General features: G+C 46.2%; 1 protein-coding gene across 1 annotated transcript; it reads right to left on the bottom strand.

Annotated features, from left to right (window-relative positions):
* Positions 1-28,702: 28,702 nt before the first annotated feature.
* Positions 28,703-66,726, bottom strand: LOC142560675 (solute carrier family 4 member 11-like). The gene is made up of 14 exons (XM_075672926.1): positions 66,367-66,726; positions 59,700-59,740; positions 55,392-55,526; positions 54,161-54,230; positions 51,919-52,003; positions 48,669-48,993; positions 44,251-44,335; positions 43,007-43,129; positions 41,656-41,769; positions 35,874-36,006; positions 33,199-33,599; positions 31,647-32,138; positions 30,738-30,951; positions 28,703-29,695 (listed from the first exon to the last, which is right to left on the bottom strand). The coding sequence occupies exons 1-14, from the start codon at positions 66,542-66,544 to the stop codon at positions 29,629-29,631; spliced, it is 2,463 nt and encodes an 820-aa protein (XP_075529041.1). The 5' UTR covers positions 66,545-66,726; the 3' UTR covers positions 28,703-29,628.
* Positions 66,727-72,089: the final 5,363 nt, after the last annotated feature.

Genomic DNA, 72,089 nt, shown 5'->3' with positions numbered 1-72,089 from the left:
AAGCAAGGCAATATCATCAGCGAATCGCAAGTTACTAAGGTATTCTCCATTAACTTTTATCCCCAATTCTTCCCAATCCAGGTCTCTGAATACCTCCTGTAAACACGCTGTGAATAGCATTGGAGATATCGTATCTCCCTGCCTGACGCCTTTCTTTATTGGGATTTTGTTGCTTGCTTTATGGAGGACTACGGTGGCTGTGGAGCCGCTATAGATATCTTCCAGTATTTTTACATATGGCTCATCTACACCCTGATTCCGTAATGCCTCCATGACTGCTGAGGTTTCGACTGAATCAAACGCTTTCTCGTAATCAATGAAAGCTATATATAAGGGTTGGTTATATTCTGCACATTTCTCTATCACTTGATTGATAGTGTGAATATGGTCTATTGTTGAGTAGCCTTTACGGAATCCTGCCTGGTCCTTTGGTTGACAGAAGTCTAAGGTGTTCCTGATTCTATTTGCAATTACCTTAGTAAATACTTTGTAGGCAACGGACAGTAAGCTGATCGGTCTATAATTTTTCAAGTCTTTGGCGTCCCCTTTCTTATGGATTAGGATTATGTTAGCATTCTTCCAAGATTCCGGTACGCTCGAGGTCATGAGGCATTGCGTATACAGGGTGGCCAGTTTCTCTAGAACAATCTGTCCACCATCCTTCAACAAGTCTGCTGTTACCTGATCCTCCCCAGCTGCCTTCCCCCTTTGCATATCTCCTAAGGCTTTCTTTACTTCTTCCGGCGTTACCTTCGGGATTTCGAATTCCTCTAGACTATTTTCTCTTCCATTATCGTCGTGGATGCCACTGGTACTGTATAAATCTCTATAGAACTCCTCAGCCACTTGAACTATCTCATCCATATTAGTAATGATATTGCCGGCTTTGTCTCTTAACGCATACATCCACCCACGTCTGAGGCCAATTTGTCAGAGGCTCAAAATCGTGTTCTCTCTCAACTAGTTATCTCTGCGGTCGTGTAAGGTTATTTCTATGAGTTTTACTAGGTTAGATCTAATAGATATTGGCCTTATTTTGTCTAAGACGTAACCGGTACCTTGCTTTTTTTTTTAATTATGGGATTACATTTGCAACTTTCTATTCCGGAGGAATCGGCGAATTTTCAAGATAATGGTTTACCATGGTAAGTAATGCGTGAGACGATGTCCCAAATAAAGTATTTACTATTGCCGCAGTAATGAGATCGGGGCCTGGCGCTCAATTACGAAACTGGCTTAGTACACTTTTCCCGCTCTAAAACGGTAACTGCTTAGATGTCCTCAACATGAGTAGGTGGCGTAGCGTGATGGGGGAAAATCCTAACGCGACATTCAAGACCTTTAGCAATATTTTTCCAGTGATTTGGTCAATTCGCAGGGTGTAGGAACTACAGAGTCGAGGTCCGTTTGTGCGGGAACGACCTTCTTTTTTTTCTCAGAAATCGTAAGGGTGCTTTCCTGTTGGTGGCCTTTGAAAGCAACTCGAAGAGCTTACAATCAAAGCTGTCCTTTGCTGCAGCAATTGTACTTTTAATTGCTGCTGCCGTGAACTTATAGTCTCTCCAATGGCTGGGGCACTGGTTATGAAGTAGTTTTTTTTTGTAACGCTGCTGTTCTTAACCTGTAGTCGTGTGAGCATCCTGCATTCCACCGTTGGTTAGAAGGCAGCTGATCGTTGTGGCGGTTGTTGTTGTTGTTGTTGTTGTTGTTGTTGTTGTTGTTGTTGTTGTTGTTGTTGTTGTTGTTGTTGTCGTCGTCGTCGTCGTCGTCGTCGTCTTGAGTGGCGGTGGCACATATCCACAGTGGAGTATTATTGGCCGTGAATTGGGTGGTTAAATGAGGTGTATAAAAACAAGTTAGTTAACCATTTCAATGATGGACCTTAAAAGCTCCCGCCTTCCGCTTCTTCTTCCTCCTCTGGTGCTCTCTTATTCGCCCGTCGTGGCGCATGCGGAGCTGCCATTGTCGTCTTCCACCCCAACGACCAAATGGTTTTGCACATTGTACTGCACGACTTCGACGCTCAGTTGCGCACAATCTCCTTAACTTCTCATGTAGCAAGTATCTACACTTTTTCTTTATTTTGGGCGATGTTGCCTACGCTACTACTGTTAATCGCTGCTTAGTGGAGGGAGGCCCGACAATGCATCGAGCTTACCGTGCAGGAGGATAGAGATGTCGGTCACGTAAGAAGCAGCACCAGTTCAGTGCACAACGAGTTTCGAATCATTTACAAACTGATAGACGAATATACACAGCACTCAAAGCACCTATTGCTAGAAAGCTATATAAGTGTATGTAGTCCGTTCTTCAAGTTTTGTCAGTACGAAGATTGAGTTTTTCTTTTTCTTAAGTTAGGGCAGGCGGAGCCTTGAATATTGGGCAACGTTTTGTGGAATTACATTGAAAATAAGCAGGCAGCGTTGCTTTGAAACGAACACCAGCGGACAATAATTTACTTTCCCTGCGACGTTTTTCAGGTGCGTAGAGCTAACTTCCATTGTCCGTGGTCGCAGCGACAAATGCAATACGCTAAGGACACCTGAGGTGAGTAGTAAAATGTGTAAATGCGTGCCTAAGCTGACCTGTCCGATCTCTGTGTTCCTTCAACAGGCACCTTTATATAAGATGCTTATTTTTCTTTCAGAATCTACAGCAGTGACATGCCCTCAGCGGAGTGGGGTCTGTTCACATCAGTCTTCGTTGCGCTGGCATTAGTTCATCACGCTGCGGCGAGCGCCTTACAGTCCCGGCCAGAAGTAGACGTGCCAGCAAGTGTCCCGTCACTGTCCACAAAAATCACCGACGTCATCCTGGTGTCGTCCAAGAAACCGTGGAACGAAGCACACGCATCGTTCGCGCGGCAACTAGGTGGACCGATAACCACGTGGCGTGTTCCGAACAATGGACTCGAATCGTATGTTTCGAGAAGCATCACTCAATTCAGAAAACCGGTACTTGTCGCTGCAGATCCTGGCGAGTCGTCTGAAACCATCCAGACGATACCGCACAAACTGCGGACCAAATGCTTGACCTGGCTGTTTGTTCGACACCACTCACAATTTCCCACTCATAGTACGAGCTCATGGCCACCTCTCACGACATGTGGTGAAGTTGCCATTCTTGGTATGAACTCAACCGCCATACAAAGTATTTTCTGGCCTCACGATCTTTCTACAGACCATAACCCTGAGTCTATGCAAATGTTGGCGAAGCTACGAATCCCACACCGTTCGAATGTAAACTGCCTGAATGGTAAACAACTGAAAGTGGCTTGCCTCAAAGTCGGCTCTGAAAATACGTGTGACCATGGGCAAAATAGACATATTCTTCCATTATTAATTTCAAAAAACGTCACAGTCAAACAAATGAACCTTTTTCAAGCGGAAGCATTTAAAAAATTTAGATTACCTAACAGTTGGAATATATTGATGTATGATTTTCGAGTACACAGCAACACCCTTCTTGATTTCGATTCACCTTTTTTCTTGCGACGTTATAAGAGTTTTGGTTCTCGAGTAGAGTGCCGCCGCGTTATTACGGTCTACGAAGCCGCCGGTGAGTTTTGGAAGCTCGTGGGAACCATAGCTTTCCTTCTCGCAGTTGTGGTGGGCGTCTTGGTCACAGTCAGTCAGAAAGGTTGGTCAGCTCTTCGTCGCTTCTCTGCTACGGCGTTGTTCGTTCCGGGTCCAGGGTTGGGAAGTTTGGCTGTCCACCCGAACGCCGTTCGTCTCTTGGTTCTACCTCGCAAGGCGCTTCTTCTCTGCCTGTGTCTTGTGGCGTCACTTCCGCTTTCCTTCTATTTTCGTACTGAGCTAACATCTATGTTAACGCTTAAGCGCCCTGCCTATTGCGTAGACACGGTGCAGAAACTCGAGGACGCCCTTGACAGAAACGAAGTCGCCCCTTGTGTTGTTAAGGAGTCGGATTTCCACGACGCTCTAAACGAAACACTCGGCTACGGGACGCCACGGTCATTGATGGACAAACTTCGAGTTGCTTTTGCGAAACATGGCAATCAAGAACTCGCAAAGAAAGATCTTCGTGCTTGTTGGCGTTGCGCGCGTAGACGTGACCGAGTCTGTTTGAGTGATTGGAAGATTATCAGCCTCTTAGGCAATGAATGTCGACCAGTTCGAGCGTTTGAGGGACCCTTCGAGGCGGTAATACGGGGTTACTATATGACGAAGTTCCATGAACTGGATGAGCAACTGAAGATGTTATTTCTTGCCACTCAAGAGCATGGGCTGATTCCACATGAATACAGGGTGCAAAAAGTGCAAACATGTGGAGATGCCGATAATAAGTTTGATGCTAGTGGCCTCTTCATGTGGCCACTGATTTTACACGCAGCAAGCTGTCTCGTTTTGGGACTTGAAATACTAGTCGCTTGGTGTCTGCGGCAAACGTGAAGGCGTTGGAGTAATGAGGGGCAACATTCCTAGCAGATGTCAATGCAGAATCATTCTTTTATAAGCTTATGTTGGACGCATCCCTCCTGGTCGTTACTTGATCTCTCTCCATATTAGGTTCATCTTTGCAAGGTATTATATATTTATGTTAGTAATCCTAATAATCTATTTCATCTCTTTGGGTGTCAGCAGGCTGCGTCAGTGTGCGAGCGTGCGTTTATGCGTGTGTGTGTTTACATTTTTACGTACCACCTACATGTCAGTCGTCTATAACATTCAGGAGTATGTCGATTCGACTCCCTTCTTACATAACCTGACCCTGTTTTTCTGCAATGCAAAGAAAAGCGCTAAACACAGCTTAACTGCCCCACTACCACCTCCGACTCGAATTAGGTCGGACGCGCGGACATTCTTCATTTCATAGAGAATACAGATCTTTTTTTCTCATTGTATATGCGGTACAGCTACAACAGCTGCAGTTACAAATGCCAGGAATATCTAAAAACCTCTCGCTTGTCGTAATGCATTGAAAGCATCGCTTGATCAACACTCAATTTCTAACTATGTTGATTGTTCCTTGCCTAATGTTTGTCTAACATTCTATCAGGTGGCGAAGATTTCGCTCCACAGCCACGTAACTACAGTGGAACGATGTATCACCTTTGGCTCGGCAATGTTAGCATTAAAATGCCCGAAGTGCCACGATTTATCGGTTTGTTGTAGCCGCGATCTGTGAATAAGCATTCCTTAAAACGTTAAGACGATTCCAGCTCCGAATTGTGATATGCATCTATGGGGTGCGAAATATGAAACATTGTCATCAATGATCACCTATAATGGTCCCTCAGGCCCGTTGGTGGTTTAAGCATGGTAATCTACGTCCATCTCAACCTGTGTCAATAAACCTACGTCCAATGAAGGACGGAAGCCACTGTAACTGGTTGCATGTACAGCTGCGAGCAAAAGTAACGGACACCTGCGAGTGCGCGCCGAAAGGGTTGCCAGCGCCACTTGGTGCCACGACGCACAATGTCTTGTGACGTCAACTCCAGCCCGGTTTCCATGGGCTAAAGGCTAGTTCGACAAATATTAAAGGAACGCACGCGCGCGTCAGCAGCGTGGCGCAGGGTGGGGCTGGTGAGCTTCCCGACACTCACTCGCACGGTACCGTTACATTCACTCGCGTCTCTGAGAAAAGGTAAGGGAAATTTAAATTTTCGAGTGGTATCTCCACCGCGGTCTTCATTACCAGCGATTAACCCTGTCGTGCATCAACCTTCTTCATCCTGCCACTGCGTACTACCGTATTTGCACGCGCCATGCCTCGCCTCTCTTGACTACGTTTCTCTTTCTTCTGGACACATTGTATTATTCCGCTAAGCCACCGGTTGAATGCCTTACACATTACGCTACGTGGCCAATTCTGCTCCTTCCATTAAATGTAACCGGGAATCTGTCCCAGCACTGACGGCGAGCACCTTCTTTTCCTTATCTCTTCATTAGGCCCGGAACTCGTTATCATTCTATATGACAGAGGTTATTCCATGGCCGCAGACACGGCATGCTCAAAAACTTGACATGCAGGTTGCTTCAGTGTATAACGTCAGACCTATGTGACCGATTGAATCCTCCATGTACAGCTCCGAATGAAACATCCTCCATGTTCAGGTCCATATCCTTTTTCCATCTCTAAACCCATTTTCCTAGCGAAGTGTAGCAAACCGCGCATGCATAAGGTGACATCGCTACCTTTCCTGTCCTTGCCCCATTTTCTGTTAAGCTCATTTCTGCATAATCTACTGTGCCTTGTTCCTGTCTCATAATAATACACCTACCGTTTCCCACTCCGTCACTCAGCAGAAAGTCCTCACATTTTTGTCAAGTTTCTTTGCTATCCTCCGCTGTTTCGTCCTCAAAAATTCGAACTCAATGAATTCACTACTTATGTTCGGCCATATTGAAGAATATCGGTGAACTGGAGCTCGAAGTACGCGGTATGCGACCTGTAACCCATCATTATTGGCCTGGATACTCGCTCTACAAAAACACACAATGCTTCTTACTTTCATAAACGCACTTGTCACTCAGGTTATAATGGCGTAATGTAAACTTCACGAATGCATGTACGACACGTATAGCTGCACTTCGATCAATCTGGAATTTCTTTTGTCATGATGCAAGTAAACATAAGTGAGCTTGCATAGTGTGATATGTTTATGGCCCTGCGCGTGTGTGTATGTGCTTCTTTTTTTATTATGCGCGTTTGATTTTATCACCACAACGGATCTGTGTTGCTCCTCTGAAAGTATTCGCACTCGAAGAAGCATTTCATTAAGATGGTGAGCACGCGATGCAGTTTGCAACATAAGGCAGTAAATGCAGCTTTTTCTTTTTTTGCCTTGTTGAGCGTAAGTGCATTTGCGGGATATTTCGCAAAGAACAAAAAAAAAGCCTTTTTCTGCTCAAGAAGAAGCTTAAGCTCGGGGCGAGCTGCGATGCCACCTATTCAAATACACGAACAAAGCGGAAACGCTTATTTGAGATAACGCGTGCACGGATTTTAACGAAATTTGTTGAGTTTCACAGATACAGTTAAATTGAAGTGACTGTTGGAAGCGTAATTTCGAGTTAGGGCCCAATTTTCTGTAATAAATTTTCAGATATTCTTATGTTTGAAAGAAAATTGAGGCAGGAAGTCTAAAATTTGTAGTTCTGCACCGTGAACAGATATTGCAGGTGTCTAACCTGCAAGTCTTCGGTCAGAGAAAGTGAACAAATTAGATATGTCAATCTACATATTATTTCGATTAGTTACATTGTTTACAAGGGTGTTGCATAAGCTCTACTCAAATATTACTCATTTCTTGAGAGCGATGTGTAATATAATAATTTCGTCCGCTTTTGATGGACCATTACGTGGAAATTATGGGACTGCAGTGATATATATTTTTCTTTCCTAATCAGTTACAGATTTGCAAAACATGATAGTTTCGTTTTCTGTTCATTTGCGATTTTTACCATTTATTTATTAAACACCTGACGGTATAAAACGAAAGTTCTTAAGCAGCAGCCACTACATTATAACTTGTCTTTTAAATGCAACAAATTTTATAAAATTCGGTGCAGTGGTTGCCGAGAAAAATATTGTCTGCTTTCCCACGTATAAACATAGGAGCCCCCGAGCTAGACCTTCCTCTTAAGACTGACTGAAAGAACTAGCGAAAAGAAGCAGATTTCGCTTGTATGCAAGTACGAAGATGTACGGCTGGCTCATGCCCACTGATCGCCTATCACTAGGTACGCACTGGCGCACTTGCGTTAGATAAACTGATTGCTTCAGTGAAGGCTCTGTGTTTTCTCCGGTGCACTTTGGTGAAGCCATCTAACGTGCACTCGGCGAGTGACGGTAGTTGCGGGGAAGATTTAAAGGCACTACTTTCTGTCGTCTTGAGACATTCCTTCTTTTTCGGCATTTAAGCGTATTGCATGCAAAACGCTGCTGACAAAGCAGCAGGAACCAGTGAAACAAAGCGGCGTAAGTGAAACTCTCGCTCAGCGCTGATCTCGGAGGCCCGCATGATACGCAACAGGCTTCAGACCGAAGATTTCGTGCACTAGCGCTAACACAACCGCTTGCAGTCACAAACGAAAATTATTTTCTCTCGTTATCACGGTATGCTGTTTCCAAGTAACGAAAAGAAATGCAGGGTTTCTGATAACCTTATATATATTGTCATTGTCCTTCACAGCATGTGCCCAGAATTTTCAGTGTGTCGCTTTCCTTGTTTTCTTGTGGTTATTGGTGTATAAACGTCGTCCAGTGGCGAAATAAATGGTTGAATGTACAGTTACCCCGTGTGTGCATACTTCATTCTCACTTCGTCTTCTTCCTGTATCAGCACTGTTCCCCTTTGACTCTGCATAACGCTACGATCGAGACGCCCGACACGCCTGGATGCAATATAGCGTTTAAGTTTAGTTGCAACGGAGCAACAAGTCCTGGCCGGAGCCCTTTCCAGGCCAAGCTAGTGGGGCTGACGTGCGGCAGGCAAGTTCATGAATAAAGTGGAAGCTTTCCTAGCAGAGCAATGGACATCGAATCATCCACTTTTCGTCCTCCGCTTCCTTCAGATGCGATGTACCTGCATCAGTCTTTGACGAATTGCGTGTCTTAAAAAAGAGGAATCGCCTCATTGCTACCGTGCATAGATGTGGACATAAAAAAAAATCCCACGACACCTGAGCACTTTATATGTATTGTGAATGCCAAAGCATTAACGTCCAATTCAACGCCGCTTAGAGGTCCTTCGAGCTTCACATTGCGAGTAATATTTTCGAGTTCATCGACCACTAGGAGGCCGGAGAGTGCGGACGCGCTCCACATCGGCTGCGCACCTAGGCAGCGTTCCATGCCGATCGCCAGCCACCAACGCGCCTAAATCTCTACCGCCGAAACCGTGAAACTGAGCGCTTCATTTCAAGGTCAGTTTCGATATGGGTGATCAGCACAGGTAAAAGCCACGCATGCTTAAAGCTTCACCCTGCCGTGCCACCACCGCACTAAGCCGCGCGACACCTGGCGCTAGGTCGCCCTCGGAGCTCCCTCCCTGAACGAGTGAGCATGACCATGGAAACAACAGCGACCGGGACTGACCTGAACCGTCGCGACTGCAACTCGAGGGACTGGGTTCACGTCTTTAAGACACAAGAAGCATGCTGGAGAACTCTGGCTCAATATCCGCAGTCGGAACGCCGCCATTTCGCACCAGAACGCCCTGCACAGGCCACCGCGTGGGCAGTGAACGCCATCGCGCCGCGAGCCAACACGTCCGCTCCTCAACCGACAGCGGCACAGCTACAAGAATTCCGCGCAGCTGCCTACAAGATCCGACAAATGCCAACGCTGCCGCCTGCCGGGTACAAGGTGCTTTTCCGATCCCGAGGTAGGCTCTTTCTTCCGCCGGCGATACCAACTCCGCTTCTCACAGCCATCGCCCAGGCCGCCGGCATCACCAATCCGTCCCAAAATCAGTTGCATCTCACAACTCGCCCCAGCAACAAGATGTGCACACTCTCTACGGAAGACCAAGCACTTGCACTCAAGCTAGGGAAAATCACAAGCATTACATACGAGAATAAATCGTGCCATATGGCTGCCTGCATCGCTTCCCCGGACGGGTCATCTTGGGGAGTCATCACAAACGCGTTCTGTAATGAGATGCCACAAGATTACATTGCAGACCTTATCCGTCGGAACCCCCACGAGAACGTCATTGGCACACGGCGAATGGGCCTCTTCAGTTCTACCCTCATCACTTTCGGCCAACCAACCGTTCCACGCTAAATTGTATACAGAGGGGCACTCCCCATCTGCACCCCTTATAGATCAAAGCTGGAGACATGCACCAACTGTAGGAAGGTCGGCCATCGCACACATGTCTGCGCTGAAGCCAGAACCCACCGGTTCCCGAAATGTGCACCACTTGCAGTGGCCCTCATCCTGCCGGGAACCGAGCCTGCAAGTACCGCCAGCCAATCCGTCAACCAAAGTAAATAGCGCGCCTCGAGGAGAAACAAACGTCACGAGACCCTGTCAAGGAATCATAGGACTGGCAGCGAAACCGCTTGTCCTGCAGACCCGGAAACCGCCACGCTGCAGAACAGCCAACCTCCGAGCACCTCACATGGGCGGGCCGAGTCGAGGAACCAGACCGGAGGGACGCGGAGCTCCGGGCCCTTAGCGAGGAGGTAAGTCGGCTCACTAACATAAGAACCAATCCCAACACGTCCCCCACCCACACCACCTACTGCGATTCCTCACCACTCATCACCTCCTCAGCCAACGCCTGCCCCCACCACCTCCACAGAGAACCCTCCGTACAAGAAGAAGCGCCTCACGGAGTCCTCCTCCATTAAAACTGATGACTTCCAAGCGCTAGAGGCAACACTCGACGTGGTAATTGAGGTTAAATTGGAAGCCAAGCTAGTCGAATTCCAGTCGCGCATCGACGCCAAGGTCGCCAATTTCGCAGAAAAAATTATTACGCGCCCGGAGACTCAAATGCAGTCTATTCTTGCTAGAATCATGAGCTCCCTCGAAACTTAGTTCACACAACTTGACCTCCGTCTACAGCGCAGAGAACAAGAACAGGAGGCCCTCATACTTGCCCTGCAACATCACATACCCAACTTCACCTGAACAACCCTCCCTATTTCCCCCGAAAGCACTCCGCTTCCTCTCCTCTGCCCAAGTTAGAGAAGGTGTGCGCCACAATGCGGAGAAATAAAGATCAGGTGAAATGCGTGAGCTGGCCTTGACAGGTGGTTTGTAAAGGACCGCAACAAGTTGGGAGAATACCTTATGGGCGCAGTTTTAATAAAGTTCCTTTTAGCTGTTCTCATTTTTATGTAGGACAGATACGCCGTTTCCATAACCTGAAAGCAATTGAGCATAAAATGTTGGTAACATATGTAACACCGTCTAACTTTTCGTTGCCCTGCAACGATTGTAAATGCCCTCCAAAATTTGATGACCGTACCGTTTTCTTCGCGCGTAACAATGACGAAGCGTGTCATGTAGTCTAGGTTTGGCATAATAATAGTACTGGTTGTGCACACGTTAGCCAGCTTTCGATTATGCTAAATAGAGATGGAATGCAATGCCTGAACGTTTATCTAACGCATAGGCCCGCGCGTGTTCCTGATTGATGGTCGGCGCTGCCTCTCCTGAGTTTGCGCCGATAAATCCTACGGGTGGCGATGCCATTCCTGTGTACCTACAGATAAGTTTTGTGCCTACTTTCTTTACACCACTGTTCGACCGTTCAGTTGAGTGAGCGTTTGTGTTGCCCCTTTCTTTCAAGTTTTGACATAAATCCCTACCAACTGTCTCAACTAATATTTCGGGTGATTCATCCCACCCCAGATATTATGCGGTAAGTGTACGAGCCGCGCTACAAATTTTTACGTGATGCAGGGCTCGCCCCGATGCTTTTTTTCTTCTTATATGCCGCTGTGTTGTCGAGTAGCATTATCCTACTTTGCTATCACCCTCGAACTTTCTCTCACTGCCCTTTACCCTTTGCCCAGCCCCGAATAGGAGATTAGAGCGCAAGAACCCGGATAGATTTTTTTTTTCTGGTTTCCATCCCTACGTTCTATTACTACTACTACTACTACTGTTTTCCTGTCACTAACATTACACCCATCGTTTTCGACGCCATTACTCACAGCACAGTTTTACTTGTTTTATTTTCTTAATCTCGTTTGCTATTTGGCAAGTTACGGCTTCCTAGGTTACTACTGACCAAATGCACTGGTTATGTACTGTTCTCCTATATTGCTACGGTTTAAAGAGACAAACTCTGGCAAAGGCCGTTGGTGGACTGTGATCATACACCATATCAGAGCAAACTATTTTGGAGTGCAAACCGCACGCGCTGTCGCAATCGAGGGCGACGAAGGCGCTGCTAAAGCCTTTAAGGACAACGGACCAGCACGAGCAGCTGTAGCTGATTTGGTGTTTGTTGTGCTACAAGCGATCACGTGGTGCGGTAGCCTGCACTGTTAGTGACCAACTGTCAACGGGTGTCTGTGCTTCCTGTCACTGTCTCTCTCTCTCTCTCTCTCTCTCTCTCTCTCTCCGTTGTCTTATCTTCATACCTCCTCTTCCCCATTTACCCGCTTTAGGATAGCAAACCGGGAGTTTCCAACTGGTTAACCTCCCTGACTTTCTCTTTTCTTCTGTTGCTCTTCAAGAACGTCACTAAGTTGCCAGGCATTATGTGCTACTATGTGTAGTCCAACCCAATTTTATTACGGTGATTCTTAGCACGCAGTACTTCTTTGTTTCATCAGCGCACGTTTCTTAGTGTGAATAGTCACATGCTGTAAACTTCAAGATTGAGTGTGCGGTCTCTGGTTATTGTGTCATCCAAAAGATTTGTGTCATGATGAACAAAACAACCAGTAATCTTTAAGAAAGTTATCTGGTCATCTCTGTGTCTTTTCCTTGGCGAGTTTCACTACAACCTCTTCCGTATATTGTACTTGTGTTTCGCTTTGGGAAGAGCTTCGCACACGGAAAAACTTTCTATGTAGTCTGGTGAGCGCGTCCTATTCTCTACTAGCCACATGAAGCACTCGTTCGCGTTTCCTTGTGCCCTGTAATTGCATTTATTTCTAAGATGTTTAGCAGCCGACACCGGAAAAAAAATTTGGACCACGTTATCATTGGGATGGGCTCATATTTTTAGACTGCATATCCCGGCGGGAATGACCCACATTTGTAGACAGCACTTTATCCAGAATCGGGCCACAAAGGATGCCACACGCATACAGACATTATACGTGACTTACACGCGCCTCACTTCCGGTCCACTCCCCGAGCGTGTCCGCCATTGCTGGATACCTGCGGCACACACGGCTGCTAGCGCTGCTGTGTGGTCGTTGATCCGAGGTTACTCCTCTCGTCGCTACATGCCAATCTGGGCAATTCTTGGTTGCAGCATAAAAAAGCAACGCTGCCAAGAAGCCAAACTGCGCAGAACAAGGCACGTATCTGTACATCTGTACCGTTTATCAAAAGCGGTAACATGGCAGATCAAACGCAACAATGCTGTGAGGAAACTAGCAAATGTCTGCCGTTAGCCCGAAAACTCGGACAAGTCAGAATCATTTCCAGATCACGATTGATTCCGTTCCAGATTTAAACAATGCATTTATTGCTCGGGGAAACACGTGGGAAAAAGACAAAAGAAATATTTGGCAGAACCCAGCCCACGATGAGCATCGACGGCAATGCGTTTAGCATGGAATCAATATAGCGATGGAACGTATCTTTACCGCCGAAACAAGTTATGTATGAGGCCTGTACTGCAGGGATACTCCTCTTTCGCGCTTCCTTAAACACACTTGGTGCCATCTGGCGGCACTACGGCGGAGCCTGCACACGGCCTCGGACGGGGTAGGCCAAGTCGAATGGCGTTAGGCAAGGAAAGGTGCGTATTACTTTCCTCCTCTCATTCCACTCCGCGATACTTTCTGCAGATCCCGCTGGCCTCTCCACGTCTCTTACCCAGTGAAAGGCATGTATGCGGAGTTAGAAGAACCAAAAAACTACGAGTGACCCAGAAATAGCTATCGCCCAATAAGATGTTCATTCTTCTCATCGATGCCCGGCTTCAGTAATCGCACCCTCACCGGACCCTAACGCGGGAAAAGGTCATGACCTAACCCCAGCTAAAAGTCCAGAATTAGCTGACCACACTGCTCGGAATGCCCCTCCCTATACCACGTCACACGCTCCGGCCAATCACATCCGTGCATCTCTCCCATTCCCTCCCCTTCCCAGGAGGCGTGGGAAACTGCGCTGCCAATGTCGCACCCAGATGACAAATGTCTGGTTGAGCCGGCGAAGGCAGCAGGCGGCCAGCACTGGTGCGCTGTACTAAGGACCCCACCCAAATTTTGTGATTTTCTCTATTTCAATGAAAGTTTCTATCTTCATCATTGACAACTGCGATGAAACTCACCTCTTCCAGCCACATCACACTGCTACGTCCTGACATTCCGGGACAGCCGTGGCTTGCGTCCTTTGTCACGCTAGGACCATGGTAGCTTACTAAACGTGAATTGTGTAGATACGTGACAGCTACTTCAATTGATAGTGGCATTTTCTTTCCACACCACGTTTTCCATGACCGCAGACCAAAGCTCAACTTCAGTTGCTAGGGTTGGAGCCTCAAATGCGATGACCGAAAGGTACCTGCTGTTAGTAAAATACGTAAAAGTACAGGTAAGATGACGTTTATTTGTTGTCGCCCATGTTATGGTAGGATAGGTTAGTACCTACTGAATTCACTGTTTCTTTACTACTATTTTTTAAGGATACCTGCAAGTTATCTGTTACATGTAATGATGGTCTTTGCACTGCAGCTCATTTTTATTTGTCTGGTTAGTGACATTTAAAAATCCTTGCAATGCTTATGTCATTCCTCGAGTGGATGATTGCAAATATGACGCATCAAGATGACGTGTACAGCCACTCTTTCTTTGCCGGAGTGAAAAAAAAAATTTTTTTCACGATAGAAAAATAGCAGGACAACGAAGTGAGGGAAATACAGCCGGGCCTAGGTATATTACCCAACGTACAAACCAGCAGCCTGTCTTGTGCGGGGGTAAGGGGACAAATGAAAGCAAAGAAGATTGAAGACATGAGCAATAAATAAAAATAAGGACAACGTGTACACAAAGTGCGACGTAGCGGGCAACACACCTCAAGGTCTGTCATTCAGCCCAGTTGTCCTCAAGCCTTCAGTGCTGAGAACGATCTCGACTAGTGTCTGAGGATACTCACTTCCTAAAAGGGCAAATGTCCATTCTTTCTAATTCGGTTGAAAGTTCTTTTGGTGCACTGTAGGGACGACATTGACACAGAAGATGTGAAATCGTCTCCTCGCAGCGGCAGTTGTCGCATGTAGAGTTGCGCGGCCATCCAGATGCGAAATGAATAGTAAAACAAAAATCTAATGAAAAAAATGTGTTGAGCTTGCATAAAGAGACATAAAGAGTCATTTCCGTGTGTTCTTACGTGCTCATGAGTTTTTTACCATATTTTACTTCCGCCCTCTCCTCTTATTAGACAAGTGATTCTCTTGAAAAGAGCTTCGCACCCGGAGAAATTTTCTTCCTACCACAGTGAGAAAACAGTATATTTTGCTTTGAAGCTAACAGTGTTATTGCGTAACATTTGCTTAGAGTGTTGGGACTGTCTTAGTTGCCAAGATGTTTGGCAAAACACATAAAAAAAGATGCTCGCTTAAGACGTAGACTGAAAGAAGCTCTCTCTCGCACCAGGTTGCGCTGACTTGGAGACTTGCTCACTAAACGCCGCTTCAGGTACACATTCACAAACTCACACTGGTAATTTGCACACGCTGTGAAGACACTTACTTTCCTGTGGCGCAGCTTTTAGGCGCTATGTAAGATAAGCACTCCGTGAATTGCAGCTGTTGCCTCCAAAATTCGAGTGCACAATCTTTCGTCTTTTTCTCTTTTATTGATGTCTGCGTGTTTGCGTGTCTGCCTGTTTTTATTACATTCAACATTCTGAGTGCTTGAACACTCGTATTTTTAAAGCTTTCTAGATGAGCCGAATCCTACTGCGCTATATACTTATAAAAGAAGAAAAACCTCCAGCAGCGCTAACGCTCATGAAAAGCATTGTCGTTTCTATTAGACTACTCAGGTATCGCCATGTCTGTATAATATTGTCCACGAGTCTGTCGCCTGGCTAAAAATTTCAAATAGTTTGACACGGGCGTGACTTCCAACTGGCATTCTTAAAATACAAGAATCGTCCATGTCAGGTTATCGAATAACAGCGATTCGGAAGAGGTTTCTCAACAAGCTGTGCCGAATCACATGAAAAAAATTTCCGTTTATTGTTTATTTTTTTTTATTTTCTGAAACTTATTTCTTAGTTTCTCGACAGTTATATCACGCCTATTGATTAGCCGCTTGAATGCCTGTTTCTGTGCCGGAATTGCAGAACGGGTAAGTGGAACTGTTTGTGCTCGAGTAGGTACGGATAGCTTTTCCAAGCATGTCTCTCGTTAGCTTAGCTGACTCTAGGAGCATGCTGTCTGTTTGCCCGTCGACGTAACCGTGGCAGAAGAAATGTCTTGTTCATGTCGTTGCTATCGATTGTATTATCTGAATCGGTCGCCTTGGATACCGGAAGTCAACATAAAGCAGCATGTGTGCCTAAAGACGTACGTCTTTGCATCGTCCTTCTCATTTGATTAATATTGACCAAGTTTTGTGGTATTCATAGCCCCTCGGGCCTGCACTGGTTGGTATATGCAGTTTTGACTGGAATATCCTGAGTATGCCACGTTTTCACGCTTTCACAGGGAGCAACTGCGTACGAATTCCCCAGCGGCTAAATTCTGTAAGGTGCTTCAATTACTCTGAGATGGCAGCGCTTTTACCAAGCGCGTAGAGGGGTTATAGGATTACAGCTGCGTTTTGCCGGTAAAGCAGAGTAGAACAACCAGATTCGTGTTTTCTTTTGTTCTGTCTCCTCGACGGAAGTGTGACAAAGTGAGTTCCTTGTACCAGGCTGTCATCTCATGTGGGTGCACTATAACGGAAATGTAAAAGTATATCGTGGCAAGTCACACAGGTCCAAGAAGCCAGTCGAGAAAGAAAACTAAGGCGGAAAAAGCTTGGGCTGCCCTGTGTCTGTTCAAGTAGACTTGGGCAGCCGCGCGTGGAAAGGGAAATCCTGGCCAGATGTCACGCACTTGCACATGTGAGGGCCAGGAGGAGGGCCATACAAAGCATCACTTAGCCTTTCGTGTCATCAGTTTTTCTAAATAGTATTCCAAACACGTTATGTTAAAGAAGTGGGAGCCATGACACTTTTTCTTGCAGTGTTTGATAGTTGTGTGCGATGCGAAAGTAATGCGCTGCGGCAAACTCCATAACACTCGCCTGTCAAATTGAATGAAATACTCAGTGACCTTAAATAGAAAGCTTTTTCTCTGTGCCTAAATTATATTAAAGCGACAGCCAGGTTTTTCCATATATATGGTGATGGCAGGAACAGTGGTGGCTGTGGAAGTGGTATCTTCATAACGCGTTTACACGTTACGAGGCTTTATTCACTCTCAAGCCCGTCCCGCTTGCGCCGCCTCGTTGCGAGTTTTTGCGGCTTTATCTAGGTGACTGGTCATGCATTCTTTTATGCTACTTACCATATATGCATACGCTTCTAATCAGTGTTGTGAGGAGGGAAACGTGACCCTGTCTAGGCAGCCTGGTGGACGCGGCAACGCGTACCCTGACTGCTTTTCTCGTATAACGTCTGCTGAGTTGTGCGCAATTCCACGCAATCATCTGCCTTCTGGAACATTGCACGACTCGTACAGTGTACGCGGGGAAGGCTGAAGATGTAAATTCGAGACGATAAGCAAACCGAGAACAAGACGAAAGCCGGAGCCAACGTTTCGACAGGTGGACTTGTCCACATGTCGAAACGCCTTGAAGGAGGCAAGTCCACTTGTCGAAAAGCCTTGAAAGAGACTTGACCACTTGTCGAAACGCCTTGAAAGAGACTTGTCCACTTGTCGAAACGCCTTGAAAGAGACTTGTCCACTTGTCGAAATGCCTTGAAAGAGACTTGTCCACTTATCGAAACGCCTTGTCAGAGACTTGACCACTTGTCGAAACGCCTTGAAAGAGACTTGTCCACTTGTCGAAATGCCTTGGTAGAGACAAGTCCACTCGTCTAAGCGCCTTGAAAAAGACTGGTCCACTTGTCGAAACGGCTTCAAAGAGATTTGTCCACTTGTCGAAATGCCTTGAAAGGGACAAGTCCACTTGTCGAAACACCTTGAAAGGGACTTGTCCATTTGTCGAAACATTGGCTCCACCTTTCACTTTGTTCTCGGTTTGCTCATCGTCTTGTACAGTGTACGACGCTTGTACGACGCTTAACGGCCCAGCAGAACGAATCGGCGCTTTGTGCGAGTTTGAAGACGTGTTTCGTAATTGCGAGTTGACAGCCCCATATTACTGCTGACTGCGATCGTATTGAAGCCCCACGCAGAATTCAGGCGTCACGGCGAATGTAAAATTATGAGGGAGCCTATCGTGAGCTGTCACGCTTACTTCTTTCACTTGTCACGCTTGTGTTCCTTGAATCGGTGAGGTGTGCCATCCATATTCAAACGACATTACTTTTGTGAAACGTTTCAATGTACTATCAACTACTTTGGAAATGCCAAAAATCCTGAAAATATAAATACGTTTCAGCAAATTCCTGCGTGTGCTTTGAGAGGCTGACATTGTTCAAGTATTCTGTGTGAAGGCAAGCCGCGAGGATCAGCTTGACCTGGTTTTAGAGGTATTTTTCTTTTGTAAGATCTGGTTATTGTAGAAAGTTCAAACCGTCTCACTTTTGTTTTGTAGGTAGTTCCTTCATTGGTGCAGGTGTCTCCCGCAGGATTGCTATCAGTGACATTACATTATTTATGGCTACATATTAATGTCAACTTCATCATTTCGTTAAGGTCAAGATCGCGTCACACCAACACCACGTTTTTTGCTACGATGGGGATACGCTCAAGCTATGTGTTCGTTTTAATACTGATCAGGTGCCATCATCAAGATCAAGCCCTGCTGCACAGGAAGAAGTTTCTCTTCTGTCTAAATAATTTGCTCTTTACTTAAAGAAACCCGTTGACTGTAGTAAACTGGCCAGTACACTAAACTTTATTTCATTATTCGTCTTCATTAGGCCGGAAGGATATGTTCTAGGCGTTACTTCAAACGTAATTTGTTGTAGGTGTTCAGAATCCGGCGTCGTTTGCTCTTTGCAAATGGGATAAGTCTGCCGCTAAGTTTTACTACTTTCAAATAAGGTTTGTGAAATAAAAGCAAGATATCTCTCGCCATAGGCAATGAGCTGAAACTAAGGAATGACTGAATGTTGCTCACGTTCACCCGATTACCGCTCTTGCAAGGGTCGATCGCAGTATGCGCAGCTTTGTATAACCGACAATGCTTCCTTTGGTGATCTTAGTGAGGTGCCATATTCATCAGGCATATTTGCAAGACATGAGCAGTAAATGCATTAATTAATATTGAACCATTCAAGCCGAAGTGGCTGTAGTCATTGGACCTGCGTTATTTAGTTCCAGCAGGGGCTACTGGTATAAACGCTATTTTTTATTCAGACTGAGATACGGGCCTCCGGGTCGGGGCTGGTGCTTAGTTCGGACACCGGTGATTCTAAATCAGTGTATGATATAGGAACCCTCCCTCATTGTGGGGCAGCCAACCAGAATCCTCTGTTTTGGATAGCCTCCATGGTCGTCTTGAGCGACGACTTCGGCGGAATGTCAAGAAGGCCCTGCTCGTCAACCACGCCGGGACCGCGCGAATAGCGACATTCATTCAAAACATTACAGACAAATATGATCTGCTACTTTTTAAGAGCTCTGTTTATTTCTTTATATACAGTCATGTTCGCATAAACTTTGGTGTTCAGAAAAGACAGAAAAATTGTGCAATCCCTTCGGAACTCATTGCCCGACGTTATAAAATGAAAGTGCGAAAGGCGAGCAGTCTAATAGTTTCGAAACACTTGTCATACCCGGACGATGGAAAGGTAATCGTACCAGTATGACTTGCAATTTAGCGATGACGCAGAAGAATGAACCTTGTTTGTAATGATCTTTCTCATTGTAAAGCGCAGTGGTCCTTCATATTGCTCTGTGGGGCTTCGACGACGCGTAGAAACCAATATACGTATCAGTACGTAGAAGTATACAGCCTTTGTTTTATCTTGTGTCATGCTGCCTGAGTTCTACAGGCGGTTAACGTTTGTTTGCAGAAGCGCTTACGACACTTCGGGTCTGTAATTACAGTGGTAAAATAGTGGACTACAAGAGCAGCAGCTCCAGCTAAGTTCAGCGAGTGTCCGGTCTGCTTCAGTCAGATATAGACTGATAAGCGCAGTACTGATGTCGCAGACTACTAGTAGACCGGTAAACTTTTATCAAGTTGGGTTTTAGAAAGCTTAGCCTTTTTTTCGTTACAATCGTTACAATTTACTGGCAAAGTGTTCTGAAGTCGCGTAGAACGGCAGTGTATAGGTAGTATTATTGCGAAGCTGGGGGGGAGGAAAGGTGTCATAACTTAATTTCTTGGCAACATCTTTCAGGTGCGCAGGCCGAGGCCTAACTTCGTTTGCAACTGGTTGCAGCATCAAATGCGATACACCATGGATCTCTCAGGTTAGCAAAGTGCGTGAACGCGCAGGTAAGTTGACACGTGTTGTGGTATTCCTTGTTCGACTGTCCTCGTCGTTTCACGTTTCCATCTTCCTTTGCACTTCTCTCCTGTTTGAAAGATAGTTAAGGTGACGTGTACACCGCAAATATAGGGACACAAGACGGTTCTTTGTTTTTCAGCTTGCACACCACTGATATGACCTGCATGAGCTGGTGCCTCGCAACATCGGTGACTGTGACGCTGGCGTTATTTATTCTCAACGGGGCGACTACCTCTCAGTCCCCGCCCGGAGGAGACGTGCCAGCAAGTGTGTCCTCTCTCTCAACAAATATCGCTGACGTCATACTGGTGTCCTTCGAGAAGCCGTGGAACGAAGCGCACGCATCGTTTGCGCGGCTGCTCGGTGGACCGATAACCACGTGGCATGTGGCGGACGAAGGACTCCATTCGTATTCGCGGAGAAGCGTCACTCGCGGCACGAAACCGGTATTTGTCGCCGCAGATCCTGGAGAGCCTTTCGAAACAATACAGATGCTACGGCGCGGCGACCGGTTCGCTTGCTTCCCCTGGCTGTTCGTTCGACACCACTCACAACTCCACGTTTACGTAAATACGAGCTCGTGGCCGGCTCTGTCGATGTGTGACGTAGTTGGAGTTCTCGGAATTAACTCCACCGCCGTACAGAGCATTTTCTGGCCTCTCGAATCTTCTGTGGATCTGAACCCTGGATCTTTGCGAATGTTGGGGAAGCTGCGAATTCTACAACGTTCGAGCGCAAAGCGCCTTTCCGGACAGCAGTTGGTGGTGGCGTGCCGGAAAGGCATGTTTAAAAGGAACAATGTCAGTTCTTGTGAAAGCGCGAGGGCTAGAAAGATGTTTGCGTTACTGAAAGCGAAAAACGTTACTGTTAAACGACTGGACATTTCTGACTACGCGATGATGACGCAAGGGATATACGCTAACAGATGGAATATGGTGCTTGATATGGTATGTTTAGGCTCGGATGCGGTACTCGAATTTGATTTCCCATTCATCTTTCTCATGCACAGCACATTCTATTCTCGAGTGGATGCGCACCGCGTTGTAACGCTCTGGGAAGTCACCGGCGAGTCCTGGAAACTCGTGGCAACCACATTGTCTCTCCTCGCGCTAGTTGCGATTGTCTCGGCAGCGACTGGCGGGAAAGGTTGGTCAACTCTTCGCCGAGTGTCCGATGCGGCGATGTTCCTCCTGGCTGCAGTGCTGGGAACCTCGGCCGCTCAGCCCCACGTCGTCGGTCGCACGTCCATCCTTCGCAGTGCCATTCTCGGTCTATGGCTTGTCGCGATACTCCCGCTTTCCGTTTACTTCCGCAGCGAGCTGACGTCTATCGTAACGCTTAGGCGTCCCTCCTCTCGCATAGACACGTTGCAGAAACTCGAGGACGCACTTGACAGACGCGAAGTCGCCCCTTGCGTCGTCGGGAGCACGGTGGGCCACGAAGACTTAAAGAGGAGACCGAGCTGCGCGTCGAGACGATCACTGACAAACAAGCTTCAGTTAGCGTTCGCGAGCGTCGGAAAACGCGGACTCGTTAGGGAAAACTTTTCCGATTGTCTCCAGTGCGCGTGGCAGCGCGATCGAGTCTGTTACAACGGCCTCGAGCAACCCCACGCTTCCCTCGAAAAGTTCCCCAACGTTCTACCGTTCGTCGAACACTTGAGGATGCAGCCGTGCGGATACCAAATGCACAAGTTTCTGGAAGTGCACAAACCTTTGAGAAGGTTATTTCTTGCTACTCTAGAGCATAGGGTGATTCCTCTGGATGCGAGAAAATACGTCTACGAAGTCGCCGAGACTCAGTTCGACGTGAGCAGCCTGTTGGTGCAGAAGGTCATTTTAGACGCGGTAAGCTGTCTCGTTTTGTTGCTTGAAATACTGGTCGCTTGGTGTCTGCGCCACGGGCATCAATATCCGCAGCATTGAGGGGTAACATCTCTTACAGATTTTACCGTCAATGATTTAAATGCTTGTTAGACTTATCTTATACTTGGTCATAACTAGATTTCTCTCTGGAAGTGAGGTTCATCTGTGATCCTCTGGTGCAGGCTAGGGGATATGCTTTTCGTTTGCCCTTTCTACCATGGCCCTATACGTCGATGGCACAGAAATCCACGAAAGCGTCGTTGAAATGCTTCAAGTCTACACGTCTTGGCAACCGTGTGTAGACTCGGTGCGAATCCTCAAATGTGTGAGAAACTGCTCTCTCTATATCCTCTCTCTCTCTTCGTCCCCTTACCTCTTCCATCAGTGCAGGGTCACAAAGGGAACGTGCTTCTGATTAGCCTCCCTGCCTTTCCTGTCTTCTATTTCTCTGTCTCTCTCTTTTCGCCGGTTCTGCGCGTACCTGCCGCCCGTCACGCAATGTTACCCAAGCCTTATGTCATGAAGAAGAGCTAAGGATTGGGCTAATTGGTGTCTATTTATTTTTATTGCACTAAGTACTACAAGACGCAATGGGGACGAAACGAAACACTGGACATGAAACGAACACGAGGTGACACATGGGAGCGCAAACTACCAACTGGTTTATTGTCAGATCATACCAGTCTATAAAGCACACAACAAGGCAATGTGACTGCGTGAACTATGGTTATAGAAGATCCTCTCAGATCGCGTTCTCACGTGTTTGTTTGTTGTTATTCAATCAATACGTTCTGTGTGTCTATGCATTCCTCGCGTAAGTGATTTCAGCATTGGTCAGCATGACTGAAGGCGTGCTCACGGAGTTGCAGTTTTCTTGTTCTATTTCTAAGGCTTCCCGCGTTTCCGTGCTCTTTTTATCTTGTTCATTTTCATTACGTACGCAGCTGCGTACGCTATCTGTTTTTTCTGGTTACCGCTGGTACGTTGGTACGCTGGATGTACTGGGGATACATTCAACTAAAATTTAGTTACAGGTGATGCATCTCGCAAACAAACAAAAATCGGCAGAAACCATCTTACGATTGCTGTAAAATTTGCTGCGATTAACATAGAAGCAATACAGCGACACACCGTATTGCCATCGCCGAAACGCGTCATGTAGGAGGCATGTAGGATGTATCGCAAGCTTACTTAGTGACACGTACGATGCTGCAGTTTCTTGAAGGGGTCCTGAAGCACTTTTTCAAACGGATCAAAGAAGGGCCTCACTATTGAAGTCAGTAACCTCATGAACCTCCTGCCACAAACGTTCTTATTTTTTCCGAATCGTTCAAGTGGAGTTTAGGTTGTTATGGCACTGATGCGCGGCTTGCTCTCTCCTTTCGCATCCGCTATCACACTGGAAAGCGTGGCACGGGGACAGCAAGGGAACAAAGGGGGCACTGCTCAAAATATTTATGTTAGAGCGCAGTTCTTAGGCGCCAATTCGTGCAGCGATCGTCGGTGTCTGCGTTCACTCGTAACCGAGCGAACGAGCAAAGCGAATTATGAAAGAGAGAACGCGGAGAGCAGGGGAGGATGAAAGATGGTTATAGCGAAGAGAGCGCGAAGAGAAAATCGGAGGAGGAGAGTTCAACGGAACCATGAGGCGGAAAGCAGATGAGGAGGGTATGGCGAAAGCGTGAGACGAAAATCCTAAAGCCGCGCAAGATGGGCTCGGCGGCGACGATGGCTACGAGATGGCGCTAGAGTAGCGGGCGTCATCTGTTCACTCATGACGCCACCAATGCCATATATGAAAACAAAGCGCTGCATGAGCGGAGGTCCGCTCATGCAGCGCGCAAACCAATATATCGCGAAATCAAAACACGTATAGAGCTGCGCTCAAATTTTGCATTAGAGAATATCGTAATCGTCTGGGAACTTTTTAGTTCCTTTATTTTTTTCGACGCTACTTTCGGTTCAGGCATGTGTGGTAGGGCACTTGGAGCTACGTCACTGACAAATACAAATAAGCGCAAGCGGTTATATGATCGTCTCGCGAACGAGAGCGCTCGTCGCGGCACCCCGTGACTGCTGCCGTATCTGCGCGCGCTGGTGCGATCTTGGAGGACACGTTCGCCAATAGCAGCTACGCGCAACTGGGGTACATAAGTAGACCGGAAGCACAAGGACTAAATAGCTTTTTTTGTCTCCCTGAGAACGCACACTTGTACACTTTTCGTTTAATTCATAATTTGCAATCATAGTATTAGTGAGCATGTTCTCGCATTCACGAAACCAGCCTACAACTGTTATTGGGCTAGGCTTCTGGTTACACAGCTGCATGGTGAATTTGCAAAGAAGGCAAGCCATTTTTCACTGCTTTTGACAAGAGAGTGTAAATCCCCTGCAGCATGTAGTGAAATAATGTTTGGCAGACATGTTCACAGGAACCTAATCTATAGGTGGAAGGGGGCCCCTTTCAGGGACCCTTTAAATCAACATACCTTTTTTTATCACAACAGCCACAGCGCCCGTAGGCATTAGAGCGGATGGGGAGGAAACAAAAAAAGAACGAACACAGGAAAACAAGACACATACCCGAGGCACTTTCACACTCGCGCGCGCACGCACACACGCACGCACGCACACACGCACACACGCACACACGCACACGCACGCACGCGCACGCACGCACGCACGCACACACACACACACACACGCACACGCACGCGCACGCGCACGCACACACACGCACGCACGCACACACACGCACACACACACGCGCACGCACGCACACACACACACACACACACACACACACACACACACACACACGCACACACACACACACACACACACACAAAGAAATAAAACCACTATCTTACTTCAGTGGGCATATGGAGTTTGAAAATACCTCGTTTGAGAGAATCGTTGCGACATCGTATGGTAACTTGTTCTATTTGCTTATGGCTCTGGGAAAAATGATGTTTTAGAGACTTCAATTTTGCAGGCTATTTCTTTTATCTTATTTTCATGGTTCAGCCGTTGTCAAACGTAATGAGGCTTGGAAAAATAATTCCCAGGGTCTATGTCTGGTGCGAGATTGGAGTATGTTATGAAAACGTTTCATTCTGGGATCATCGCTGCGTCGCTGCTGTACTTCCCAACCGAGGCTTTTTTTTTTCTTTTTTGCTCTTGCAACACTTAAATTCCTGGTATAATTTGAACAAACAAAACGAACACGTGACCGACTACCCCTTATATCTCTTAACCCACTTCCCTCCCGGTTCCCTGTACCCCAGGGTAGGGTAGCAAACTGGACGAGCGTCTGGTTCACTTCTCAAGCTTCGGTGCCCCTTCCCTGTCTCTCGGCTATGCCCTCGTTGTATAGGCGCGCTAATTAACCCATTTTTATTTGTGTGAATATTACCTTTTGGAAATAACGAAATGTTGCATATCGCGTGCATCACCGAGCGGTCCATCGCGAAGTGTAAGTTTCAAAATTGTACGTACTGTCACTCCATTGCACAAGTGGAATTTTTTTGTATCATGAAAAACACTAAATTTGTGAGTTCCAATAAAGTGACGTGGTCAAACCCAGAGTGTATTTTCTTTCTCATGCATGTTTCACAGCCATCTATTCTCACTCTACACCAATGTTTTTTTATCCTGCAAGAGCTTCACATTTGGAGGAGTCTTCTTTATACCACAGCGAACAACCTTTATAATTTTTAAACAACCTAGGGCAATAGATGCGGTCCTGCTATGTTGAGAGTTTTCTGGAGTATTTCACATAACACATAGAGAATGGCTATTCGCGAAAGACTGGCGTTGAAACAACTAGCCAATATGCAATAAGCGGAGGTTTGTGATGACGTACATGTACTAGCAACGCTTTGACACTGTGCACCTTTGCGATGACGCTTTGTTTGCTGCGGAGCAGTTTTGTGGCGCCACCTAACGTAAACTCAGCGAAATGCGGTTGTTGCCTCCAAGATGCGGGTGTACAAATTTGTCTTATTGCACCTATTCTTTTCTGCCGCAATTCGACATATGTCACGAAAGAGACAAAAGACAACACCAACCAGTGAAACAACTACGTACAACTTAGTGCCGCTGGAAAAAGGCGTGCTGAACGCGCATATAACACGCAAGAGTTTTTAGACAAGAGAGTTTACAAACAAATTAGAATCCTAATAATATATTCCTGTCGAACCTATAAAAAAAAAGGTTTCTCAGTATAACTATGCATACACTATCCAGGTGCCAAATATTAATACCGAGCTGCTTTTAGAATAATTTAACAATACTCGTCGCCCTCCACTGCCTCTCCTGCTACGATATGTCTATTAGTATCAGCGCCCGATCTTCTTCTTTTGTGGTAATCGGTGTAAATAAACATTTGCTGTAAGTGCAGTGCTGGATAGGTCTCCCCTCTGGCCCTCACTTAGTCTAATCGAAATTCACCCGCTGTTGCGCTGCGCTTGCATATGACTGCAGTCGAGACGAACGGCCCGCACGTATGCGTTTCGCAATAACTTCCAGTTCCGTATGAATATAGTTCGGCATGTTTGTTTGCCTTTTTTGTTTTACTTTTGGACACTACAGGTCAAGAAGGAGCGCAGAAGTGAAAAAAAATATTACAATCAACGGCTTATTAAGCATGTAAGATGACAACAGCACACAAAATCCGTCTTTCATAATTACAAGTCGCAAACACAAGGTATGCCTAGCACGATGAGGTACTGTGAAGACATTGCATACCAAAGTTGATGTCTGCAATAACGTCAACGAATAATATCGATTCAACCGAAGCAGAGGAGACAGCTACTTGCAGCAGTTTTTTCCCAAGGTTCTTGCCGCTGGAACCAATACGTGTGAGAGTTATTGTGACTTTTTTTTTACCGTTTTACTGTGACCCGTGCACATAGAATGGCTCGTGGGATCCTGTAGATAAGCACAGATATTTATCTTTATGTGAATGTGATGGAAAGTATTAGTAGTCTACCGCGTTCAGTACGCGCGAGTAATGGGCCGACCAGTTTCTGGATCGAGCTGGTAAAGGTATAGCGTGCTCCACGCTCCAGAGAAAAGGTGGATAAGGTGTTGCTGGTCGAGAAATGCGCATCATCTCCGGTGTTTGCAGTGAGTCGCTTTCTTCGGATGTCGTGCACCCGTATTATGCTATTGATAAGTCGAGTTTTTGTAAACAAGTACCGTATGGCGTCGCTGGCGCGCAGGTATGTGAACAGCAGCAAGATTGTGCAGAAATCGTCGACGATCGCCGATGATATCTGCACAATTTTGCACAATTTCTGCACAAGCAGCCGGGCTGCTTCGTACACAGGTGGGTGCTCGGAAAATCAGGACGGTATGGAAGGAGAGTGTCGATGGTATGCGAAGGCTCGCAACCATACAGGAGGAATAAAGGTGAAAATCGCGTAGTAGCTTGAATAGCGCTGTTGTACGCGAACGTTACAAAAAATGAAGAACGCAGTGCCAGTTACCGCGATCAGATGCCACGTACATCGCGACCATATCACCGAGAGTGCGGTTAAACCATTCTGCGAGTCCCGTCAGTCTGCGGGTGGTATGCCATGCTCGTTCGATGAATAATCTGGCATTCCGAAAGCAGAGCTTCGACGACTGCGGAGAGGAAGGCGCGACCTCCATCGCTAAGGAGGTCTCGAGGTTGCGCCACGTCGAAGGATGAAGCGATGCTGGACGAAACAAGGCTGCATCCCGTGATGTAGCATTTGGAAAAAGCAGCTGTTGCCGCGTAGCGTGTCGAAGGGTCCATGCAGAGCCACTATGATTCACCGATTACCATCCGGTGTCATTGAAAGCGCCTAGTCATACCTTATAAACAAGAAAGCATCGGGTTTAATTCCCAGCGCTTTTCTGGCAATCATTTTTGATAGGGTCGCACGAGAGGACCTGACCGACGTTGGTTTATCCCAATTTTATTGCGAATAAACATAGGAGTGCTCGCAGTGACACTCCAACGTCGTAGCTTTCCGTAACAAGTGAATGGTGCAGTTGTTACGGAAGCACTTGCTACGAACAAAAGTGTCGAAACGAACAATCGCTAAAAAAATTGCGGCCCTCACCGTATTCACATTGGTAATAAATGATGTTAGGGAATCGCCTCGTAATACCGCGTGCTCGAGAAGGATTCATGAGTACATGCTAATTATTCGTTTACATAGTTTTATATTTTCGTAATAGTTTTGTATTTGCATGATGACTTCGGTAAGTTGCGGAATTTTTTTTAGGCAAGCAACATAGCTCCCGAGTTTCTACAATGAATTATTATAGAAGTAGTTTATCCACTGTTCATGTCGGCGAACCAGTGCACTCAAGGACATTTACTTAATCTCAAGACTTTGCCGAAGGAAATCCGCGCTTCCCTTTTCGATGGCTCCAGAATATGACGGTGTAATCGGTGACCAAAAACGCGCCGCTCGGGGAAATTCTTCCCCAGAGGGCAGCATCATAATCGAATCTAAAGGTACCTACCAATCTTATAAGCGCCTCCAACTTTCAGCATGAATAATGTCAGAAATATACCAAAAGGATCAAGCATTCTTTAGAAATAAGGTTTGTCGAGACTTGTTTTTATTTCGCGTGTATTTCTTGCAGAAACAGAAGCGAAAACACAGCTCATCTAACGAAAATGAACATATATGGTTTACTGTAGAAGGACACCCAAAATGCTCTGACGTCTCTTCCTTTGTTTTGAGGCAGCCATTCCGCTTCTTAAAAAGGGGCATAAACCGATTCGTCGCATTATGTAACGTTTCCTACTTTGTAGCTATATATTACGTCGCAACGTTACCCCCATCGTTCCACCTCGAAATCGTTGTAAAGGCTCCAAGACTGTGATGTCCTTAAATAACTAGAATAGACATGAACTGCGCATAACGTCCTTAGCGCACCCATGTTTACAAACAAAGCAATCCTGAGCTGTGACACGTTTAACTGTAGTCGTTACATGGGCCGTTATCAGACAGTGCTAAGTTTAGTGTTCGCATGCTACCGAGTGTTCCGAGAACAGCAGTAGCGACTTAGCTGCACTGGAACAACAAGAAAAAGGAACAAGGCACAACAGGGAACTCAAACAAAAAGAAACGTTGGAAATCAGAATCAGCAGTGAGCCGTTGCAGGTGCATGAGCCAGAGTACGGGAAGCTCTAGAAAGTTTTTAACTGTGCAGTGAGTGCATCATATGTAGGTGCGATTGTTTTCCTGGACGTCTTCCCATTTATATTGGGAATGTCTTTTTTTTTCAACGTCGGTCTCAGAGCTTCTTGCGTTGGTGTTCTGGTTCACGCCTGAACCATGCAGTTCGGTCTTCAGAGCTGTAACACTGTCAAGAAGCTCCATCGCCTTCGCGACGCGACTAACCGCTTGGGGAGCCACACATTCGGCGTCAAGGGACCTACAACTGGTGTTGTTTCCGGTTGGAGAGTTCTTCATCTCGTTCACACACACTGGTAGCGGCAGTTGCGTCGAATAATGTCCTATTGGTGTTTGCCGTCCAAAGCTGCCAGGTATCTTCGATCGAGAAAGAGGGCGATAATTTTCTGCCTGCGCGAAAGGTTGAAGTAAAAGAATGTCTATGAAAACAGCATGCATGTTTTTGACGCAGAAAGTCTCTCATTTCTGTTTTTTTTTTTCCTCTGTTTTCCGTTCGGCATCTCGCACGGCAGAAACACCCATTAAACGGGAAAAGTTTTTTTTTTTCCTCGCAGCTGTACACAACAATGAAGGCATTGCGTAAGTGGTTTGCAAATGTTAAAAATTTTGAACACGAATAAGATAGTCCTTTTTCATTTGATTCAAATGCCAAAGTTGCCTTCATTATTTGAAATTGTTGCATAGCTTTTTTTTTTAATATTCAAGATTGCAAACATCACCTCAGAAAATCGAAGCAGACAGAAGGACTCAAGTGATGACTGAAGTACAGCCTGAAGTACAGCCGTTGTTGTAGCGCAGAGCCACCACCAGCTCTTGCGCGTACCTACGGGTGCATACAACTTGTGCAGAATAATTTGTAGTTATTAAATAAACATGTCTCATCAAACCTCACATCTGACACGTGAACTTGCCGTCTAGAGCTAGACAACGGAACTTATTGCTTGCCCAATGTCGCCGCATTTGCACACACCTTTAAAAGAATGCGCGATTCTGGAATACTACATTTCTCTCCTTCAGTGAGCACAATGCATTGCGTGCACCTACTGACGTGTTGTTTCCCGGCCGAAATCGTCATGAGGCATCAAATAACTGGAAGCTGCTGTCTTTCCATTTGCTAATTTCTTAGATGACCGAGAGCCCAGTTGCGAACGACACCGCATGCATGTATCAAATAAGTGAATATATAATTTTTTTTTACCACAGATACTGGACTACACGTCATATTTTGTGAATGTCATATTTCGCCTTGTTTAGAAAGGAGAATTTACCCCATATTTGGTCTGTTACACCAAGGTCGTTTTTTTTTCTCAAATTTCGTATTCGATTCGAAAATGTCACTATTCAGAAGACTGCACTCCTTCAATGCGTGACTGGAAAGCCTCACTCGTAAAATCATGCAGGACGGTTGGGGTGGAGAGTGACCAAAGCTCACCTAAGCGGCAAGAGCAAAAGGATGATGACGGGGAAGATCATCTGCACGTAAGGCCAGGGCGCGAATCCAAAGAAGCACAGCACGGCGAGTTGCACTAGCTGGCAGAAGGTGAAGAGGTGTATCTTCCGCTGAGGGCAGCGCCGGATGTAGTGGTTCGGCGGGTAGGCCGCCTGCTCCGTGAACAGTAGCATGAAGCGCTCGAACATCTGGTTGCCTGCAACAGACGAAAGCGGCTAAGACGAGAGAACTACGGTATTCACCGCTCAGATTGCGCATTGGCTGTATGTTTAACCTCTTGCCATCTCGTCTACGTTTCTTTCTTTTCTAATACCGCCCCTCGTTTCATGAATAGACTTGAACAGGTTCTCTGACGAGGGATATCATTGCTGAGGCAGTTAGCAAAACTCGCATCTGCGCTTTTGCTTCTAGTCGGAGAAAATGCGAATACGTGGTACCCGTAATTAACTTCCATGAATGTGAACATTTCGCTCCCTCAGTGCATGCGAATTTACTTGGGATAACGGAGTGTCTTGAGCATAGTTATTGTTTGGATAATCTTCCAGCAAGGTCGCTATGACTAATAAGTTGAGGTTCGCGCTAGAAAACCTGATGCAGGGCGATATTAGTTGCCACGCAATAAGTATAATGATTATACTTCAACAGGGCTGTTTTGATTTTAGACAAGTCCACCCATGTAAATGTGAGGACAAAGACTATTTAGCTGAAAGCTCTACACTCGCCGTATCTTACTTTTCCGTGAGCTCCGCGAGAGAAAGAATGAGGGCCTCAATATTAAGCAGAGGACGAAAAATGCGTAACGAGTCGTCACAATGACTACAACGTTAGATACAGCTACGCGGAGTTCCCAAAGTTAAACCGTCGGCGATTTTGGGGCGTTCCATCACAAACCTATAAGGGACGTGACGGCCATGTAAAGGAAGAGCCCATCCAGCACCGCGGTCGGGATGTAGGACAGCGGGTACGGGAGCAGGAGCAGCGACAGCCCGATGAGCAGGTGCGAAAGTATGCCGGTGAGTCGCGTCTCACGGGACCGCACCACGACCTCGCGCACGTGACCCTGGTCGACGCGCTCCTCCAGGTCGGCCAGGCAGCGGGCGTGCAGCGGAGAGTGCGGCAGCACGCCGTGCATCCAGGGCAACCCGAACACGGACAGGCCCGCGTTGAGCAGGCCCACGACGAGCAGGTCCAGGTGGTAGGCGCTGCCCTTGCGCAGCCTGTTGCTCGGGTTGTTCACCATGGCGGCGGAGATGTTCTGGTCCATGAAGAACAGCAGGGACAGGGCGAAGCCGAGACCCATGGCGCCGAAGACCCCGGACACCGGAAGCGACTCGACTCTCGCCCGTTCGAAGTTGTAGCCCTCGGTGATCCGGAACTGCTCGGCTGGGTTGCGGGAAAAGAATGGAAATGGAGATGCGACAACGACGACGCGCCTGCGAACCAACTGAAAGACTTTTTTTGGCAACATTCGTAGATTTCGAAACTCTCGCTGCAGAAGTATCTTATCGCTGCCTGCTCGGCCCTCCCGGATGAGCATCGTATGCCTTTGTCAACTCTTTTTCGCGTTTGTCGTCATTGATAATGGAAATCGAAAAGTGTGGCGCGATCAAATATTATAATCATACTTTTCTGACAGATTCGGAACGGCAGTGCGATGGCTGTAAGATTCTCTTCCGAAATGAACCGTCAAAAACTACCATTTCTAGCCAGCACTTGCACTGTACATAGGCAATATTTATAATAAAAAATCGCGCTAAGCATTACATAAATGTAATGCAGTATCGCTGAGAAAAACAGTATAAACATTAAAAATTAAGTTATGGGCTTTTAAGAACCAAAACCACTTTCTCATTATGAGGTACGCCGTAGTGGGGGACTCTATTTCGACCACCTGGGGTTCTTTAACGTGCACCTAAATCTAAGTACACGGGTGTTTTCGCATTTCGCCCCCATCGAATTGCGGCCGCAGTGACCGAGATTCGATCCTGCGACCTCGTGCTTAGCAGCCCAACACCACAGCCATTAAGCAACCACGGCGGGTAAGAAAAACATAGGACGAATGCATTCGGCCACTGCTATTCAGTGCGCCCGGAACTTTGTAGATAACGAACAAACATGAAAGCAAGCCGCGCACCACGTAACCAGTGATCTTTCTGTTTTTGTCTATTGTGCGGCACCTACTCGCCCCTTCAGCCGACACCGACCCTGTAACTCCGATTGATCCCTTGTTATCTGCCGTACACCGTACACAGCCCATGCCAACTCGATTTCTTTTTCCCTCTTATCGTTGCGCCTAACGTTTTTCTTCTATCGCTCGTTGCGCATTTCATATTCTTATCAAACTCAATCTGTAGGGGAGGAATGCGTTAACATTACGCGGCTGGGGACATCCGTGAGTGTCTGCGAGCATCGGTCGGGCGGCACATCACTGCTCGAGACTCACTCTCAACGTCCTTGAACACGAAGGAGCCGACGAAGCTGAACACGACCACCGCCAGCGGCAGCGCGTAGTCGGACAGCAGGTTTCGCAGGTAGGTCTGCAGGTAGGGGGTCTTGTTGAAGTTGTACAGCGTCACGCCCAGCATGCAAGTGCCCAGCGCGAGCATCAGGAAGAGGAGGCTCGTCTCTCGCTGGCAGTGCGAGGACACCAACACCGCGTCTGCAACGCCGATGGTGCTGGTGTTGTTGACTGCCGCGATGGACGGAAGGTGGCCACCGGTCGCCAAGGCGGTGTCGGCACAGCCCGGCGCGAGGTAGTGGCGCAGGAAGTCCTTGCTGACGTCACGACCGGCGTCCACGCAGAAGGCGATCGTGATGAAGAGCGAGAAGATTTCTTCGGTGGACCTGCGAGTGATTGGACGCGTTTTCCCTTCTATTCATAGAACTTGCCGCGCTGCATATTTGTGCGGTTCAGTGAAGACACGGAGGCCTTCCTCGTGTATTGTCCTGCAGAACTTATTGCTCACGGGCCAAGACGTATAGCCGTGTTTGGTCAGTCCATAGCTTGGCAGCTCTTACATTTTGTTTTTTGTGTGTGTGCGTGTGTATAGACCCTCGGCGGAGACAACAAAAAGCTAAGCTAAATTATGGCGTGTTACGCGCCAGAACCCCGATAGTATTGTGCCGCACGCCGTAGTAGAAGACTCCGGATTAATTTTGACCACGCCGCGCTCTTTAGCCTGCGCCTAAAGTTAAGCAGACGAGTGTTGTTTTTTGTTTTTTTTTGTTCTCCATCGCAAAGCCATCCATTAAGGTACCCCGACGGGTCAGGCAGCGACAACACATGGTGAACGTCCACTGCAGGTCCTGGAGAACAATAGACATTGGACAGCTCACCGGACCCTCAGGTATTGAACCCCAAGCCTTCAACGGATGGTATACGGAAGCATCTAATTCTTCCTTGCTTCCTGACGGTTTCTATGACCTTTCGATATGACAGTCACTCGCAATGAATTTGGGGAAAAAAGAAATTTCTTCTTATCAATGTATGCATAATTTAGGCTTTGTTCTGCCCTACCGCAAGCGTCAGGCGGAGGCTATGGGCTCAACTTCTAATGAGTGGCAATGTGCCCTTCTTCCCGTTTCAATTCCTTTTCGTTCCATTTATTACAAACTCTAATGCGAATGCAAATACAGTTTCGCCTCGATATAATGAAGTCGATGGCACACGAGAAATATCTACTCAGATCGAGAACTTAGACTGCTAAAAACACATGGTAATAACACCTCATTTACTCAAATGTAAGACGACATCCAAATTTTGCCTCAGGCAACTTTTGTAGGAGAAAGAAACTGCCGACTAGGGCTCCACTTAGAAGAGGACAGTCGTTTCAGCTCCAATGGAACAGCGCAGCTGGCGATATTGCTAATGCCAATTCTGAACTTCCAATGCTGAGCCACTGCTACGAGCAGTTTCCTGAAAGGAAAAACTGTCTACTTCAGGCGGGCATGGTAAAACATGTGAACATGTGAACACGTATACGAACATTTGAACATACGAAATACATGAACACAACGCAAAATATTTTCAATACAATAGAATTTCCCGGTGACGTGTTACTTTACCCGTACTTTAAAAAATATCGGGTTTTACGTGCCAAAACCACCTTCTGATTATGAGGCACGCCGTAGTGGAGGACCCCGGAAATTTCGACCACCTGGAATTCTTTAACGTGCACCTAAATTTAAGTACACGGGTGTCTTCGCATTTCGGCCGGGTATTCGATCCCGCAACCTCCTGCACAGCAACCCAACCCCATAGCCACTGCGCAACCACAGCCGGTACCCGTATTTACTCCCAATAACTTCGTTAAATTGCTCGAGACGTTGCACTCTCCCCATGCTTCGTGCTTTTCAACGCCTTTTACCCTTCTATAGATACGTGTCGGGGAACCGAAAGCACTTCGCTTTGAGTTTCGTTGAAGTCGACGCTTGACTGCACGTGCTACCGTGAAATGTACACAGACTTCAATTAAAACGATACATGTTTATTTTTCATGTGCTTCCCACGTCATCGACCTATGTTGGCTTCATCTAATCAGTTATGACCTTTGGGAAACCACTGCCTGCAAAACTTTAGCAAGAAGCCACTGGCACGCTTTGCAGCCCTTTATCTCACATTGTGTCGGAGAAACGCCGTAAAGACGCGAAAGCGAAGAAAGCCGAGACGACAGACGGAGTTATATACGGAGGTGGGGCAGTCTTTATGTCTTCCTTAGAGGTTCTGAGAATGTCGTAGAGTCTTTGCGGTAAAGAAGCTCGTTAGACAGACTTGAGCGATGACCTGTGTGCAGGACAAAGACGACGCACGTATTTTTCTTCCTTGTTTTGCTCGGGGAAGCACTTACAATTTAAGATACGCGAAGGCCATACTGTGAGAGCCAGCTTTACCGTCTAGTCAGAGGCATTTGGGGAATGACCGCTGGAATCATTCGCGATAACAATTTTATGGACAAGTAAAACGGCGCAGCCACGTTGCAAGTGCTTGCGTAAGGCCTAGCGACTCTCATGCTGCAGCCTTTGTGAGCTCGTATCGTGTAGCAGGCAGCAGCACCTTAAAAAAAACTACGACTCGGCATGGCCCCGTCGCATACGTGCTCATTTCGGGCGGATGCTCACCTTGTGCACCATTTCATGACCTTGCTTACGTCAAAGATGACGTAAAGGAAGAGAAAGAAGCTGTTCCAGAGTCCGACGCAGGCGTACATGGCGGTGAAGTCGAAGCCAAAGTCCTGGCTAATGTCGTAGATGACTGCCACAAGAAACGTGAAGTCAGCAGGACAGCTTGAACAACCTCGAAAGGAACACGTTGCAAAAACACACACAAAAAGAAGCAAAAACAAAACGGGAAGCAATAGTTGCACCTCAAAAGATGCAGCGCCATGTGAAAACACTTCTTGACTCTTGACACATTTCTAGTGTCAACTGAAAGGCAGTCTATATACGTGAGCTTGCTGTTATACCTACTGAGGGGCACGAGAACAGCGCATGTAATCCAGACACACCGGCAGAATCCACCGAGGAGTTACCTTTCTTTGTCTTATTCAGTTATTTTCTATAGATGTTCTGACTCTTGCACTAGTGCTTATATATACTGGTTACCTGGGGACCACGTTTTCCGTCTATAAAAGTACGAAGCTTGCTAACTTCCCCCTATGTAACCATTGCAGGGCACATCAACTTCACTCAGGCACTTGGTTTTTCTCTCTTGAGACTGGCGAATAATGAGCTACCACCGATTGCAGTTTCAACATCTGTACCTTAAGATATGTGCCCTAGGACAACCTGATTCTGTTGGAACTATAATATTTTGTCAGGAGTCCATATTGAACATGGTAAACAAACAAACTAAATTCCGCATCACAGTAGAACACACTATTTCTTTAACGACCAGCCAAACTGATTTATACAACTTAAAAAGCTAAAAAATGCACCTATTACGGACTGGTTATGAAGGTATATTGTACCTTTTTTCTAACATTCAGCGAGTGCTCTTGATATGACGTTAATAATTTTTTTCCCAGCAACGTACCTCTTTTTTATCAAGCTGCAATATAATGCCATGCTACCACGAAATATGAAATGCTAAAGCCTTCATATTCTTTGTATTTTCTTTTGTAAATGCACCACATGATTTCGCTACTCCTGCGGCTATCACTTGTTAACTTCCATAATTGTTTTCCAGCTGTACAGGTGGTCCCGCATGGGTTTGGCCGTAGACCTCCATGTACATTGGATACCTGCAACTTCACTAAAGCTTTTATTAAGACGATTTCTGATTCGTGGTCCTCTTTTGCTACTGCTATGAACTTGCTCATAGCACCTCTAAATATAAGCCGTGCTCGCAACACAAATGCGGTCTTAGTGATCGTCTTGAAGTGACACAAAAAGAAAACAAAGGCAAAACATCAGGAGAGGCCAGACTTTTAGGCACTAAATATATGTTTTAGGCGCCTGAAAGAGACACTTAAAGCATCATTTGAGCAATACAAGGGACCAAAACAGGCATATTATAGTATTCGGAAACCACTACGTCCTTTGTGTATCGACCGAGTGCGTTCATATTATGACAACATTAGTGCTGTGCGAATATTCAAAACTTTCTAATAACGAACAAAATGCTGTCACATTCGATTGTGTCTTCGAATTAGACACGCACTCCGCAATTAGGTCCTTGAATCGAGTGGACACTATACGAAAGTCCGGGTATCTTTTCAAATACTATTTTGAATGCTTTACGTCTTTCACTGTACACAATCGAACAAGAAATTGAAGCAGAAACGCGAAAACTTTCATCCCCTCCACAGCAGACATAACGAAATAGAGGAGCCTGCGTCGCTCAGGCAGTCAGGCTTATGACATTCAGCAGCAGGAATTGTTTGGTACTATTTATAAATGAATCACCTGCGCCCTTCTTATCGGTTTAAATCAGAATACCTTTCACTGCAAGATACTGTATGCAACTGTGGTACACCTACCGCGACCGTTCTTAATAAAGAAAAAAAATTGTTTTTTTTCCCTACGCCATCCCTTCGGACGATACACAAGTTTGGTAGCGAAAGCATACACAGGTGTTAACTGGCCACAACGTTACCTTCATAGTGTTTATATTAAAAGGCATGACCATGTATGCTCAGCAAAAGGAAGATTTTTCCGAATAATCTGCTTAGTCGCTTAGTCGTTCCTAATACTCACTTTGTCCTTCCAGCAAACTGTGTTTTATATTCTGCAGTTTAATGACAGAAACTATCCATTGCTTCGAATACCAGGATTCGAAAATTGCTCGGAAAGCAGTAAAATATTCGCACACTATTCGGGAAAAATATCCTACATTCGAGTTGATTTGATTCGCTTCTGGCACTTTTTGATCGGTGTTGCTTCGTATTCACCTTCTGCCTTTAAACCTTATTTTCAGATCTCTAATGGTAATGAAACCGATGTAGCGTCTTCTCGCCAGGTCTCCAAGGCAGCAATCATAGCCCATCGTTTCGCGAAGCTTTGCTTGGGTCGCGAGAGGCCGCCTTTATGTGAATCCGCGTATCGCAGCCAACACAGTTAATAGATTTGTTTCGACCCTACGAGCAAATAGTGTTTATCTAATAGGCAAACCTTCCCGCTCACAATTGAGCACTAAATGCAGCAAGCACAAAGAACACAAAGAATACACTAGGAAAGTCGCTGAACAGGTAATCACAGCATCTAAAATTCTTCCCTAGTGGACTAAAGCTAACAATTGTTCCAGTAAGAAAAGAATAGTTGCACAGATTACGGCTACAAATCCTTGAAAGAGTTTTTAAAGAACACCATCAAATAATTATTACCATCTCTGGATTGGGGGGATCAAAATTTTGCCTCTTCTCGCTCGGAAGAAACTTGTAAGCTGAAAAGTGAGCGCTCAACAATGACAGAGGTGAATGGAGCGTTTTCGTGTTTCCGCATGAGGAACGGCTTCAATGCGCCCTCTGGTAATCTAGAGTGTCGGCCTGTAAGAGGCTCTGAAATTTCTTTGAGCAGAAAAAACATTCACGTTTCTTTTCTACCAACCTACTGCACAATCAAACAAATCTTTTTTTTTCTTTTTTTTTGGCACCTAATGCTGCACACATTGGATGCAATATACACATGTATATACAATATCTATACATGGCGCGGTAGCTGCGTCGCGACTCGTAAGCTGTTCGCAAAAATCCGTTTCGCAAGCGTTCTTTCTTATTTTATGTATGTCGCCACGACTTCATAATTTGGAAGTTTCTTTGTCACACTTGCAAGCACAGGTGCATGTATTTCATTACGTATATTTATTTATATAAAAAGAGCAAGGGAAGGCGGGGCGAGAGGCAGAGTTTATTATTATTTCAGAGATTAGATGAGCCGCCATCGCATGTGTATCCGTAGAACAAAAGAAGGAAAGGAGGTGCTATCGCGGAGCTTTGGAGCAATACGGTGCCAGCGGAAACTTATTTATGACATATCCAGGGGGTCGTTTCAGAACGCTGTGGCACCACTACAAAGGCCTTCTAAAGGAACAGTAAGTGCTACTGACAGCATGAATGGGCTCGACAGATGATAAACAAGCAGGATCATCGCTTCTATACCAGCGATATTCTCGTAATACTGCTTTACAGCTGTTTTACGCCACCTTCGTATCTCGGTCAGAGCGCTCTTAAACGACCACCCGAGTACGACATTAGTGTTGCTCTTTAGTGTCCCTTTAAGGCGGCAATATGTTTACAGATAGCAAAATAAATTTATCGAACACAGCAAAAACTACTTAATTGTGAAGTTTCAGGCGCCAAAACTACAATACATAATTATGAAGAACGCCGTAATAGGCGGCTCCAAATTACTTTTGACCGTCCTGGGGTTCCTTCACGTAGAAATCGAGGTACACGAGCGTTCTAGCATTTAGCCCCCCGTGTAAATGCGGCCACCGTGTCTGGGATTCGAACGTCTGACCTCGAAGCTCTGAAACGCAAGGCGGTAGCTTCTGAGCTACCGCGGCGAATGTTGGAAGTGTGCAGTGTTCGGGAGACTTGTGGCGATGGCCATTAACGAGACGTCTTCGTGTGAGCCAACCCCCGTGTCACTTAGGTCGGTCGCTCAAACAACAGACGATATCTTCCGAAATTCCAGATTGCGAGTGTCCCCCCGTTCCCGCCTACATGCGTTTTGCTTGAAAGCAACATGTCGCGGTCAAAACGGGAGAAAGTGCTATCTGCCACGAATCTGCCACCCGTGCTCCCAAAGTAATTTTCGGGCAAAAAAAAAGCTGCTCACGTGGCCAAAGAAACTTCGCAGGTTTTGTGGGACAGCAAGCGTGTGGCATTGGAGTGGATGACGTGGCTCCAACAGCGATAAGATGACGCGACATGATGGTGAACGATCGATTGGCAGCATAAATGAGATGTAGAACCACTCGGCCAGAACCCACCTATACCACGAACGCATATTACTCGCCCTGGTCAGCCGTGGCCTTTGATGGCCTGCATAAACAGCAGGAGGTGTATAATGAATGAAGCCTTAGTGCGGGAGTATCCGTACAGGACGCAAACTTTATTCAACATCTATAACAGCCGTTCGACGGTGCACCCGTTTGGCTTCGCCGCCAAACGCATGGAGCGTCACTGGAGACCTTCCAAGCGAGCTACGTGTGTGTGTGACGATACTGCGACAGCACCACGGTGGTTTCTTTTCTGTTCCGCGCTATTCTCGCACATACACCCCTGCAGTATTTCAATAAGATCGAGAGAGCCCCGACCACACGGCGTGTCAGCGGCCTTGTAACAACGAGGAGATGGTGGGATAGGCGAATTTATGTGCGGTCCTACAACGCGATTTTCAGTTCGAATGCATACTGCTGTGCTCTTTGCTTCAGGAGTGTCCCTCGCTGCTGTAGGCCTCTGACCCGCCGTGTGGTGGAGGCTCGCGCGATATTGTCGAAAAATTGCGAGGGTGTGCTTCAAGCCCCTTAATTCTCAGCAGTTCGGGTGACGCCGAGGATAGGTGCTCGGTTACCACGCTGCAGTCCCGGGACCGACTTCTCATGTAGGTGCTAGATTTTCCTCATTCTGTTTCACGCAATCATCGTGTCGATGCAGCACAGGCAGACCAGGCGGGACAGTGTAGCCAAAGGAATGCGCTCATATTTAAAACTCCAATTTACCTCAGTGACGGCTGCACCTCAATGTTTACACTTCAATAGCATTTTAGAAGCTACGGGCGGTACATCTTTCAAAATTCTACCATTCTTTCTCTCAAATACCCGCCTGTAGAATATCGTGGAGTGACGAGTCCACTGCAGAAGAAGGATACTTTTTGGACATCTTTTTTCTCTTGGATTGCTGACCAGTGTCAGGCAGATGGTAAGGGGCCCGCAAAAGTTCAGCATTGTCAGGTGCGCGACTGTCAGCAACAATGTCGGCAAATTCTGCCACATTTTTCCTAAATAAATGACTGAATATGCTTTAGGAACGACGAGACCACGGCAAGAAAGCATTTTTAACTGATAAAAATGAAAATAGGCAAATAAAGGCACGAGAGACAGAAACAGACATATTTATATACACAACGTATTCGCTAAACCACTCCTTATGTTATAATTCCCGCTCATACACTAAAACGATGAAGCCCTGGTGCGCGAAAACAAATAGGCATTAGCCTATTATATGGTCCGTACACTTCAGACTAGGCGGCAGGGTAAGGGCCTCCGGTCGTCTGTTAGTGCCTAGCCTTACCTCGGTGATTATTATTTTACGCTTAGATGTCGGTTCACTATGCAGGCTTTACTGCAGCTGCTTTCTTTTCTCGTGGCGAAATTATGTCGTTCTCTACGTAACGTCTGGCTGATATAAGTGCGAGAAAGTTATGCACTAATAAATTAAGACATCATGGTCCTGCTCACCTTTAATGTACAGGCTGAGAGGCGCAGTCGTCATCAGTATGACGAGCGGTTGGCCACTGAAGAGTGCGAAGCCCAGTCCGCCAATGGTCTGGCTGACCATGCATTTCTTGACGTCTGCAATACCAAACGCGTCTCGAGAACTGTTATAAGCATTGAGTCCCTCCGAATGCAAGCATGAAAGAGTCGCTTAAGAACATTTTAAGCGTTACGGGATTATTTCTGAGAAACGTCGTTGCTTGCCTCCTTTGACACATACTTATAGACAATCGAACATCTCGTCTATCGAGTACACCTCACGTGAAAGAATGCACCTTGCATGCCACTCCAGTGCACTTGACTTTCGGAATTATCCGTCACCAATAGACACAATAAACGAAAATAAGTCTGAGAACGCAGGACAGAAGGGAATGCAGTAGTAGTGGGAAGGCCGAACATCTCGGGGTGATTTAGCGTGGCATGGGTGGATACCAGGCTTGTCTACACTAACCGTCCACGACGGCGAACAGCTGGTAGTGGTGAAAAGTCATTCAGGTCTGCATTCGTTAAAAGAAATCGGCTGGAGCAAGTGATGGTGTGCATTTTTTTTAACGTAAGATACTAATTAAGGAGGTGTCAATGCCTTTATCCGAAACTTATACGAACGTAGAGTTCGAGAATATAAATTCTTTCAAATCTAAAATGGGGCTAGAAGAATTACTTAGAGTGGTAGTTAGTTAAGGCCACATTTCTAGACGAGGCGATGTGCTCTCTAATCTGATTTCCAACATTTCTGACATTCACGTCTGCGTTCCTCTCTCACAAAGTTGGGGCTACGAGTTTTTCACTACTCCATGTTTTTGTACGGTAGGCATTGTGGCTTTTTGCAGTAGCAGCTGTAGAAATGGGTTTTCCATTTTTCTGCTATCAATTCGTATATGACTTTGATAAAAATATATATACATAATATTATTAAAGTTTTTACGTCCATAGTGGAAGCTGTGTGCAGAATGACGGTTACAGAAAAGAACGTACCCAAAGCTAGATAGAACAATCATGAATGAATATAAAGCACAAGGTCAAAAGTAAAAGCAGACGACAAAATAGTTCAGTTTCTTTTTTTATGTAATGGATATTCATTCAGCTAGAGGCATGAACAGACGTCAAGTGAAATGTACGTTGTGGTTTTATCTTCATCAACTTCAGACAGTTTCTCGCTTATGCCATTTTTTTTCTATTTCTTTATTGCTGTATAGCATAAGTAAATGAAGTAGCCCGCGTACTTTCTTACTCAATCTCTCCGCAGCAACCAATCTACAACAGTACTGTATCGAATACACGAAACATTTATTCAGAGGTAGCAACGTTTGCTTACCAATTTTGCCGTGTGTGTTAGTGTCATTTAACGCTCCGAATGCTATGGTAGGAAGGAGGCATCCGAAGTACAGGAAAAACGTGGTGCATATCGTCTTGTACAGCGTTCGTGGGCCCACGATACCTGTGGAGAAAAAAAAACAGCGAGGCGAGACCAACGTAAGCTTGTATCGCTGAAGCAAGAAAAATGTCTAAGAAATGCTGGACGTCGTGGATACAACTGAAAGTCATTAAGCCCGTTCAGAGTATAATATTACGAAGTACTGCGACCTCGGTGACACCGTATGCCAATACTGGATATTGATGTATCGTATTTACTCGCATACAGCTACCGCACGTTGTTTCGCGTGCGATAATTCTGCTCGGGAGAATGCTTCCGATCAAACCTTCTTTGCACTAAGTACAAAACTTAAAAATAAAGTGCCCGTAAATAGGGGGTTTTCACACCAGCCACTGTAACCTCAAACGAAATATTACTTCCAAGCAGCAGTTACGTTTGTAATAGCAGTACCGATCCTACCTCAAAAGAAACGACAAAGGCCCTTTCTTTTGTTCATTAATTCATTCCTTTTTCGCAGCATACTCAGCTGAACGTAAGAGTCCGCAAACAAATAAGTAATGTGACTGTCCCAACCTAGTCGGCGTCGTCAACGCTGACATCGGAACAAGTGGATGACTGTCGGTGCAGTGATTTTTGAGGGTGCGATGACTAATCTAGGGAAACAAATGCTTACTTTAGCGGCCAGCGAAACGGCGGGGGGGGGGGGGGGGGGGGAAGGGGAGACGCGCAAGTACGAGCATTATGCGAGTAAATAAGGTACACGTCAACTTGGTCTTCGGGGAACTACCCAATGTCCTGTCCTAATGACCGTTTCAGTCCTTAAAAACCATGGGAAAACTACTTGCATGCGCCAGAAATCCTTCAAGATTTAATGTAATCTTGACTTATCTTTCCAAGCCTTTGCTTCAAGCGAGCAACGCAAGCCCCAGGTCGATTGGACGGCCGCACTAGCCGCCATGGGCACGGCCATTTGAATGCCAATACGAGCTACGAAAGTGCACCAACCGACATATCCACATCAGACTCATGGGGCCACACTGAGACCATCCATCCATCCATCCATCCATCCATCCATCCATCCATCCATCCATCCATATCTATCCGACTATCTAGCTATCTATCTACCTATATCACAGGAGCGCGCGCACACACACACACTTTGACATAGGGTCATGAGGGTTTACCATCGACGTAGTCGCTGATGTAGTAGGGCAGCCGACGCCGGACATCGTCACGCAAGCCTCGGGCAATGGTGCACTTGCGCTCCTTCTGAAATGCGTCAGAGCGCAAAATTTACTGCAACATATTCTGAACTGTAGTTTTTTTTTTTCGTCCTTGACGTTGGCAAGGCTAGGGAGAGACACCGGGAGCTACGGCGAGGCACTACGTACAACAATTCCTATCCGCAGGTCTGTTGCGGAGGAAATGGCGCCATATTGCTCCCCAGCACATTTCAATTTGCATTAGGCACTGTTCTCGCATGCGCAAAGCGCTTTATTTGCAAGTTGAAGTCCCAGCAAGAAACGCATCACCGGTTGAGCAACACCTACGATGCGATCCCGAGCGAAGCAACAGCGACATGCGTTGCTTGAACTTGCGTCCACATTTCATATACCAATAATGAAAGCACCTCTCTCACCGAAATATTTATGCTATATTGAAAAAATGGCTGTGGCTTAGCTAAGGTTAAGCCCAGGATGCGAAGCATACTAGCCTTTATTTTAGTTGTTGAACCACTGTTTAGCCTGGTGAACTGCTGTTGCTTGGCTATATTTGGTTCGGCTAGACGAACAAACAACTCATGCGTTACTCTGCTTCGCCTTCAAGAGTGGAATGCGACAGCGTTCCCGTCGACCCGCCAAGGGGTGTAAGACAATGGGCTACGGCGCAGCGACTACGCGCCCCGCATTGGACGCGGTGAGCGTGGAGCAACGCAGCGTTCGGCGCGGCAACGAAATGTGCGCCTGAGCAAGCGACGCACGCCTGAGCCTTAGAAACAGCTCGTTTCTAAGGCAACACCGCATTCACTAGAGGCGCTTTTGTACCGCTTTGAAGCATCGTACTCGTGGCTCAGTGGTAGCGTCTCCGTCTCACACTCCGGAGACCCTGGTTTGATTCCCACCCAGCCCATCTTGCAAGAGTTGAGCCAAAGCCACCTAGAAACAAGCGCAGCTGCTTATAACCGCCGCGACTCCGCGAGCGACGGCGCGAGTTTGGAGCCCCGTTTCTCCTCTGTCGTGACGTCACGGTGTCACGTGGTCAGCCTTGAAGGCGACGCCGCGAGCGACGGCGCGAGTTGGAGCCCCGTTTCTCCTCTGTCGTGACGTCGCGGTGTCACGTGGTATGGCGTGAAGGTCATTGAAGGCGACACCGCCGCGCCTGAGGAGCTGGGTTGAGCTCTAGTAATATGCTTCGCATAATAAATATTATTGCTGTGCCATAGTGAGGTTACAAAACTTATTTTTATACGCGACTCATGAGATCTGCGCTCTTTCGAAGCACATGCGCCGCTCCCGGAGGCGGCCATTTCGGCTTTGTACTTTGACAATCTCGAAACTTCGGAGGACGTCCAAAACATTCCCGCCTCTTGGGAAAAAATTGCACTGTTTAGAAAACAAAAATACAGTTCTCCTCCTTCACGTCCGATGGCGAAGTGTGTCCATGAGCGGCGCGGAAGGTCTCAAAAGCGGCGTCTCGGACCATTGTTAGTGGCCTAACGATGTACAATGAACGCGATATGGAAAGAGTTAAAGTGATAAAGTACCGAGGAAACGGATTAAAGCAACCTCATTGTGTCAGAAAGCTGGCACTGGAATGAGGATTTTTAACTTTTGTTTCCTTTTTGCGTTACATTAGATGTGTCCCGAAATTGCAGTGGTTTAAGAGGGACGTAGTATTGGAGGACTCTGGACTAATTTTGACCACCTGGGGATCGTTAAAGTGAACGTAAATCTAAGCAACTCAATGCCAAAGCCAGTGGGGCACCATTATGGGTAACAGATTAGTCCCGTTGCTAGCAGTTTTACGAGGTGAGCGTTTTGAGAGGGCCCGGTAGTGAGGACTTAGGTTTTTTTTCCTGCAGAGCAGACTCAATGCAACCGTTATGGTCGAAACTCTCAACACTATGCTGTCAACGCGTTTCAAGTTTTATGCGGTTGGTAGTAGATAACAACGCACAAATAAATCTGCAGAAAAGAAGCCCGAGGGCACAAGGCCTTTGAAAGGTTATAAATGAAGTAAATAAAAACGATGAAAACGCGGCATGATGGCGAATAACATTTAGCGGCGAAAATGGGATTTAAATTTTTTTAGGAGTGATCATTGTTTCTCAATAAACAGCACTAACGATACCTATCGGCAATCAGCAATACTACTACCCAGAATTCACTCGTCACTTGGACCAACAAGATAACTTTTATACCGGATTAACCTCTTTCGAGATTTAAAGGCATGCAGTAAGCGCACATTGAAGAAAAAAAAATTGGTTAACTTTACAAGCAACTTGCAGGTTCTTGGATTTGTCTATTTTCCTGCATTTCTCAGCAAAATTGTAGCGGAGAGAAAGTGTCGCGCATGCGCGGTTTAACTTTGCTCCTCAATCACATGCGTGGTAATATCCTGACAACCCTCGTGCAGGTTTGTGAAATATGAACAAGAACACCGAATTTTCGCTTAAAAGTGGTATTTGTGTAAGTGAGAAAAAGTGAGAGTGTGTGAGAGAGAGAATGAGAGAAAGTGAGAGAGAAAGTCAGTGAGAGAGAAAGTCAGTGAGAGAGAAAGTCAGTGAGAGAGAAAGTGAGAGAGAAAGTGAGAGAGAGAAAGTGAGAGAGTGAGAAAGTGAGAGAGTGAGAAAGTGAGCGAGTGAGCGAGCGCTTGTAATGGGGAAAAGATTTATATGAACGATTCTTCAGCAGCAAAACAACATACCAAGTGGTAATGAGTGAGGTGCTGATTTACACCTTTGCAGGAATCACGGTTGGACGAGGTTGCACATTACACCGCATCGCTCATTGCATTCTATCATTTTCAAAATTATACTCTGCTGCGATTACGTAAAGTATGCGTTCCAGATACGAAGTGAGATTCATACGGGACTGTCTGGAAGTGCTTTAGTCACACTGCGTCATTTGACGATACTTTGATACACAGTGTCGCATTGTCCCTGACGACAGAATACACCTGTAAAGCATGTTTAGAATATCGCGAAGACGGGGAAACCAGAGGATACAGCCACAACATACAAACTCACCACGCGATGTCACATCTTCAACTCTGAGTATGAGCAAAGATAAGCAGTTTTTACCGTAACAGATATGAAACTCAACTTGAAAAGCGATTGTGCACTTGAGCTGGGTTCGGCTCTCAGGAGAACATAAAGATTAACGCAGTGACGGCCACACCGAAATGCTCATATAGCTCCGAAGGAACTCACCGGTTCTGATATTATACTCCTGATCAACTGTACGGCGATAACATTATCAGGATCAGCCCAATAATGGCTTTGATTACACTGCTTGAGCATCGTGCCGATTTCTACCCAAACTTTTAAAAAAAATCACCGCGCAAGCACTCTGTACAGACGGCTAACCAGCGAAGCGGAAACGTGCGGCCCCGGTGTTCATCACTGGGTTAATCCCTGCGGTTCTCTAAACGACGGCTTGGTAGGCTACCGGATCCTCGGTACACAGTCGCTGCTTGCGCTCGGCTGTACAAGCCTGTTCTTGTACCCGGGATGCAGCATCGGCACGGCGCAGACGAGCTCGTTCCCGGTTCTGCTCGCGGCGTTGCTGATCGAACGCTGCCTGCTCCTCGGAGTACGTATGACGCTTGGCCTACCCATTTCTAGCCGGAGAGAAGCTGCTGCGCTCGCGCTCGGCTGCGACGGAAAGCAGGTGATCACGCGCCTCTCTTTTTTTTTCCCGCACGCGCATGGGGTTGCTGGGGTTTTCGGCGTACAGGCGACACACTGACGAATTTTCTATCTACGTACAGCTTCACTGTAAAACTTCATGGGGAAACAGACAGCTTCGCTGTAAAACTTCATGAAGAAGCAACTCACGTATGCACTGGTATAAGGCTCGTTCTACCGACCCGTTTAATTATTCAGCCTCGAGGATATGACTGCACTACAAAGTGCAATAAAACCCATGCGAGGACGCGCATTGTGCCAAGGTATCAGAATCAGTCGAAGCACACCTTTGGTTACGGAGCTTTCGGGGATCATTCCGCCTTATTCTGTGTCGACGAAAACAAGAAAAAAGGCTGGGGAGTGTCCTGTATAATGCCCTCAATATAAGTCTTACGCAGATTAAGCACACGTTTCAATTTAGGTGAGGCGAACCTTTCGTGAAGTTTATCAGGTAAATATATTACAAATAACGCGAGCCCCACAAATGTCGTCGCTTTCATCGCATGCAGAACGCGTAACCTCCTGCATCTCTTATGCATAGCAGTAGTCACAACGTTAATCTCACGCAATGTTTACGCTTGTGCACTGCACGGTTTACAAGATACGCTGCAGCGTGTATACAAGCACACTGGGGAAAGAGGGAGATAAGACGCAGCGATGTGACCGCAAAACGAAGTTTGCAAACACACGCACACTTTCTCGCGCAGCGTCCGGCGAGCCGCTACCGGGCGCCAGGGTGTCCCTCTGGTCAGCAGCGAGGCGGCCAGCGTGCTCGGACAGCTCGTCGGCGAACTGCGCGTGCGAGCGCGCTTCCCAGAGCCGCCGACGAAACGCCGAGTCGGCGAACAGCGTGGCGAAGGTGCGGCCGGTCTCCAGCGCGTTCTTGGTGCCTTTCTCCTTGCTCGGCGTCAGCACCGCGACCAGGAACCGCACGTCCCCGCAGGTTCGACCCATGTTGGCCGGGTGCTTGAGGCGTGCCACGGCCACGCGCTTCCTCTGCAGCGAGGGCACCGAGCACCTGCAATCGCCGGCGGAAAGTCTCGCTGTCCACGTTCGTGGACGCCCATTCGATTACGGGCAGCTGACCTGCAAAGCCTACCGCACGTGGACGAGCCCCTCCAGCGCCTGCGACCGAAGCTTCCTGCGACTTCGCGCATGCTGCCGGCTCATAGGTGTCTTACCTTAGTACCTTTCTCCAGGCCTGCAGACTTCCACAGCACTCTTATGGAGTTTCTTATGAAAATTACTGAAGACGCGCCATGAATATTGTTTTGATAGGAGGTCTTTGCCTCCTTTTCTCTGTTTTCGGAAACGAAATGTCCTCTTGGTCGCCTGTTAAAGTTTTCCGGATACAGCCATGGAGCCTATACGCGAAATTGTACCCCCTGGTGTACGACCCACCTACGAAACGTGAACGCCAATCAATGTCGCTCTGAGAGAGGGGAAAATATGCAACCATTACTATTTCTTGTCGCGATCGAACTGCTTCGTCAGAATTTCGAGCCCCGCTCCGCTCGCACCGAGATCGGCCTCTCATGAACGACGAATAATAAGAAAGGAATCAAATCAAGGGAATGGACTTCTTGTGCGTCATATTAGCGTCCAGGATTCGCTCCTGCCTGGATCCTTAGAACGCCTTCATATTTCCTGCCTTGGCCATGCGTTCAGCTCAATATGTCAGGGATCACGAAGAAACTACGCGCTCCATACCCGGCCTGAGAGTCTTAAAGCCACTTACGAGTATGTACAACATACGACAGCACTATCCTCACCCAAATACTGATGTCCCAGACGTGTCACCTGTCACAACAACTTTGCTTCACCCCGTACTTGTAATGTTGACCACAGGTCTACATCAACTGTTCCCAAGCTAGTTGCTACCTGATAGATTATTTATGACCTACTGCCTAGTGTCTGGGCCGTGCTTTGCGCCTATTGACCTGCGATACAAGTAATCGTGTCCCAGCTCAGACAAGACCCGCATTATGTTTTGACCCTCGATAGTGCAGACCTTACAGGCATCGCTAGTGAAGGGACCACGAATAGATTGGTTACGCAAGCGCTGCGGTGGGAAAGCTAACGTGGGAACTCTGAAGCATGAGCTGCCTTGTATGTATAAGCACTGTTGCGCCCGCTGCTCTTTAGAGACCGTAGATACCATCTGCTTTTTTGCTTATTTTGTACCAAGTTTAACACGCGATGTCTTGGCTCCACAAGACAGTCACTACAGGGGCTTCCATAAGCCCGGCAGCGAAATTAGGTTTCGCATGCCCGCACATACACACGCTTCGACTGAAGTTTGGCGTGCAGCAGACGGCTTGACTCGGCGCATTAAACTGGTGCTGTGCTCTGTTCAGCTACCATAAGAGGAGCCCAGAATGCGATCGCTGGCACGTATGCGAGACACTAGGGCATATGTTTTGCGTCTGCTGAACATAGAGCGACCGATTTAAGCGTCTTCTTTGGAAAGCATCAACGCCAGATCATTCTCGGAGGACACTATGTTGGTTTCTGACCCCCATCCCCCACACACACGGTGCATAATACAGTAACAATTCGGGACATACTACAATTTTTACATGAGCCAACAACTGATACGAGACTTAGTACCCCGGTTATCATCATCTTTCTCCTTCCCATTTTTCTCTTAGCATAAATATAGAGGCCGTATTTTGGGACGATCACTTTTGGTGATACGATTGCTTTTGCCTAACGTAGTACACGGAACGTTGTATGATGCGGGCCGTTTTGCTCAAGCAGCCAATCAGTTCATCCGACTTTACTCAACTAGCAAATCAGCTCTTCCTGAAAGTGATATTGCCGAAAGTGACCGTGCGAGATTGAATGCCTAGGTAGCAGGCTAGGGTGCAGAAGCTGGGGTCGACCATCTTTGCGTTCTTTAATTTCTACTCTTGCATAAGACAGCCATTTTTCGGCGATCGCAATCTCTAGCGCGCAATTCAGTCTCACGTCTTAACGTTGGATTGTTTCTTCTAGAGTGTCTGAGAACCCTCACAAACTCGTATATTTTTGTTTTTATTCCTGTAGAAACCGTTTGTAATGACTCTCGACGAGAGCGTTAGCTTCCTTGAAATTATGACTCATTCTTCATTTATTTATGAATGACGATTATGGTAATGTTCTCGGTGGCGTTTCAACTGTTCTTTCAATGCGCCTTAGCACTTGCTCACAATCGTATATTGTCATGCACATTGTACAAGTCATGGCTCTCACTGGGCCGAGCGCATTCGAAGCGAGTTTCGTAATGCACATCATGCACATCGACTAACGCGCTGGAGAGTGCAGTTGGTGTCGCAGATGATCACCGAGCTCGCGCCTCATATTTTCCCTTCACTCTTTCCCAATGACGGTTCTACTAATGTTCCCTTCTCGCACTCCGTCACACCACATCCTCTCCAGCTACAGGATTGTGGCGTTGATGCATGCCTCCATCGAAAAAGGAAGTGGACTAAGAGCGAGCATTAAGTAGCGCAGCCCTTGGCAAGCCATCTCTCCTCGTGAAGCCATTGCCTTTGACTTTCCCCTAAAAAGAGTGGGCCCAATACGAAACCTCTGAGACTCAACGTATTGGCCGAGAATCGTGGGTTTCCGGTAGCGTTTAATCGATGTGGACTTGTTCGGCTGCCGTGCCTTGGCTCTGTCTGCAGAGCGGAAGCACTAAAACCTACCGCGCGCCCTGACGTGACGATTCAGTGTTAGGTCGACTCGTTTGGCTTCAAGCTTGTTTGCACAGTGCTTCCCTGCTCGTTTTGTCCTTCCTCCATGCATTCGTCGATGCGTTGAGGGATCAGAATGCAGCAAAGAAGCTGGTTATTAAAAGTACATATGCTCGGAACAAACTAGACATCTTGCTCACCATCATGGACTCGGTTGGTCCGAATGTAGCAAGTTTGAAAGCTTGGGCACGTCTGCATAAACTCACATGACACACAGCCAGCTCTGGTCGTAGTCGAAGTCCCCGTTCCCGTAGCTGCAAACGCCCTGGATAGTCCTGGTTGGCATGGCAACTGTAAAGCACGTTTACTACCGTCAGCCGGGCAAAGGCTCGGGTCGTATTTCAGATGGAGAGCACGCCCCTGCTACCGGTAACTTCTGAACTATCGCTAGAACCGCCGAAATGCCAGCGAACCAGAGTGTTATGCAAACGGCCATGTTATATTTAGCAGCCATTGTTCCACAAAGCGCCGTGCATTGACTTCTTAGAAACTGATAAACATGAAATCGAGGTTCCTACATTAAAAAAGGTCGCCTCTCCTAAGCGCATACATATAGAATTCGTCATTTGTAATAGCAGTAATGCCACAGCTGTTCTCACATGTGGGTAGCGCAACGCGCAAACATACGTGAACTCAGCGTTTTGTCAGCTTCATGGCCATGCATTCCTGAAGGACCACCGAATGCTTGCCTCTCCAACAAAGCCTTCGCTCTATTGAGCTAGGCTTAACGCCACGTGTTCTCCCAGTGGGGACAAAGCACCCTACGAGAGGAGGCTGTGCACTTTCAATTCAACTGACATCTACGCATATATATATATATATATATATATATATATATATATATATATATATATATATATATATATATATATATATATATATATATATATATATATATATATATATATATACGAGAGGAGGCTGTGCACTTTCAATTCAACTGACATCTACGCATATATATATATATATATATATATATATATATATATATATATATATATATATATATATATATATATATATATATATATATATATATATATATATGCACAAGACGAAGGTTTTCGCGCCCGACCCCAAGGTAAGACGAACGTTAGGGTATATGTTTTTACGGAGGTTTTACGGTTTTCACCGCAGAAGTTTAGCGAACAAGGAAGATATTGGCTAAACTGCAGTGTTGTGGTGAAACAGCCCTGCAGCAATGCCATCTGTTGGGCGTGTTGGTAAACTGGAAGCATATTTAGCGCCAGAATTGTGTTGCCTCCCTTCCGTCCTTGTTTGCTGGCGCTAAATATGCTTCCCGCAGCAATTTTCAGCAATTTTCATCCGCAGGGAAGCACAAATATATAAATCAATTTTGCCGTACATTAAATATTCAAAAATTGTATTTACATGTGCATCAAGCATAATAAGCATTTTTTTTTTCGAGAACTGATAGAGGGGCGTCTCATACATGTGACTTGAAAGCAGTTTTCTTTGCATAATACACTGAAGTGTTAAGGTGTTCTGTGCTTAAAAAACACAGAATCGGAGTTTTTTTTTAACAAGAAACCTCATTGCATGGGTGCTGCAAACTGAGTGCTGCCAATATGCGTTAAAATCATACTCGAGCGTTTGTGGCTCCTGCCGGCGATAGAAAAGCCACGCGCTCTCCCACAATCAAGTTGCAGGGCGCATTCGTCGCCGACCGGCAACTTAGGGTGCTAAATAATTTACACCCTTAACTTCGAACAAGGGGTGTAAATGTGTTTGTAATTCCCACCCTTACTTCCTCTGACACATCAAAGTTATGGGGCACGTTCATCGCCGAACGCCAAATAAACAGTGCAAAATAATCTCTACCCTTAAAACGACACCCTGACACTCAAAAAGGTTGTGACCGTGTGGTTCGTAAACACATTTAGACCATTCTCCAGCAAGTCCAGCGGCCGGCGAAGGCCAGTTGAGCCTTGGTCTAAGGGAGCCACCCATCGCTCTTTGTCCCCTTTTCCCCCCTCCCTTTCTTAATAGCGTTTTTACTACTACTACTACTACTAGTACTACTACTACTACTACTACTGCATTATTAATTTTCACGGGTGTAAATTATCTTAGTCTATTATTACTCCTAGACACGTACTTGCTGTCGCGCGAGAGCTTTGGGGCGTCTGAAGGCTTAGATGCTGCGGTAGAGTGTTCTCATCCATCGCATTCGCCTTCCAACCATCACATTCATCGTTGATGGTTGTTTCTGCACAGTTCTATAAGCTCAGAACAGTTGAGCGCCAGCGAACGGGGTATTTACGCGGGCATTACGTATTGTGTTCGCTGCCTCTTAGCAAATACGTTAGCAAACATTCATCACACAACGACACTTCGAGCAACCTGGAGATGTGCATTTTCTTTTAAATTCAAGATCGGCAAATATTTAACCGCTCGACGAGCAACGCTTCTAACAATTACGCTCACCTTGTTCGGATGCGAATATCGCTTGTTTGGCTTCGCTAACAGTCGTTGCTTGCTCGCCGCTTCCCAAAACCTGAAACGTCATTGAAGGTTGCGGGTGAGATAAATGGCTGTGTGGGGAACTACAGGCACATTGAAAAAAGTAATAATAGTCTGTCCATCTTTGTAGACTAATCACGAGAAGAAAATAATGCTCCCGTCTAAAAATCAGCCCGCCTCTTCCAGCCAAATCGTAGAAAATGTGTTTTTTAAGTAATACTTCTAATACCAGTCTGATTTAAGTAATACCAGTCTAATTTAAGCATTATTTTTAGAGTTATTTTAGAGTCCTAAAGCGGCACTTTGGCTGTGAGAGATGCCGTTATGGCGTATTAGAGAGCCAGTCAAATGAAAACCTTAAATTTGTCACAAAATCTTAAAATTTCTCGCCATTAATATGTAAGCTGACAAATTCGCTGGCAACTAATGTAAAAAAGTATTCGGCAAAACTCCGAAACAAAGTTCACAGGAAGTATTTGGTAGGTGACGGAAGCGTGAAGTCGAATAAACATCCTCGAAGTCTTGTCTTGAGGTGTGCCGCCCCACTCAAGACAAGCATCAAATAATAAAAGCATTCTGTTATCGTATTTGGGAGAAGCAAGGGAATAAAACGTAATAAAAATTCGTCGGAGAATAAATACTAAGTGCAGCAATGTTCAGTCATCGCACCTGCAAGGCGTGCAAATGAAGTAGGAAATTACAATCGGTTATACATCCATATCGCCGGCGCCAATACGCATTGAAACCGCGGCAAGCTACAGCGGACATGCAGGATGGCGATGTTATGCGCCTACGGGTTCTCATTGAATTGAGTATCAGTACCGAACACCGATAAGGAGGACCAGGTGAGGATGTGTAAGCTGAACAAACAAGATGCCGGTGGCAAAAGTTCAAACCTTAGTGATTGTTGGAAAGTGTTATGCCTGTTTGCAGTTCCGGACGCGGATTTCTGATCACGTCTGCGGGATATTAAGCTGCATATGTGATTTCTCGCGCGCTTAAGCTGACTTTCGTTACTTCCAGAATTAAGATAGCAAACGTTGCACCAGTTGAATGCGCCTGACGTAGCGTTCTTTCTTATCACTTTACAGCGTCCGCTACAGCGTAAGCACGGAGACGGCAGGCGAGCACGTCGATTGTTTCGCTCGCTTCGTGGTTGTGTAAACTAACGTGTAAAACCTGTTGGCTGCCGTACCTTCTTCAACACAGTATTGACGACGTCTTCCAGCGTCGTCTCCTGAACGTCTAGAATCACCGTGGCGTCCTGGAGAAAACGGTGTACGTCCATGGAAGCTCGCACTTCGTTGCTGAAGTCTTTCATGGGAACCACCTGCAAAAAAAAGAAAAAAACAAACTGCGTCTCAGCTAACAAAATATATTTCGCCCGGAGATGACGTTTTCCTTTTCAGGCACGCAAGGGCCACATAAATCGGCAAAGTGGGAATCGAAGTTAATTTACGCATCAATTGTGGGTTTTTAACGTCCAGAAACTGCGCATTAGGTGACGAGAGACGGCATTGTGAAGAGCTGAGAAGAAATCGTGACCGCCGGGGGTTCTCCTGCACTCGACGTAGGTACCGTACGTCGTTTTTGTTTTTGTTTTCATTCCGCCGCCATCATTATAATACGGCTGCCTCAGATAGGAACCGAACCGGCGACCCCGGTGCTCAGCAGCAGATCTCTATAGCCACGGATTCACCACGGCATCTTTGAGGTCGAGTAGTGTCGCTAACTTATGGTGTGGAAATACCTAGAAGGACGCGTGCTCGGAAGGGGCTACGCGTGGCTATAACGGTCGCGTACTAACGTGTTATGGACTTTCGCTGCCTTACAATCGGAAAAGTCGCGTGCTCTTCCACAAGCTGCCCTTCACTGCAGTGCCATATCAAGCTGCGGTAGCTGTAGTAGATACAGAATGTCAGTTAGCGCGGAACGTTCCTCGAATTTATGTTTACTCAACACAGTGATTAAAATTAACATGTAGAGAACGTTATCGCACCACAGCAAGCCTTCGTCGAAATGAAATGCTCTGCCGGAAGATTTGCTGATGCCTCAAAATTTTGCGTATAATGACACGCACGAATAAGCGTGAATTGATAAGAAATGCGGGGCAAGAACGTGAGCGCATCTCGCTCTACCCGTATTTTTAATTCAGAATAAAATTTTTGTAATATTGAACATTTGTCAGGTACGTGTGTCAACGCACGCTTGCATCTTTGGTGAAAGAAGTGTGTGCACAATTATTTACTTTAAAACTGGTGAACCTCTCTATGACCGCACTTAAGTGGTCTGTCCCAAGATAATTTATTACGTCATCTCGAGACTACTGAAAAGAGTGCTGTTGCCTACATTCACTGGAATTTAACTGTCAAAGTTATGGGGCTGTATATTCTGTCAAAAGCACGGTCTTGCCGAACAAATATAATTTTTTGCAAGGCCGCAGCTGTCCTGAGTGTGATCCGGAACCTAATGGTTGAAGTTGGCCCACAGAACTCCGTTACGAGTGGTCTCACCCTTGAAACAATATAAACGAAGTTAAATTTTTTTTGTAATTGTCATATGGAAGCAAAAGCCCATGACTCCGCTTTTGAAGAGCGTGCTTCGTCTCAGAGAGTTGTCGGTTTTGTGTTGATGGCCGAATGATCTCTCAACGTAGTGGCGTCACTGTTGCGTGGGAAGGCACTTTCCAGTCAGAACAGGATCGTTCAGAGATGACGTGAAAGATCGCTTTCGGGAGGAGTTGCACCAACTTTGACACAGGCGAGACCTGTGCGAGTCCACACAGCAGCACTACCATAGCGACTTTGATCGACCTTAATCATTCACTCATAGACGTTTACGGCATTGGGTTCATTATTCGTCGTTTCAAATCGCATTGCTTCGCCCTAAAATAGTATTTTCTCGAGCGTTACATACAGGAGTGTCTAAGCACTCTTTATCTCGTTTCACTTAAGTTCTAAGTAGAACACATTTGCAGAAACATTACACTTAGTGAAACATATTTGGAGCTAATGTGCTAGTTTCAGCAAGTGGAACATATTAATCTTGTTCTCTCTGAGGTTTCCCTGTTTTGACGTTGGTTAGGGTCGCTTCAAGCCACTTCTGTTACTTTTACAGCGAAGCTCTTAGCCTCTAGCTGGTAGGGATTTTACGTCGGCTCGTTTTGATCGAAAAACAGTACCGCCACCTAGCGGCTGCGGCCACTCGAACCGAGCTAAAACGGCAGCTGGAAAAAAAAAAGGGCTTTGTCTTCGAGTTTTCGCGTAATAGACTTACGTTTACTCGCATGTACGACTTAGAATACGAAGCAATCATGTATGAAGCGTGTCTGCATGTCCTGCTTTGCAAATATTCTGAAGCGTTTTAATTTGAAAATTAAGTTATTTTAATAGGGCACTTGCTCATGGCGGAAGGTGTTGAAGAATGAAGATGCATGCTGCACTGCCTCGCATGTGCGCGCGCCCGTGACATACGTGTGCACACAATGTACCTGTGCTTGATGCGTGGGTGTTCTGTCATATACAGCTTCGTCTTAAAAGGTGATACGAAAGAAGGTCGCAAATATTTATGGCGAACAGCTTGCATCTCTTGTAGCTCGAAAGCCACTGTGAAAAGCCTCGACTTCTGCTTAGAACGGCAACAAGCTGAGCCAGTTGGTAAGGATTTATAATGCAAAGAAGGGTAAGGCGTGCCGGCGCGGACGCCAAGAGAAGAGATGAGACTTCTCCCTATAGCAGAATCATAAACAAGTTTTACGGCTCGTTCAAAAAATTGCACAGAGTTTTTCTCTTTCTTTTCTGCTCCTGGCAATAGCACTGTAAAACTTTCAGAGCAAACAGGAACTTCTACAGCTGGCACAGGGCGCCAACTGCTCTAGATACGCATTTCGCAACCACACCGCGTGCGAGGTTGGATAACGTTTGGCGGAAAAAACCGCGTTAAACTGTGGTGACTTGTTGACTGCTATTCTGGCACGAAGCATGGCCCAGGTGTTCTTGCTGCCCCAATCGACTCTTCAAACCTGAATTGCTACAGCCTCCACACAGCGAACTGAATTGTATTATGCGGCTTTTACGTGCCGAGAAAAAAAAACACGATTTGGTTACGAGGCACGCCGTAGTGGGGGTTTCCGGACTAATTTTGACCACCAGGCTATCACCAGCCTCTGCAGAACCAAGCCATCTGGTTAATCACCTTCAGTCCTTTCCGCGCCAACGCCTTGCACTCCCCTTTGGGAATATAAAATCATTCCGTTAGCACTTACGGTTAAATATCACCTAAGTATAACACTGTTCAGGAGTAAAAAAAGAACATCACTACGATTAATGTATTTGTCAAGGTATGCCTTTACATTTCGAATAAGACCAGGTTTGCTTTGAACAACTTTTTGGTACCGAAAGTACGCAATAACTATGGGAAACACACGACCCGATTTTAAGCTGTAGCATTTTGGAATAACCTGCTCAATGATTTAAAACAATGTGTATGCATTGTACTATTTAGGAAAAAAACTAATCGTGTTTCTAACAGAAGGTTGAGTTCACGATTTGCATGTTTACTAGTACTGTTTTGTCGTATGTGAATTATGAGTTCAAAATATAGCACTCGGTAGAACACCAGATGTACGAAAAGAAAAGATACATTCCAAGAGCACATGAATAACCAAGTTTACGTAAATTAGCTCAGTACACATACGCTTATATAAAGTCAAATATTTTGAACGGCAGAAGAACACAGAATACAAGTTATTACATATGGCGTAAAGAAACACGATCACCCCATAAATCAATTTTAAACACAGAACAACATTTATATCACTCATTTAACGTATTAGGATAAACTGAAATTTATTATTTCCCAACATGTTTTTTCAGAGCTAGTGCTCTTTTCTGAAAAACCGTTGTTGTTTGTTTGCTTGTTACCTCATAAAATTACATCACGAGCAAACGTTCAAAAATTTCCGCTATTAAATTCCTGAATCGGTTATGACTCGAGTAACAAGGGCTACTGGCATTCGTATTCGAAATTTGTTTCTGTTACTACTAATATTATCACTAGTAGTAGTAGTACTATTATTATCATTATCATTGTTATTATTCACGCTCCCGTCCGTAACAGCCGACACTGTGGAACAAAAATAACCGTACTGATTCGACTTCGATGCGCATTCACCCCGATCAATGCCTGCCAGAGTGACGCCTACGTTTTTCCTCCTCGCCATGGCCGAATAATGTTCGCTCACCTTCCGACTGCCGATAACTTATCAGCTTATCTCCTGCGCTAAAAAAAAAGAAACCCTAGCGTTAACCGAGCGATTAGGAATGCTTCGCCTGGAGTGCATACGCATGCACCAAACAGACAGCTCCGTAATGGAGTCTTGTACGCACGTGGCCCTGCACAATCGTCCTCCCTAGAACGCGAGTCCGCTTTTTTTTACTGCTGCCGAGCAGTTCCCACACCTTGCAGCCACAAGCGATTGCAGGTACTATGGATGTGCACCCACCTCCAAGTTTGACGACAGCAGGAACACCTCGCCGCCCTCACCTGAAAGGAATAACTCACGGTCAAGTTCGAGTTCTTTATCTCTGCCTTGTAATGATGCAGACAGCGGAGGCGCAGAAAAAAGCTGTCAGATAGAGCCTGACAACGCCGCAGCCCCCTTTCGCTTGGTAGTGGCTTCACGGCAAGGCTTTTAATAGAGAGGTAATTGCACAGTGTAGTGAAAGCTGTACAATAACGAACAAGTAAAAAAATTAACTATACAACATTCACACAATATTAAAAAAAGGGAAAGCAGAACCTACATGGTCACATATACAGCGCGCAAAGCACTGTTTGACGTACTGAAACGGTCAAAATTATTATGAACATAACTATACAAGAGGGAAGGAAGAGCGAATTGTATGATTTCGCGGCTTGAATTTATTCGAGAGGTCGGCACTACCCAATTATCCGCTTACCTTGTCTTGTAGGTTGCTTCTCGGGCACTCAAATCAGCAAGATAACCTGTGCGATTTACGTTTCTTCGTGTTTCAAGTTTAAACCGGACACTCATGTGGTATTTGTACAAGTTGTGGATCTTCAGCACGCTACTTTTCAGTTTCAGAAAGGGACCCCCGCTCGGTGAGTCCCAGGAGACATTGTGAACATGACGCAGCGACTTCTTCGGCAAAATGCATATACGCTGAAGACTGCTGAATGTGGCTGTGCCCCACATTAAATGACGATAGTTTAAATAGGAGTAGAAAAGGTGAAATATAGAGAAGTAACTTTATTGGCCTCGGAATAACATATCTTAGCCGACCTACAAGCCCCGTTATTTGAGCAAGTTTCATTTTGATATGGCCAACATGGTGTTCTCATGACATAGAGGAGCAAAAGAACTACTCCGAGGCATATAAATTGTTCGACCACATCTATTCGTCGTGAGTTTAGCTTAATCTCGAGGGAGGAAGGAACTGGCTTATTTTTAGGGCGGAATATAACAGCTTACGTTATATTGTCATTTATAAGCATGCGCTTGGATTCGGACCATTTTTGTAACAACTCATGGGGTCATTGCATTCCGGAACAAGGAGATCATTTCCAGAAAAGAAGATACTAGTATCATCAACGTACATAATACGTATAGCGGGTAAGTTCATGTTGGAAATATCATTACGGTCCACATTAAATAGTAATGGCCCCAATATACTTTCCTGTGGAACGCCAGAAGTAACAGGTTTTAGCTCAGATATCGTTTTGTCTATGCAGACAGCCTGTTTCATATGCGATAGGTATGATTTAAGAAGCATTTCAGCCTGTCCGAGAAAACCATAACATCCTAAGTTTTTTAGGAGTATAGTGTGGTTCACTAAGTCAAATGCCTTCGAGAGATCCACGAAAACACCAGTAATGAAAGCTTTCTTTTCAAATTGTGTTAGTATGTATTCCTTTTTTTCGAGTAATGCTAAGTCGGCAGATTTACTTTTACAAAACTCAAGTTGATTTCGGGATAAAAGATCAAGCTTGCTAATAAAATCAGACAACCTAGTATGTAGAACTTTCTGAATTGTTTTCGAGAAGATTGGAAGTATAGATACTGGTTTATAATTTCCTAAATTATTGCGGTCTCATTTCTTATGCACAACCTTAACCTTGGCTATTTGCATCCTAGTGGTAATTCCATACTGACTCAGACGGCTACACGCGTTACGATGCAGACAGCCACACTTATTGATGTATTTATCTCTAACGTAAATACTAGCAGCTTACTTTAAGGTGTATTACACAGTTCAATCGGCGATCATTAACCCATTTATGTGCTCCTGAAATGTGCCGCAAATAAACGCAACTTATTAGCACAGAATACTGCGCAAAAAGCAAAATATTACTCCGGATACCCTCGCGTCCTTTTTTTTTCCTACTCTTTCAAATCAAAACTGGGATGACGTCCTTTCTTCTGAGACTGCAGCTGCGGCGTATCAGACATTCATCACCTGCTTTAAACACGTACACCATGATCATTTCCATGAGAAAACTGTAAGAATGTCTACTAAAAGTCGTAGGCCATGGATAAATCGAGATTGCCTTAGAATGATTAAAAAGAAAAACCAGCTACACAGGAAATTTATGAGAACTAAGTCCCTTGCTGATCTAGTAAAGTTTAAACAATACCGCAATAATGTAACGTCTTTTCACAAAAACGAAAAGAGGAACTTTCTGCCCAATGAGTTTGTCAAGGAGTTCTGTGATGGTAGCGCGCAAGTTTGAAAAAAAGTTAATCATTAAACCAAGCACAGTCTACGTCAGGAGTTACCGAGCATTGGTTTGGAGGTGAACGTATTGAGTATGTCCGCTTGCAGAGAAATTTAATACGTTTTTCGAAGATGCTATAAGCTCGGTGGAATAGAATTTAGATGAATACGAATCAGAGCAAGCTCGGTTGAGCAGAATTTTCGTGAATACGAATCAGAGCAAGCTCGGTGGAATAGAATTTAGGTGAATATGAGTCAGGGCAAGCTCGGTTGTGCAGAATTTTCGTGAATACGAGTCAGAGCAAGCTCGGTGGCGTATAATTTTGGTGAATATCAGCATATCCCCGGCCATCGGCAGAATACTTGGTGCTCATCACCTCACTCCACACTACATCAATTGGTTCCCGGCCCACATGGGACCATTGAAGGGGCCGCTCCCTTTCCTCAACGAGATGGCACACGAGTCCGCACGAGACCTAACTCACCGAGCGAGACCAGATTCCCTCTCAGCAGGATGGCAGAGCGAGCGTGACCCCCTCGTCACTTACAACGATCTCACCCAGCACTATAAGTTAGTCAAGGGAACCATGCCGCTATCGCACAAAGCACTCAAAGCACTAGAAGTCCCGTACAGGCGGCTTCAGACGGGCGCGTACCCATGCCCCGGCCGTCCTGCACAAAATCTTTCCGGACGCGCACCCTGACAATGCGCGTCGCTATATAAGGATATAGCTATCCTTGCTCACATGCTCTGGGGTTGCCCCCTGGCGCCGGAGGCCAGGACCACCAAGGAAAAGTGGGACCGAGCTCTACGCAGCTCGGCCCTTGACGCACAGCTCTGGGCTGTCCATCGGGCGCGCGACGCGGTGGAGGGGCATGGCCTCTCTGTCCCGACGTGGGAGCGGTCCGCTGTGCACTAATCGCGTGCACCGGCAGACGTCAAGAAAGTTATTCATCCATCCGTCCATCCAGTCAAAGCAAGCTCGGCTGAGTAGAATTTTCGTGAACGCGAGTCAGAGCAAGCTCGGTGGAGTAGAATTTTGGTGAATATCAGTCAGAGAAAGCTCGGCTGAGTAGAATTTTTGCGCATATATGAGTCGGAGCTAGCTTGGCGAAGTATAATTGCGGTGAATATGAGTCAGAGCGGGCTAAACTGAGCAGAATTTTGGGGAATATGAGTCGCAGCAAGATCCGCTGAGTACAATTTGTGGGAATACGAGTCAGAGAAAACTCAACTGAGGAGAATTTTGGAGAATATGATCAGAGCAAGCTCCGCTGTGTAGAATTTTGGTACAGATGAGTCGGAACGAGCTTGTCAGAGTATAATGTTGGTGAATATGAGTCTGAGCAAACTCAACTTAGCAGAATTTGGGGGAATCTGAGTCAGAGCAAGCTCAGCTGAGTAAAATTTTGGTGAATACAAGTCCCAGAAAGCTCGGCTCAGTAGAATATTGATGAATATGAGTCGGGGCAATACTTGGCTGAGCATAATTTTGGCAAATATGAGTCCGTGCAAGCACGGTGGAGTAGAATTTTGCTGAATATGAGGGGGAGTAAACCCAACTGAGCATAGTTTTGGGGAATATGAGTCACAGCAAACTCGGCTGAGTCTCAGTGAGCGAGGCTGAGTAGAATTTTGGACAATCTGAACACACGCGCCATAAATCACACCGTGGAATAAAACAGTAAGCAGCTGCATCTCACAATCTAACAAAAAAAGCGTCAGATGCACGAATGTCATGCTGTCTTTGTATACAATGCAAGTTGCATGTTACTTATTTTATAGACGCAGTAATGACGGGAAATGGTTAAACGAGTTGATGCATTAATATATGTAATTGCAAACTCATTAGCAACACTGAGTGTGTCTTGTTGGGCACGGCCTATGCCTCGTGATGCGTCTGTATACTTTATTAGCCGTGGACGTGCAAGAACAATCCGCACTTGAAAAAGATGCTATCATTTGCAGGAAGGGATTCGAATTGGATAACTTCCCTGCACAATTTCGATTTGTTTTTGTTTAATGTGTAATCTGCTGCTTATGAAAAAAAAATATGGGGTTTTACGTGCCAGAACCACTTTCTGATTATGAGGCACGCCGTAGTGGAGGACTCCGGAAATTTTGACCACCTGGGGTTCTTTAACGTGCACCTAAATCTAAGTACACGGGTGTTTTCGTATTTCGCCCCCATCGAAATGCGCCCGCCGTGGCCGGGATTCGACCCCGCGACCTCGTGCTCAGCATCCCAACACCAGAGCCACTGAGCAACCACGGCGGGTCTACTGCTTATGAAAACAAGGTGTTTGCCTGTTTTTTGCATTATTGCATGCGTTTTACAGAAGGTAGAGAGAAGAAAGGAAAGACAAAGATGTTTATAGCGAAGTAGTTTCTTAGAATGCTGCGATATGTTACGACAAGCGTAAACAAACTATTGCCACGGCGGCCTAATTTCGATGGGGGCAAAATGCGAAAACACCCGTGTACTTAGATTTAGGTGCACGTTAAGGAAACCCAGGTGGCCGAACTTTCCAGAGTCCTCCCCTACGGCATGCCTAATAATCAGAAAGTGGTTTTGGCACGTGAAACCCAATAATTTAATTTTGAGAAACAAAAGAAATTCACTGTAGTGAAGGAAGTGCAATTTTCAATGACCTTTTTAAAGTGAGGGTTAATACGGGTGCCGCAGGGACACAAAGTTTGCACATGTTGAAGGTTTATTGGATTTGGTGCACGAAAAATAGAATTCATCGACGATTACGACACTCCTTAACGCGAATTTTGAGCGCGGCTGTTTAGGCGTTTTGAATTCGCGATATATTGTGGCAAATAACTCGGTTCTGGACGACAAGGCGGTGGCGCCGAGCATCTGCTCGAGCAGCTCGTTTAGCAGCAGCGGCAAACGAAGCATCTCCACCGGTTGCGTTGCTCACTGTTCAGAAAGAAAGCGTAGCTCGCGCGGAACGCATTCTCTATCGGCGGAGGCTGCTGCGCAGTATAAGTAGCGCATGCGCATTTGGTACGAAACGCACACCAGCGCTTTGTTTCCATGTGTGGCATCGGCGATCGAGCGCGCCGCATGCCTGGTCGCCGCCGCAGAGTGTACGCCTCGTGCGGCGCTCCGCTTTCCTCCTCACCCTTTCGCCGCACCCTCCTCCGCTTTCCTCCTTGCGCTCTTTTCGCTCTCACCGTCTTTCATTCCCTGCTGCACTCTGCATTCACGCTTTAATCCTCCGCTGTGCTCGTTCGCTCGGTCACGCCGAGGAATACCGGCGCTCAACGCAGGAGCGGACGCCTATGAACTGTGTCCCAATTTATACATCACAAAGAAAAGAGATAAAACTGTTAGAATGATGCTTAACGCACTTATAACACCTGCGACTGCATTTTCCGCCGCATGCAACCGACATCCCACTTCCGGTGGGATGAAAATCGCAACATGTGAAACAGGCTCGTGTCTGCAAACGCGCGTACACTCAGTGGCGTCAAGAATACGAACACGCGTACATTCACTCAAGTAAACAAAAAAAGCTTAGGTAACGTATGAATAGCTACACGCGTGTATTAGGTATCGTCCACAAGGGAGGGGCGTGAGAAATATAAGAGGGAAAGACGCAGCCAGTTGAATGCAGGGGTCACACGCCAGCCTAAAGCATGCGAGGGGTCACAGATGCCAGAAGAGTGTTTCGCTTGTACTCTTTAAGGCTAGTAGCGCCGCTCAGGACGAGCAAAAAAGGACAGAGGTAGGGGTAATCAAAGGGAGCGGAAAACAGGGTGAGCGCTATTTTAGAGAGGGGCCCGTTGAACTAGAAATGAAGGTCAAAAGCGTGGCAGTTTGGGCGAGTTGGTATGTCATAACTGTTTAAGGCTAGTAGCGCCGCTCAGGACGAGCAAAAAAGGACAGAGGTAGGGGTAATCAAAGGGAGCGGAAAACAGGGTGAGGCACCCATTGAAGATGCCACAGTTATGACATACCAACTCGCCCAAAGTGCCACGCTTTTGACGCTTGTACTTTGTTCTAGGTTACCAAACAAGAGAAACCGTGTTCTTTAAGTTTCGACCCCTCACATTATTTAATTAGCAGAAACTCTTTCTTGATGATCAAAACCAAAGCACCACAGTGGCCGCCACATTCCACAGAAATCGCCAAGACTTAGATCGATTTTGCTCCATGACTTTCACCTTTCCATCAACGGCCGCTACATGCATGCCTGTCTGGGGACAAATGTTTAGATTTGCCACCTCTGAACAAAAGACCGCGATGTTCCACTTTTGCTTACTCAAGCCAAGTCCGTTTCGACCACGTTACACTAAAAACAAAAAACCGTCGCTCCACGAAGAGCTGGAAAAGTATTTGCGACACTTGCTCGAACATTGCGGCTCTCAGAAAGACGCACCGAAGAACCAAGTCGGTGACGTCGAGATTATAAACTCACCGTTTTCCAGGTGCCATCGGTCGGCTCGGTAACACCAGCGGCACTCGCTGTTCCCGGGTTCCATCTCCGAAAGCGGTGAGACCGCACCTGGGCGGCCACCACTCGCCCCATCGCCCCGAGACGAATCCGACGGAGACGTCGGCTCTCCGAAGGACCAGCCAAGTACGCGGACACTCATCACGCCTAAGTCGGCGACGCTGTACTATGCGCTACTGTACACGTCGCGAGTACTGCGGACACGGCCGCGAGCGCTGACTGCAGCCGTTGGACGCTCGAAGAGCTCCGGGTGCGGCGCTGAAGCCGACAGGGAATGCGCATGTGTCAGTCGTCGCCGCGCGGAACACGTGTAAGCCTGTGTAGCACGCTGGGATTTGGACCGAAGCGACTTGCCGCCTGCTCTCTCTCTCTCCCTCTCTCTTCCTCAGTTTATCGCGCGCGGCGAAGCAGTACCGTCGACATACCGCAGTCCCGTAGCTTGCTTCGGCTGCTTGTCGTCGCTTGCCCTTGTGTCGGAGTAGCGTGCATCGCGAGGCACGCAAAATGAATGCAAGTGTGAAAACACCGAGATTGCATGAATTTGTTCGGGCTCAACGACGAGTGATTTAACCGGTTTAAGGCACACCGAAACTGCGCGGTGGTTTACACGGGACACCGCGTAATCAGGGGCGATGGATTAATTGAGACCACAATGACGCTCTTCAATGTGCAGCCAAAGCACGGTATACGAGCACCTTTCCTTTTTCTTTCTTTCTGTCCGCATTCATCGGAAGCTTGGCCGGTAAGGAGATAGTGGAATCCCTCTTAGATTTACAAAGTTGTACCTTCAAAATACACGGCGGTATGTACAGATAAACAGATCCAGGTCCCAGAAACGCGTGTTACTTTCTGGAGTTCCACAAGGCAGTGTTTTGGGCCCCTTGCTTTGTAATATTTATGTTAATGATATTGTGCATATCTACTTGAATGCAAAATGTATAGCCTAACCAGATGGCCCCAGCATATTACTGGCATCACATTCTTACACCGAGCTTATTACTACGTGAAATGAAGTGCTTCTTAAACGAAGGGTCGGGTGGAACCTAAACTGCTTACGTGTGAATTCTGCCAAAACTAAAGCTCTCTTCTTTTTCCTCCGAAAGGCACCGCCATTCCAGTACAATAACACATAACGTACGATAAGGCACCCATTGAAGTTGTGGACATGACAGGACATGACAAGAACTTTATTTGAGTCCTGAGGGGCTGAGATCTTGGGGAGCCAAAACCGAAGGTTCCCGAAGATCAAGTCGGTGGCTCCGCCCATGATAGGACCAGTAGATCAAGTCCCACCGAAACGTCGTGGGCCCTCTGGACAGCCCGGAGTTGAATGTGGAAATGGCTGTTCTTGAGAGTATAACATTTTTAGGCATATATCTTTCTTCAGCACTACGATGGAATGGTTGGGTAACTTTTGTAATCCAAAAGCTAAGTCACATACATGGTGCAATAAATCGAAACCAAAAACGTTTTCTCTGCTTTAGTAGAAGTGCTACTATATGACATATTCTCTGCTTCGCATAATAATTCTTGTCACCTCGTATGGGGCACTGCGGTGATACGAATATACACAACTTGTTTTCACTGCATAACGTGATAATACATGTCCCCTGTGACGTCCCGTGAGATACACGCACTGGACATTCGTTTGGGAAGCTTGAAATTACCAGAATGCATGAAATTTTACAGAATTTTGACTGAAACTTTTCACAGATTTTACAACTATGTCGGCAAAACTGACAGGCTTAATAATTATGGCTTCTACTATAAATAAGTACACATCATTTTTGCTTACTCCTTTCGTGCGTTATTGCGTACATTTTTTGTTTGTTTCTCGAAGCAAGCGCTGCTGTTTTAATACGTCAACTTTTTTCTATCCCATGATTAGCTGTGTATTTCGGCAAATTGCATGACGTTGTAAATGTTGTAATTATTATTTTTATTTGAAAAATTGTGGAGTATGTTGTGTTCATCTTGTGTTTTGCAAATTTATTATTTTTTCTATTTTCCTGGAAACCACGTGGCAGTTCCGCGCTGTAGTAACTTGTAACCGCAGAGGACAGTGCATTTTTGAAGCTGCATTTGCAACTTGCTCTCTCTGCCTCCTCTAACCAGTTGGAAATAAAATGTCCAAGCTGCGGAATAAGGCTGAGGGCCCAGGCTGCGAAAATTATGTTTATTATTTATTTACAAATACTGCTATTTGATTTAGAGACATAGCAATGGTTGATTACACAACTTATGAACCAAAAAATGTGAACCATGTCAAAATGTCCCACTTTTTTTTGCAACGAAGGTGTCTATGGCTAGGATACCAGGATTTATCCGTGGCGCAACGTTGACCGAAAACAATGATGGGCCCATCGCGGTGGCAGGCAGACCAATCGCTCATACCCCCTTAATGCAGAGGCTACAAGCAATCAGCAAAGTGCCGAGAACAGTGCATGCATTTTCGGAATCACGCACACAACATACAGAAAACCATTCGTTTCAATAAATGACAAGCTCAAAACAAGCATCCAAACCACATAATTGAAGGCGCTCCTGATGACAAGGGGATCGCGACACACGTTCCCCGGTGAAGATTACAGTTGCACAAGCTGCCGCGGCGACGGCAGCTTGCGACGTGGTGAGTGACGTCCATAGTCTTTCGTATGTAAAATACCCCTCCTAGCAGCTGATTTCAATTCTGTTGCAGCACCGCTATGGGCGGCGGCGTGTTGTGAAGATTACCACTACTCGCATTGCTCTAAAATCGCATTACTACCATCAGCCTAAAGCCGTAAAGCATTGCATACCCTCTTCAGCAGTTGTAGTGGCGATTTTCAACAGCTTCGCTGGACATTCACTTTGGCAGGGCCCGAACGGCGAGTCGATCTTTTCTCGTTTTTTGTTTTTTTTTTAGAATGCCTTGTCCGTAAATTTTTGACGCTGTCTTCGTGTGCAGTGACATGTTCTAAAAGAGTGGGAAGTGGAAAGTGAGTCGATACTGGATTGTGAGCGAGCGAAAAAAATTCAGTGCCCTTCCACTCGGTGAAGAAGGATGACCAGCGAAGCTGCGAGTGTGGGCCGCGAACTGCACCTCCAACACAGGTCAGCCCGGCATGCATTGCACTATTTGCGGGATCGCCCCTCGCGTGAAAAATTGTTGGTCTATGTTCACGGAGACGAGATCCCCCAGAACCTATACATAAACAACTTCGCTGTAAAAAAAAAAAAACACACACACTAGGCGTAAGCCTTCCGGCTTTTGCCGTCTCTTTTCACTCACGGGAGTAGGCTCCGCAACGTTCGTGAACCCGGTGTTCCCCCGCATTCTATCGAACGTTCCTCCGTCCAGCACTCCACTTTGACTCGCAAAACTGAATGGCAGCGCCGTGCCTCTACATATATGGTCACTGCACTTAACTGACATTCCACGAGACTACTAAAGAAGTGCAGCGTCTTCTTCAGTCGATGGTTGGCGCTGTGTTCGATTCGGTGCAGTGGAGAGAGAACTTCGCAGTCGAGGATCGTTTGAAAATACGGGAGCAGGAAGACCTTCATGCCGAGGCCCGCTCAATAATCATCGTTGCGCGTTTCTTTTCTGTTCCGCTGGAGAGTTCCCTAGGGCCTTTCGTGCATCCGGAGCTCAGAAACTCACGAGGAGTGTCTAAACGCATCACGGAGTCTACAACCGCCGAAAGCTGACCTAGCCCATAGGGATTCATCGTGACGGAAGGTAAGGCGTGCGGACACGCACACAGGAGAAGGGAACAAGACAACACAAACGCCGCGTTTGTGTCGTCTGGTTACTCTTGTGTCCGTATCTGCGTACCTTAATTTATATATTAATGATATCATTAGTATCAGTATCAAGGCAAACTATATAATTTACGCCGATGATACTAGCATATTCCTGATAAGAAAGTCGGCGGATGAATTAGTTGAGGAAGCAAACATAATTCTTCAAAAATTGCATGAATGGACACGTAAAAATTGTCTCAAAATAAACACAAACAAAACAAAAGGAATAATTTTTCGAAGCAAAAATAAAAGCGTACTAATTAATACGCCTATATTGCTAAATTCAACTCCTATCGATATAGTTCCGTACTTTAAAACTTTAGGTGTTATCTTTCAAGAAAACTTATCTTGGGATATGCATGTAAATTCCTTGGCGACAAAATTATCTCAAATAATCGGGCTTGTTTACCGTAACCGTGATATACTGCCAACAAAAATAATGATGCTGATTTTCAACACACTGTTTCTTTCTAGTCTAAACTACTGTCACTTAGTTTGGGCTACTACCACACAGGGAAATTTGGAAAAACTTTATGTACTGCAAAAAAAATTCCTACGAGTCGTAGAAAATGTTCCAAAATATGTTCATACACGTGAATTTTTTATAAAATACAATGTAATGCCAATTACCAGTATGTACGATTATCGACTCTGTAGAGCGTACAAACAAGAAATAAAAAATGGAGCCAGCTTTCTGAGAACACTAGCGGATTTAATAATCAACATTACAGCATATGCGACAAGGTCCAGAGAGTTTTGGAAAGTAGAAACCGTCAGAACGACATACGGACAACAAACTATTCGTAACAACTTGCCAAGGTTACTGAATAAATTACACAACGAAACCACTGGATTGGAAAATACCTCTTTTAAAGCTCTGTATAGTTATTTCTGCCTGCACTAGATTGTTTCCCTGGCGTTCGCAAATTTTTCCTTATCGAAAACAACTAGTCCCATTGTATAGCTTATACTCTTGGTTTTTTTCATTTGTTTAGTTTGTATGAGAAATGTTATTGTTACACCTTGTGTTATGATTACATCTTTCTCACCCTTGTGTTCTTTTTTTATTTTTTGAACAGTTGCGATACCGTTGTGCCTATCATTGTTTTTATCCTTATTGGTTAGAGATGATTTTTACTATGACCTGTTAGAGCACATCTTTCTTTTTTCTTCATTTGCTTCGCATGGTTCGCGATGCTCAATATTGTGTAAAGGACATTTCTAAACAATGATGTACTACCTTTGTGCTCGCCAACGCCGCGCAAACGCCAATGCGGGGGCCTGCGGCTTCGTCAAGCTGTCCATGTGGCAGCTTTTTCTGCATGCTCCTCGCGTCATGTACTGATGCAAAATAAACATCATTGTCATTGTCATTGTCATTGTCACCTTCTGTCGCGGAGCCTACACCTCCCACTCCCACCCCTACCGGAGGTTCCTTAACGTGCGCCCAAATGTAAGTATACGAAGTATTTGTGAATTCCACTCCCACCGAAATGGCGGCCGCCAATGCTGGAATGCGAATCCCCGACCTCGTGTTTAGCAGCGAAACCACGGCCACTGAGCGATCGCTACAGGTCTTCGTAGGGTTCATAAGAAAAGTGTGGAACCAAAGGAAAGCTGAGTACCTTCGGCGTCTGTTTTTACTGCTCCGTTGGCGTGTACGGATTGCGGTGCGGACATAGCGCGGTCTCGGTCTTGTCAGCCAGCAGGTGCCGTAAGGAGAAACGACCCGTTTTTATAGTACAGGCGGTTCATTATTTGCACTAGATTAGACGCTTGTAATGTCCTTGCTGACATCACAGGTCTGCTGCGCGGCCGGGATTGCCACCGCGGCTGCGAGACCAGGACGGCCGTTTGCTTATTCTTTTGGCGATAAACGTGTACGCGAAAGCTTGTAAAAA

This window comes from Dermacentor variabilis, chromosome 10 (assembly GCF_050947875.1).
Source record: "Dermacentor variabilis isolate Ectoservices chromosome 10, ASM5094787v1, whole genome shotgun sequence".
Taxonomy (NCBI): Eukaryota; Metazoa; Arthropoda; class Arachnida; order Ixodida; family Ixodidae; genus Dermacentor; species Dermacentor variabilis.
This window is presented reverse-complemented; position numbering and strand designations above follow the sequence as displayed.

Bases quoted from the DNA above. Each gene is read 5' to 3' on its own strand.
- LOC142560675 (XM_075672926.1), bottom strand. From the start codon at position 66,544: ATGAGTGTCCGCGTACTTGGCTGGTCCTTCGGAGAGCCGACGTCTCCG. The intron at 36,007-41,655 runs GTGAGCAGGACC...TTCTTGTGGCAG, and splicing joins TCTCAGCCTGTACATTAAAG to TCATCTACGACATTAGCCAG. The intron at 32,139-33,198 runs GTGAGTCTCGAG...CCCGCAACCCAG, and splicing joins CGTGTTCAAGGACGTTGAGA to CCGAGCAGTTCCGGATCACC.